This window comes from Mustela nivalis (genome assembly GCF_964662115.1).
Source record: "Mustela nivalis genome assembly, contig: HAP1_SCAFFOLD_1523, whole genome shotgun sequence".
Classification (NCBI taxonomy): domain Eukaryota; kingdom Metazoa; phylum Chordata; class Mammalia; order Carnivora; family Mustelidae; genus Mustela; species Mustela nivalis.
Window position 1 is genome coordinate 65,471 of NW_028135141.1, and position 64,517 is coordinate 129,987.

At 38.7% G+C, this 64,517-nt stretch overlaps 1 protein-coding gene and 1 pseudogene across 2 annotated transcripts; both read left to right on the top strand.

The window, feature by feature from the left end:
- The first annotated feature begins 23,195 nt into the window (after positions 1-23,195).
- Positions 23,196-60,685, top strand: LOC309857900 (ankyrin repeat domain-containing protein 26-like). Its single transcript, XM_082750621.1, has 13 exons — positions 23,196-23,595; positions 25,557-25,671; positions 25,823-25,996; positions 28,760-28,866; positions 30,515-30,652; positions 32,747-32,814; positions 43,272-43,308; positions 48,737-48,812; positions 51,310-51,367; positions 51,475-51,674; positions 56,437-56,560; positions 56,862-56,920; positions 60,302-60,685. The coding sequence occupies exons 1-13, from the start codon at positions 23,351-23,353 to the stop codon at positions 60,530-60,532; spliced, it is 1,632 nt and encodes a 543-aa protein (XP_082606747.1). The 5' UTR covers positions 23,196-23,350; the 3' UTR covers positions 60,533-60,685.
- On the top strand, positions 43,359-44,743 carry LOC309857898 (RAD51-associated protein 1 pseudogene; annotated as a pseudogene). Its single transcript has 2 exons — positions 43,359-43,383; positions 43,650-44,743. The product of its transcript is annotated as an RAD51-associated protein 1 pseudogene (transcript).
- Positions 60,686-64,517: the final 3,832 nt, after the last annotated feature.

Below are 64,517 nucleotides of genomic sequence, written 5' to 3' on the forward strand. Positions count from 1 at the left end.
TCACTCTGCTTTTCCTTTTTTGGTAAGTGGAACTCTCTCTGGCTGGGGCCCTTGGCACTGAGCAGTTCCAACTTGAGGGGTGAGATGATGCAGGCAAAATGAAACGTTCTTCTTTTCTTGTGTAATTTTCTCAAGTGTTTTTGCTTTACTGTGTTACTAAAATTTCTTAAGAGGACTCCTGAGCTCTCCCAGAGCCATTTATATTCATGGATAGCTTTCTGATTATTGATCTTTGTGCAGGGATGGAGGTCTCCTACATTGATATTTTGGTGATGTCACTCCCAACTTTCCCAGATTTTTAAATTCACTCCAAAATTTGTGAATCATTGTGCTATATAGTAACAGAGGGAGAAGTCAAGAACCATGTTTTATTGATCCTGAGTTAGCACAATTCCTTATATTGACAGTCATTAAAAATTTACATTATTTACTTATTATCACTGTTACCATTATAATTAATTTTGGAAATTAAAGCTATACTATTTTTATTATTTCCTTTATCAAGCTCTAGAAGGCCATACCACAGTCTGAGGAGTCATCAGTGGCATTGCTGTCCATCAAAGTCAGCTAGCTTATCACCAGACCATCTCAGAAGAGCAAGAGAGGCCCCTGCAGAGCATCTATTTGACTCATGTTGACCCATTAAGAGTACAGTACAAGACTCACAGCATGGGGATGTCTGCTGGAGATCCCACTAAAGTGGAGGCCTTGGCAAACACCATTGGAAGAAATAAGCAACAGGGGACTCCTGCTCTGAAGGTGGGTCAGTAAAAGGCAGCAGTGGCCACACCGAATCTGCATTGGGAATAGTGGGCCTCATTAAGCTACACTATTTAAAGATCCTTCCATATTTGCACTATTTAGACAGTGCCAGCAGCATAAACACTAAGAGTTTGAATCTGTCCATTCCAGCAAGACTGGAGGCTTGCAAAGAGTCCCAAGAATTTATCAGGGGAGCTAGGGTTAACAATTTTAGATTTGGGGGGAACCAATGTTCATGTTGTCATTAGATGGTTGAAGCAGTAATCTTACGAAGCTAAATGAAACATTTCTACCATCTATAGGTTCAAGGAAGTCCCTATAGCTCCCAATGGAAGACATGGCCAAAGAATTTGGATAGATCCTTAATTGGACATACTTTTATGAAGGTTTGAAAACAACTCCCATAGGTTATCTAAAGTATTGGTTTGGTCAAAAGAATCTCAAGACTTATTTAAAAATTCTTCAGTTGTAGCACAAAAGTAAAAGGGGAAAGTGCAAAGATCTGAGGTAACAAAGAAATATATTTAAAAAAATCAAATATATGGATATATAGTAGAAAATGAAATTGTAAACTAGATCATACAGGGTGCTTTGTAGACTATCTTTAAAAATTTGTGTTTTAAGTATGATAGGACATCACTCAAAGATTATTTTAAGATTTTATTTATTTATTTGAGAGGGAGAGAGAGAGAGAGATCATGAGAGCACAAGCAGAAAGGAGAGTGAGAAGCAGGAAGCCAGAAGTGTGGCTCCATCCCAGGACCCTGGGATCATGACTTGAGCTGAAGTTACACTCTTAATTGACTAAGCCACCCAGTCGCCTGTCATTGAAAGATTTTAAGCAATAGAGTGGCATTATATGAATTTATGTTTTCAAACTTTGCCTTTTGGAACATAAGGAGGCCAGAATGTAAAGTGAAAGATCTTTTAGAAGACAATTGGAATTTTCCAGGTAAGGTATGTTGATAGCTTGGACTAGGGTAGAGATAAGATATCTTTTCAGGTCTGAGTCAACTAGACAGTGCTAGATTGGACTGGGAGGCCCAGGAAAGGGGAAATCAAAGATGACTCCTAGGTTGGGGCTTGAATAGCTGAATATGTAATGGTATCATTTGCTGAGGTGGTGAGGAATAGAAAGGAACATATTGAAATGGGAAAGGGAAAAAGAAAGGGAGTGTTCCATTAGGGACGTAGGAAATTTGAAATGCTCGATAGACAGCCAGTTGGGGGTGTTGAGTAGTTTGGTCCATGAGACTGGAACTTGGATGAAAGTCTGACCCAGAAATATAAGTCAGCGTCTGTATATGGTCTTCCAAGCTATGCAACTAGATGAAGTCATTTGCAGAGAATTTGTATAGGGAAGAGGACCCGACCTGAGCCCTGAATCCCTGAAGCCCTGAAACATTCATCGTTTCAGCAGTAGGGAAGCCAGCCAAGGAGCCAGGAAGAAATTTTCCAAAAGGGAGGAGGAAACCAGGACTATGTGGTGGCAGAAAGACAGTGGGGTCAACATTGAATACAGTTGAGGGCAAGAAAGTCCCCATTGAATCTGGTAACCAGGAGGGCAAAAGCAGTTTCAGTGGCTTGTTGGGGAAAGCTAAGGAGGGACAAGGGAGATGAAGAAGAGACAGTGGGGTTGGAGGCAGGCCCGTGCCTCTCTCCTCTCCTTCAGGACACTTACAGAAGAGGGAGGGCTGATTTACCCATCAGTGGAGGGAAGGGAATTTCAAATTATTACTTCAACTGCTTTTCTTACTAGGTGATGGGGAGATGACTCAATTTTTTTTTTAATCCATACATTGATAAACATTGAATGAGGCTGTGTATGTGCATATACGGCATGTTGTACATCATGCTGAGTTTGATTTAGTTTGACCAAATATTCTTTTAACTTTAAAATGTATCTTTATAGACTTCACCATGACAGTAAACATCTATTTAGTGCCTGCTGAGATTTCTTCTAGTTCAGCTAATGCTCTAAATTGAAATTGATTATAGCCCCATCTTGTGAACTTGTTTAGCAAGTGAAGGTACAACTGTGTCCTGTTCTCTATCACTCTCTCTGGAAGACAGTCAAGGCTTTAGTGAGCTTACTGGCTATCTGGTAAATGAAGACAAATCCAAACATTTGGCCACTTTGCTTTATTTTTGTTTGGCTTATAATTTCAGTGATTCTATGTTAAACCCATAATTTTGTGGGAGAAATAGAGGCTCCTGAGCTAACAGTGATACAGTGTGAAATCCAGACTCATTCCAATGTCAGGAGGCTGTAGCAGTTTCTAGGAAGTGTCAGAATTCTAATCATCCCTTGGTTTCTGAAGGTAGAAGCAGGAGGTGTGGCCCTTCCGTGACACAGTCAGTTAGGGAATTTTCTGATTGTGTAAATGATTGAAACTTTTATAGAAAAATTTTAGAGATTAAAATTAGAAAATAGAAATCATTCACCATCCAATCACCTGAAGACAGTTGTTATTATCATTTTTGTATATTCTGTTTTGGAGCATAGGATTTTGGTGCTTATTTTTAAAGCCATTGAGATCATTATATAGAGAGAGCTATGTGTTTGATTAAGGTTTGAGGGCTTTGAGGTTATGTAGGAAGTTAGAGATAATCTATCCATTTCTGTTTGTGAATCAGGAACACAATGATATTCAGACTGGTTTCTCTAAAGCCAGGCCATGAGGATTCATATCCTTAGGAGTTTGCAGTGGCCTATTTTGTGCAGTGAGATTGTAATAAGTTTTTGCTTTCTAACTTCTCATGGACCCTGGCAAACACTTAAAGTCTTAGGCAACCTGAGATTTTGACTTTGATGAGTCACTGTGATTTATGGCCACTCTGACCACAGGGAAGTGGTTGTTTTAGATGTTGGTCTTGAACTAACTGGTAGGTGGTCATGGTGCCTAGCAGAGGCTGGCTTTAGAATTTGAATTACGACAGCTTTATTTTGAATGACACTGGTATTTAATAGCTTTACATGGTCTCACTGCCTGCAGACAGGGGGCCATCAGAACCTCAGTAACAAGTGCATCTGAGGCAAGGATTCACTCAAAAGGACAAGAGCATCTTGATTGGGGATAATTATTTGCTGCTTTTACAATCTGATCTTCAACCAGGACCACAGGCCAAGAATTTAATGCAGCTAATCAAGTGTATGAGCTTGATAACTAGCAAGCAAAGGGCTTGTGCAGGTGTGGGTTGGCTGCTCTCCTTTTGTGCTTTTTTTTCCCCTTTAGATTGTATTTGCTAAGATTTTATTTATCTGACAGATGGAGAGCACAAGCAGGTGGAGCTGCAGGCAGAGGGGAAGGGACGGGGAGAAGCTGGCCCTCAGCTGAGCAGGGACTCAAGCTCAGGACCCTGGGATCCTGACCTGAGCCAAAGGCAAAATGCATAACCAACTGAGCCACCCAGGCGCCCCAGTTAATAGTGTTTGAACTGAATTCAGAGCCAAGGGAGGAATCTATGGAGGGACTAAGCCATGGATATGCATGGTTTATAAAAGCCTTTAAGATTCATTCCCCACTTTGACATCCAGAGCCTGTAACATCTCAAACCCTAGAATGCGGGGTCTCCAGTAGAAATGACACAGGGATTTGTCCCACAAGGCCTCTAGAGGCACACTTCACCAATAGCCCCTTTATTTCAGGAACTTGCTGAAAGTGGTTCTCCTGCTGAAATAGTTCTGGCCATGAACATTCCCTGGGAAGCTGAGTTCACAGACCTAAGATGTTCCATACCAAGGGGCAGTCTCCACTGTGGCTCGGGACTAAAAACACCGGTTCCTGGGAGGGAGTGCAGGCCCTGTCACCACATGGGAACCCACACTGATGCAGAAAGATGGCCCTCAAGGGAAAGTGGAAACTGAACGGGAAGAGCTGCTTCTCAGGGTCTGATGCCAACTGCTTCCCTTGCCAGTTTAAAGGAAAAAGAGAGAGAGAGAGGATTATCTCAAATGACAATCCCTGAGAAAAGAAATGAGTGACTCCCAGCCCCTACCATATCCTTGTCCCACAAAAGTGGTAAATCTCATAGTATCAAATCTAACCTCTTTTGAGATATTCTCTCAAGAGTTTTAAAAATTGAGATATAAAAGGACTCGTTTACAAAAACCAGGCTCTGAACTGTAGAGAGCAGATGGTTACCAGAGGGGGGATGGGTGGGGGCATGGGTGAAATAGATGAAGGGGATATGAATACATTTATAAAATTAAAACAAAAAAAGAAAAGAGAGAGTGCAATTATGATGAGCACTGAGTAATGTATGGAAGTGTTGAATCATTATCTTATACACCTGAAACTAATTTAACACTATGTTAATTACACTGGAATTAAAATTAAAAAAATAAAATGATTGAAATTAAAAATGACTGAGCCACCCAGGTGCCCCAATTAAAAATGAATGAATGAATAAATAAATAAATATAAATAAAATTCATGGTTTAAAAATGCACATATCAGTAATTTTTAGTATATTAACTATCACTATTGCCAGTTTACCATTAACTAAAACCAGTAACAAATTCCAGAATATTTCCATCACACCAAAAAGAAACCCCACATCTATTAGTAGTCCGTCATATTTCTCTCTACCTCCACCACCTGGTAATCATTAGTCTACTTTTTATCTCTACAGATTTGCCAATTCTGGATAGTTCATATAAAAGGAATCATATAGGGTGTAGCCTTTGTGACTGACTTCTTTCACTTCAGCATAATGTTTTCAAAGTTCATCCATACTGTAACATGTAGCAACTCCCATTGGTTTTTAGAAGAATAATTTTTCGTTGCATAGATGAGCCACATTTGTTTATCCATTCATCAGTCGATGGCATTGGATTCTTTACATTTATTTTTAGACATTTATTTATTTATTTATTTATTTGAGAAAAAGAGAGACTGCAGTGGGGAGGTACAGAGGGCAAAGGGGAAGGAGAGAAGCAGACTCCCTGCTGAGCACTGAGCCTAGCTGAGCTCAGTGTAGTGACCCTGAGACCAGGACCTTAGGTGAAAGCAAGAGTTGGGTACTCAACTGAGCCACCCAGGTACCCCTGGATTGTTTTTGTTAATGTGTAGGTATGAAAAACAATTGCTGTGTAATTTTATATGCTTTAGATCCTTCATAGTGAGGCTGCTGAGCTGTGTGGCAAGCAAACAGACACAAAATCTGAGGTCCTGAAGTGCAGCCAGTCTAGAGAAGGACAGTCCAGGCTGCAGCAGCTTAAAGAATGAAGACATGGAAAATTCATCTAACCGAAATTGAGCAAATGAGCAGTTAAAGAGAATGATTACTTAGACTTTAAACTGAAATTGGGGACTTTAATTTTTGGATTCGTAATGCACATGGACAGCAGAATTTTTTCACACTTTACCCCTTTGGGACTTCAACTAAAAGATTTTGGATTTTAATTTTTTAAGATTTATATCTTTTAATTATATCACTGTGAAATTAACAATGGGAGGGTTTTTTTTTTAAATTGAATTTAAGAGTATCACGGTATGTTGATATATGATTTTTGGAATATTTTAATTCAATTTGGAATATTTGATTTCATTTTAATGTTTTAGTGCTGTTATCTGACCTCATTGCAGAAACTCTGAGAGGCTACGTTGGACCATATAGCTGGGCAAAATTTGGAATGGGAAATAGAAAAGAAGTGAACATTCATGTTTAAATTCAGAACAGCCACTGAGATCATTCAATTAATATACCATTCTGTCCCATTTCAGAGCCTAGAGAAAAATCCAATTCTATTAGCAGTAAGAAAGGTCCTAGAAAGTCCCAGAGAGATCCACAAATGAGTATGGAAGGGCAGTTATTTTCTTATAACAAAGATTTTCTTCACTATGATAACTGCGTATTAGTTCTATGCTAATAATAACTCATTGACTAATTTTTAGAAGAAATCTAAAAAAAAAAAAACAACAGAGAACTACATTTAGAATACAATTTTTAAAAAACACAGCGAAGTTAACTCTTCTATCCAAAGGTAAAGGAAAACTACAAGGAATGATGATTGTATTATCACTTACTCTTCCATCTGGGAAATGGAAAATTTCTTTTGCTGTAGTTTTTTAAGCAGTTAGATTACAGAGACATTCAAATGTGAAAAAAATAGTTCTGGATTTTCCTCTCCTAGCTGAATCACTGCTACTTCCACTGCCAGGAGTGTAAAAACAGTGATTGGACTTTGGCCCTTCAGTTTTTTCTCCTTGGGCCAAAGTGGAAGGTAAATTTGGCCATTCTTACAAGCATAGGCCTTGAGCCCTTTCCTGCCAGCATGGGAAAGAGGATGGAAACCAGCTATGCTCTTTCTGCCCCTGAGCTTTAGCACTGTGGGTTTTCCAGAATTTACCCATTTACTGCTCCTTTGCATACTCTTCTCTGGAAAGGAAGTCAGTTTTCCATTCCTGACATTATATCTTAATTTGGTGCAAGGTTGTGGTATAAGATTGGACCTTTTGTTTGTTTGTTTGTTTCATCATGAAAGACCTGTTCTTTACTGTTTTTATTTTTTAACTTCATGTCATTCACTTTTGAGAGTGATTTCGAAAGGGATTTCAAGAAGGGCACCTGGGTTGCTCAGCTGGTTAAGCATCTGACTCTTGATTTCGGCTCAGGTGGTCATCACATGGATCATGATCTCATGGGTTGTGGAATTGGACCCCATGTCAGGCTCCATGCTCAGTGGGAAGTCTTCTTGAGATTCACTCTCTCCTTCCCTCTCCTTCTGCCCCCCCCCCCTTGCATGCCTGCTTGCTCTCTCTCTATTTATTATTAAATAAATAAATTTTAAAGAAAGAGAGAGATTTCAAAAATGTATGCGTATATGGCCATTTTATCCTGAACTTAGGACACTTAAAAATGTTTCAAATCTCCTTTAAAAAAAGTCTGGAATATTTGTTTAGTTAATGTATGGACACCATGCAAGGTTCTGAAGCAGAATGTCATATACATTAAAAGCCATCTCTAGAATTTTGAAGTTAGAGAAAAATTCTGCAAAATATCCCACGTAGCTGTCTAATTCAAGTAGTGTTAGGAAGCTCACCTACTTTTTTTTTTCTTTTTCAAAGATGATTAAATATAACACAGTCAGAATTTCACATTCTACCTGGCATATGGTGAGTGTTCAACAAATGTTGGCTTTTATTGTTACTACTCTTTAATTTGCTCAGACACATGTGATCATCACACAACAATTTTACCCTATGCTTATGTAATACTTTTTTGCTTTGCTTCACTCTCCCCAACCTGGCTCTTTCATTCTTCACTTTTTTTCTTTTCTTCTTGCTCTGGTCAGTTCCACAATCATCCTCTAAGTCTGCTACTATTTCTATTCTCATTGTTCCTGTCAATAACTCCCATCAGGCAAATAGTGCAGATTTGTGTGTTTACTTAAAAAAAAAGATTCTATTTATTTATTTGAGAGAGATAAAGAGAGCACATGAGTGGTGGGGGTTGGTTCAAGGGAGAGGGAGAAGCAGGCTCCTGTACTTTATAGAAGCTAGTCCTATAAAGTACAAATGTGTTTCTTCTTTTTTTTTTTTTTAAGATTTTATTTATTTATTTATTTGACGGAGAGAGACAGCAAGAGCAGGAACACAAGCAGGCAAAGTAGGAGAGGGAGAAGCAGGCTTCCCAAAGAGCAGGGAGCCCTAAGAGGGACTCCATTCCAGGACCCTGGATTCATGACCTGAGCCAAAGGCAGATGCTTAATGACTGAGCCACCCGGGCACCCACGAACATGTTGAGGTATATTATTAAATTTAAACATGAACTATTTAAATTACTGTATCAACTTATACTAGGAGGTCCTATAAGTTTAAATGCAGACCACCCAAATATTATTGCTTATGGGCATATCCCTTTAGTCTTCATGGACAGATGTGAAGTAGCAGAATGCCTTTACAATGCAAAAGGTCTGCTTCTGCTTTCCATGGCACATTTTGTATTCAAAGTAAGGATGCTTGTTAGTTAGCTCATGGCATTTTCCTTTAGTCTATAAGATGTGCAGCATTTGGGAGGACGTCTTAGCTCATGCTCATCTTATGCCTTTGGTCAACCCAGACATTTCTGGGAAGAAGGATTTTAACAGTTTTTATAGCATTACGTTTTCTGGAAGTCAACCTATACTTTCATGGACTCTTAAAAAATCCAGTCATGTGTTGTTTCCAGTGCTTGGAATCATCTCTCAAAGACATTTGCTGATTACCATTTTAATGCCTAAAAAATGTCGTAGAGTAGAATCATGGAAACTATTTTTTCAGGAAATTAGATTTTCCTGGCTGAGATAGCAATAAGTCTGATTGACAAGGAAAACTCTCCACATGAACAATATTCTAAAGGAGGAGTATGAGGTTTTATCTGGGAATTTCAGAACACTGAGAGAAATGATTGTTTAAGGTGGGTCTGATTTTGGCAATGCTTCTTTAATATATTGAAAAAGTGAGATAAAATTTTTATTTTTACTTCTTTGTAACCACAAGATGGCACCAGTTTCCTATTTTTAAACGTTTGGCGTTGCTATTTTTCTTTTTTTTTTTTTTTTTTTAGGTTTTTTAAAGATTACAAGCTGTTTAGGGACATTTGGTTATAACTTTCCCTCAAATACGGGCTCATAGACTATAAGGCTAAAGTTACGGTATTAAATAAGAATTTGTAGGTAGAATAAGGTTTATAATATGCATCGCATATGCATGGGATTGATTGGTTTAAATGGTTGAAATATCAGCCCAAGGGAAAGGAGTTTCTCTGGGGGTTTTGTAAGTGAAAGGGCATTGGGCAACTTAAACTGGGTTACACCACGAGAAGTCAGATGTAAAGTGGTCTTGGCCAGGAGTTCCCTGTCTGATCCAAGGGTATGAGCTGGCAGAGAATATAGGCAGGAGGAGAAGGAGGCTAAGAATGTCAGCTGTGCTGAGAGTTGAACTCTCCTAGAAATGATATTTTGAAGTGAGGGGAGTACTGAGGTTGTGTTTGAGGAAGGAGAAGGAAGAGATCAGTGTGCCTAAGCGTGCCTAAAGCAGAAGCAAAAAGTAGAAGGCAATTCCACTCACTTTTCAGCTCTGACCTAACTCTGTTAACATATTCTGGTTTAGCAAATTGTCCTGAGCCTACAAAAGACAAATGAAGGGAACCAATGGGGAACCAGCTACCTTCCTGTCATAAATGCTGTTGTAAGGCTGTTGTCTAGCTATAGTTCTAAGACCTTCCTGTCCTCACCGTCCCTTCATTCCCTGTTTTTCTTCTCTTCATCAGTCCAATTCCTTTTGGTTATAAGTCGTAGAAACCCAGTGCAAAGTAGCTTAAACACAAGGGAATTTATCCACACATGAGACTTAAAAGTTCAGGGTTTGAATAACTTCAAACAGCTCCATTTAGATGTTCCACTGTTGGTTCTGTTGTTGTTGTTTATCCCCTGTTGTCTTCATTCTTCCTCACATCTGTCCAGGTTACAGGATAGACTGCCCCAACTGCACTAGACGTTCACGATTTTCATAGCCATCAATCTCAGAAGCCATTAGTTTCTCTCCCAGTATTCCTACAAAGACCCTCATTGATGGGTCTGGGTTGTGTGTCCACTTAGCACAAGAATTATATGGACCACACAAGGTGCAATACTCAAAAGAAAAGGGACATTTGGTTATAACTTTCCCTCAAATACGGGCTCATAGACTATAAGACTAGAGTTATGGTATTAAATAAGAATTTGTAGGTAGAATAAGGTTTATAATAAGATTATAAATGTAAACCATGCCCATTATATTGTCCTAAGAAGGTATCTGGATAGGTACATGGCCCCAGGCCAATGTTCCCAGTGTAGTAAGAACTAATTTACTAAATGCAGGGAAAACGCACAGCTTATAATTATGGATAAGGACTAGATCTAAGTTTGGAGATCTTCAACCTAGGAGGAAAGTCTCTTAGAGAGAATTAAAGGTTTGATCTGTTGTTACCCTCTAGTATTTCCTGTTCTTTTTAGTCATTTACTTCTCTGGTAAGCGTAACGGTGGGCAGGTTGACTTGAGAAGAATTTCTGGTCTCAGAGTCTCCTGAACTAAAATCAGTCTTTTCCCCTCTCCCTCCTTCTATCCCTCCCTCTGTACCTTCCCACCCCATCACCAAATGTGACTGGATTTCCTTTGACCCATTGTATGTAGGACTCGTTCGGAATCCTGGAATGAGACATCCAACAGAAATCTTGGGACTAAAATTTTTGTGTTCAGGGCAGGGAATTGGAGATGTTTCCTTATACTGTGGTCATGTAATTGTGCCAATAATGAAAGCTCTAGATGTAGTTACTTTCATTAATTTCCATCTCACAAAGTTGTGTAGTAAGTGTTCTGTAGTGAGTGTCTGGGAAGATGGCTCCTGCCAAATCTGGAGAATATAAGAAAAGAAGTGTTCTTCTGGGTAAACATTCTTAGTGCCGGGTATTAGAAGCTTTTGTAGAGCTCAACAGAATACTTAGACGTTTAATTATATAGTCATATATTTTAGGTTAATTTTATTTTATAATGGGTTGACCCATTATATTAACATGATGACTGTGTTTTCTTGTGGAAAACTTGGAAACAGACTTATAATAAAATGTCCCCCTGCCTCCCCCTCACTATGAAAACTAGATTGCTTAGTTTGAAAGAATTGATCATAGTCTTACAATGATAGTTTCTACACTATTTTACACAGCATTCTCAGAGTATTTAACATTTACTCTGACAGCAAAGCTGTGGAAAGCTTCTATCTGAGTGGTATGAACCAAAAAGCAGGTAAGAAGCCTGACTTTAAGGACTAATTTCTACCCTGTTAATTGTCCTATTGGTCTTAAGGAAATGAGATAGACAATCATCCATTTTTAGTGGACTAAGAAGGCACAATGTCTGAAAAGTTGGCATGTATATTAGAAATTCCTTCATTAGGAATGATGTCCAACATCTTTTCAAGTACCTGTTGGCCATCTGTATGTCTTCTTTGGAAAAATGCCTATTAAGAGCCTCTACTCATTGTAAAATCAGACTGTGTTTTGTTTTGTTTGTCTATTGAGTTGTATGAGATCTTCATGTATTTTTGATATCCGCTCTACTCCAAGTCCTGTTTCTATGTTCCCTTTTCATTGACTGGCACCACCATTCATTTGGACAGGCTAGTTTTTCACTCATCCTATCGACGACTTAATTATATAATTTTTACTTTCGAAACATCTTTGGAATTCTTCTGTCAGTTTCTACCATAGTCTGAATAACAATTTTTTTTAATGTGGAATACTGCATTATTAGCCTTAAAAATGGCTTTCTCGGATGCAATCTGACCTTCACCCTGGCAGAATAACCCTTTCAAATATGAATCTGTTGATACCACCGCTTAGAATTTCCCCTTTACATTGAAGATAAAGACTCAGTTTCTAAACATAAGTCACCAGTGCCTATATGATCTGGCCCCTCCCTTACACTCTGGCTTTCTCCGGCACCACCTCCCTCACTCCTCTATGCTCCAACCTCTCTGGCCATGCTCTCTCTTCCCAGAGAGTCTTCTCATATGAGGCTTTTCTGTCTGGATCACTCTTCTACCTCTCCACTACTTACCAGGTGGATTCCTATCTTCCGTGATATAAGCTCAAGCTTTAGCTCCTCAAGTCTGCCTTTGTGGACTTGCCTTGCAGCTCTTTCTTGGTGCTTATCACTGATAATTTTACATTTGCTTCTATTATTGTTGTTGGCCAATAATGCCTGTCTTCCCTACTCAATTGAAGCTCTACAAGGTCATGACTTATGTCTGCCAATCATTAATTCCATAGTCCCAGGCAAGAGAATGTAATAGGAGCTCAATAAATAGTTAGATGAAAGATTTCTTATATTGCTTTACACTTACTTTTCTATCTAAAAGAAAGCAGTGTGTGATTACTGTTAGGTTTGGGCTGTCTTGAGCATTGTTGTGAAGTGGTCAGCAGAACCTTCAATGGCATACATGAAAGGGATGTAGCAGGCTACTGGGTATGTTCTTCCAGAAGAGGTTGTGGGTAGAGTAGCCCAATTTCTCAGAAGAAATAGATGTTGCTCCCACCTTATTTCCTCTCTAGCCTTGTAAAAAGAAGACTAAATGGAGCAAGTTAATTTAGCATAGTTTTAGATGAAGCCTCACACTATTCCTGGGATGGGATAGCATTATAGGATAGTCAAGGTGGTCTGAGATTGGCTGTGGACAGTTGCAATTAGTGTTCTTTCCATACACATTGGGAAGCATGTCGAAGTTTCCAGAAGTGTTACCCAAAATAAAAATCTTGTTTGCCTACTTAAAAGCTGTTCCCACCTTTTCTGGGGATGTAGAGCCTTTATTGCATTCCAGTGTGTAACCCTAACTCATGTGCCTTGAGAAAGATGCAGTATCCAGACCCCAGCAAGAAATTCTAATGGATCTAAGCCAGTCACTGTGACCCGGTTTCCTTGTCAGTTATTGAATCTGATGCGGGCATGCCACTGCATGTGAGAGGCCTTCGTGTTCTTGGAGAAAAGGCTCTTCACTTGTTATCAGAGGCACCTGGATAAACAGTCCCCCTCCTTCTGCTCAATGCTGTTGTGTGTGAATGGGGTCCTGAGAAGGCTACATCCAGCTTGTGACGTGGGGAATAGTCTGCAGATGAGAGACATGCTGAGCATGGCAGAGAGGCAGGGTAAAAAGCTCTGAGCTGCAGCCTAGTTCTCCAGACTCCAGCCTCCAGACTGCCACCAACCCACCATCTGTCTAAAATGTTTTAATGTAATAATTGTATTCTTCTGCTTTCTTTTTCTTTTTTATTTTTTATAAACATATAATATATTTTTATCCCCAGGGGTACAGGTCTGTGAATCGCCAGGTTTACACACTTCACAGCACTCACCATAGCACATACCTCCCTAATATTCATAACCCCACTTCCCTTCTCCCAACTCCCCTCCCCCCAGCAACCCTCAGTTTGTTTTGTGAGATTATGAGTCACTTGTGTTTTGTCTCCCTCCCAATCCCATCTTGTTTCATTTATTCTTCTCCTAGCCCCTTCCCTGCTTTCTTGTCAGTTTCCTGCTATAGTATCCATTTGGCCTCTGCCAACCATTTTTCTGTTCTCATCTTTAAATATGGCACCCCCTCTGATCCTCTGCTCCGCTTGTTTCTTGGCATTTAAAGTCCTGTCATACAAGATCGCTTGCCATTCCTGACTGCTAAGGCCTGTTATTTCATGACTCTGTCACAGTGTTTATGCTTTGTGTTCCCTGTGGTTTAGAAATTCTATTCTCTGTGATGCCTCTCTTGACTTCTGAGGTAGCATTTACTTTACCACCAGACCTAGAACCTCTTTTTTCTTTTCTTTTTAAGATCTTCTTTACTTGAGAGAGGGAATGCATGCAATCAGAGGAGGAGCAAAGTGGGGGAGGGAAAGAGAGGGGAAAGAATCTTCAGCAGACTCCTTGCTGAGAGCTCAGAGCCTAATGTTGGGCTTGACACCATGACTCTTAGTTGATGACCTGACCTAAAACCAAAAGTCGAATGCTTAACTGACTGAGCCACCCAGGTGCTCCCAGACCTAGAATTTCTTTTCTTCTCTTTTCTTTTTTTTTTTTTCTGTTTTTAGACCTAGAATTTCTAACATAATATCAAAATGATTTCAAAAAATTAGTTATTTGTTTATCTCTCCCCACTAGACTGAAAACATTCTGATCATTGGTTATTTATCTTTACATTTTCACAACCTATACAAGTCCAAGTTTGTAAAAGGTACTCAATAAACATTTAATAAATTAATGAGGCTTTTCCTCTAGTAGAGATAAAGGAGTGTGAACATCAAACCATTGGAACCCTGAGTCCACAGGTGACCTATTGTTTCAATATTGTTTTCTTACAGAGAGTTTCTTTCTTAATTGACTGATGGAAGGGTAAGTTCCAGGGTTAGTTTCCTTGCCATTGATTAGGTAATTTATTTTTAACTCTTAGTGTAATTCTTCTGATGGTCAACAAAAACTAGAAATTCTAGATTTTTTGAAGGGATTTTTATTGCAAGTGATCATTATATTATAGGGCAGTGTTATTTATATAGTAAGTCAGTACTGATGCCTTGTTTGTGTATTTAGGGGTTCCTACTGTTGGACAGGGGATCAGGTGTTGAAAGTTTGGACAAACTCATGAAAACCAAAAATATACCTAAAGCTCACCAAGATGCATTTAAAACTGGTTTTGCAGAGGGTTTTCTGAAAGCTCAAGCCCTAAGGAAAAAACCAATGGTATGTTGATTAGACACCATCCATATTGGGGAAGAATACCTAAAAGGAAGTCAGAGTCCTACCTTTAAATGGTTACACATACTTTTTCCAACACATATGTACCTTTTCATTGGTTATATTCCATTATATTTGTAACTTAAGCTGTGTCAAAATGGAAATACCTGTTGACACTCTCCCTTTTCTCAAATGAGAACCAGAGTCAAGGACAGAAGCATGAGTTCCTTCATGAGGTTTTTGATAACAGGGTGCTGAAAGGAAATCATGGCAACTATATAAAAGAATGTCAGGTTCCAAAATTGCATATGATGGAATATGATTACCATCAATAACCATATTCTTGCTTTTCGTCAAGGTGTCATTTGTCATTGTTGTTATTTGATTTAATTTTTTTTTTCTTTTCCTCCTCCAGATTCTCTGAGATGAACTCATCCGATTCTCTTCGTTCTGCTGCTGTTTGGCATTTATGGACTCTTAAAAAATCCATTTTTATCTGGTAAAGTCTCTTTTTATTTATCTGACTTTTATTTTTAATCTTTTAAATACTCAACATTTTTTTTTCATTTTCTGCCTGAGACAGGAGAGAAGTATTTTCTGTTTTGTTTTTGTTTTTTAAAGATTTTATTTATTTATTTGACAAAGAGAGAGAAAGATCACAAGTAGTCAGAGAGGCAGGCAGAGGGAGCGGGGAAAGCAGTCTCCCTGCTAAGCGAAGAGCCTGATAGCCTTGATCTCAGAACCCTGAGACCATGACTTGAGCCTGATGTGGGGCTTGATCCCAGGACCCTGAAATCATGACTTGAGCTGAAGGCAAAGGCTTCAGGTGTCCCAGCACCTGGGTGCCCCAGCATTTACTGTTCTGGTGCCACCCGTGTACCCCAGCATTTACTGTTCTGGTGTCTAGGCCTTTCTTTCCTAAGTCAACACTTCACAGATTGGTTCAAATTGAGGTGATTTTTGCATTGAAGTAGAAAAGTTTTAATCTGTTATGGTTACATGCCAAGTGCATTATTAGGGCTCATTATATTTACATTGCTTTGTGGGTTACAAGAAAAGTTCCTTTAGACACTGTACGAATTTCAAGTTTTATTTTGAGAAAATAATTAATATTTTGTTAATGTTCCAAGGATTATGTTAGAGCAAAAATGTTAGCTTAGTGGTTGGTTTTCCAGACTTCTAGAAAGTTAAACCTGTCCAATTATAAAACTTAAAAACATGTAGAATAATTGTATAATAAGAATACAAAGACATACTAATAAATTTATGAAAAATTTATATATAATACATAAGTATATAAAAATTTGGGGCTCCTCGGTGGCTCTGTTGGTTAAGCATCTGCCTTCAGTTCAGGTCATGATCTCAGGGTCTTGGATCGAGATGTCTGCACCTTCCCCCACTTGTGTGCTTTCTCTCTCCCCATCTAAAATAAAATCTTAAAAAAATATATGTATCTATATATATACACACACACACATATATAAATTTAGTATATAATTAAGAATTGCCTCAAGTGATTCTCCTAGTTCTCACTTTACCAGTCTAAAATGAAGTAATAATGCCCATCTGAAGTAGTTCCTGTTGCTTTCTCAGCTATTCAGTTTTTACCTCGTGTTTTCTAAGTTCTTTATGATTGGTTACCTTGAGAGAAAAAACTGATAACAATTAAAGAATAACAGTTGGTCTGGATCAGGACTTCATCCCAGAACTTGCATGTTACCCCAGATATTTTAAGTTTTTGTGGCATCAAAACTTAGATGAGATTTTAACATCCAGGAATATTCTTTTTTTTTTCTTAAGATTTTATTTATTTGACAGAGAGTGAGTGCAAACATGGGGAGCACCAGGAACAGGGAGAAGCAGGATCCCTATTGATGTGGGGCTCATTTTCAGGATCCTGAGGTCATGCTTAACCGACTGAGCCATCCAGGCACCCCAAGAATATTCTTTTTATAGCTAGTCACCTTTTGTCTCCTCATTTACAAAACACAACCAGTGTAGGGACACCATATGATCGATATTGGAGGGGTGGGGTTAGTTCTGGCTATTGTTTTATGTTTCTTAATTTCTTATATTAAATCAAAATATATATCAAAATATGAAGTGCACTGCCTTATAATTTCTTATAAGGTTCACGTGGTTTGGCTATAAATTTAATTTGCATAACTTATAAAGTCTCACTGTGTAGATCCTTAAATAAACAATGTAGTGGGCTAAAACTGTTAGTGTCCAGTGTATATTTGCTCTGACAACTTGTGTAATCTTGGTATGTTAAGTGTTTTCAGCAAAACTCTAGTTTTGCTTACTGATCTTTTTTTTTTTTTTTTGCATCTAAATTTCTGTCTTAAAGACAATATTTTTGTCTTTTTCTCAGGAAATTAGAAATTGCTCTATTTACTCACTTACATCTGTTCAGTAGGGAAGTTTAACCAAAGGGGAGAGGTTTTAAGATAGTTTTGTAATAGTTCCCTGTAGTTGATCTGAAGTGTTTTACTGTCTTTCCAAGTTTTCACTGTCATTCTTAATGATATTATTACTGATATATATCATCTGAGGGCAAGTAATAACAGTTGCTAGAGGAGGAGGCTGCATGAAAAGTGAAATAATCTTTTAAGGTATACACTTAAAAAAATATGCTAGTGCTAGCTTTTATATTGGGTTTAAGGCAGTGTATCTCGTGGTGTACATCCCTGACCAGTTGTATCAGGATAATTTAGGGTGACGGTTAAAAATGCAAACAGTCCTGGACCTTTTTCTAGAACTACAAACCAGAATTCTAGGCCATGGCCTGGGAACTTGCATTTATACATTTCTCAAGTGATTTTTATGCAGAGTTGAGTCTGAGAATGATTGGTTTAAATTTCTCTTGTTAGATATGATGAGGGAAGAAAGAAATAATTTTTCATTTTAAAATATTTATTTATTTGACAGAGAGAGAGAGAGAGAGAGATCACAAGTAGACAGAGAGGCAGGCAGAGGGGGAGGGGAGGCAGGCTCCCTTTCTGGGCAGAGAGCCTGATGTGGGTCTCAATCCTAGGACCCTGAGATCATGACCTGAGCCGAAGGCAGAGGCTTAACCCACTGAGCCACACAGGTGCCTCAAATTTTTGATTGGAAGGTGTAAAGATGTTATTTAAGGGGCCCCTGGGTGGCTCAGTTGTTAAGTGTCTGCCTTCAGCTCAGGTCATGATCCCAGAGTCCTGGGATGGAGCCCGCATCAGACGCCCTGCTTGGCGGAAGCCTGTTCCTCCTCTCCCACTCCCCCTACTTGTGTTCTCTCTCTTGCTGTGTCTCTCTCTGTCAAATAAATAAAATCTTAAAAAAAAAAAAAGATGTAACTTTAATGTGAGTCATTTGTTCCTTCAACATGGTCTAGAAATCTGGAAGATGTAGTTTCTTTACTTCACTATGAATTAATGTATGTAAACTTAGATATAATTTTCTGTACTTTCTTACATCTGAATAATAGGGTGGTTGAAATTTTAGGAAACTAACAAATATATAAAGAATTATTTTTGTTCTCTTTAGTCTGCTTCTGGATAACAGGGATTGATTCTGCAGTAGATCCCGTCCACATGAAAAATGTCACCTTTGAACATATTAAAGGAGTCAGTTAAAATGTTTACCCTGCACTCTTCAAATATTATCTAATTATATAAGACCAATATTTGATTTTAAAGGTATAAAATAGAAAATATATTTATTGGTCTCTACCTCCAGTTTGAGGCACTAAAACTCTTGTTATTCCCTAAATGACAAGAGTACTAAGTGCATCTTTGCTTCTGCAGTTTGGTCTTTGATGCTGATGTCTGACACAGGGCTTCCTGGGTGATGGCAGTGTCATTTGTATGAGGCCACTCTGGTGGACTCCTGGGTAGGGCTGGACCCTAGAAAAAATGAAGCCGTGATTAGAACCTTGGAAGTTTTAGCTTCGCTGCATATACTCCAGCCCTCTTTTAGGTATTGGGACAGAAGAAATAAGTCTCTGCTGTCATTTATAACAGAAACTAAACCATGATATTGCATATGAGGAAATAATAATAGAGTGTGCTCAAATGTGATGAAGCATTATAGGAAAAATATGGAGCAGCATGAAGAAGACTGGGAGTTTTGAGGGAAAGATCACAATTTTATTTTTATTTATTTATTTTTAAATATTTTATTTATTAGAAATGCAGCTTGCATTTTCATGGTCTTTTTGTTTGTTTGTTTTAAACACCATCATTCTTACTAATGAAATTTATTTCAGAGCAGCAAATATTTTGTTAAATAAAAAGTGAGTCACTTCAAAATCTGAATAACTATAAAAGTATGCTTAGTATTAAAAGAAAGATTAACCCCAAATCTCAATCCTTTCAAAGTGAACTTTGAATTACTCTCCTGGTTATGGAAAGTCATATTTGCTTTTCATTCAGATTTTGTGAATATGAACATGTTGTTACAGGATTTACAGATGACTTTATTTAACTGAAGAGAATTATTTTAGAGCTCATTGTATTGGCCTTACAACCAGATTATATTCTTGAAGTGATTTTATTAAAATTACCTACAGTTTTCTAATAACTTTTAAGCTGTATATGGTCTTCATTGAAGAAGTTGATAGAGGGAGTTTGCTATACCGTATCTTGCCTCTTTTTTTTTGGGGGGGGGAGTAGCTTTAAATCTTGATCTAATTTCAAACTTGATCTAAATTCCAAACTTTGGTCCAGATTCATTATCCCATTTTTTAATTGGCCACTTCCCTTTCCCCTTTCTCTCCTCTTTCATCCTTCCCTGTCCCTCTCTCCTTCCTTCCTTCTCCCTGTGTGTATACATGTCTTTGTGTGGATGCATGTTTTTATTTTTCCTAGACAGACTTCTCAGGTAGAAATTGCTGGGTCATGTAGTAAGTTTCTGTTTACCTTTTTACGGACCTGATGAAATGCATCATTCTCCGTATCTTCTACAGCATATTCTTAGAGTCATTTTGATAAAAATGTCATTCTTAGAGTCATTCTGGTGTGAATGAAATAATATCTCATGGATTAACATACGGTTATCTACACTAGTGATATCCTCTCCTGTTTTATTGGCCGTGTGTATATTTTCTTTGGAGAAACATCCACTCAGAGCACCCTCACTGTCCCTTTTGGGTTGCCTTTTTTTTTTTTTTTGAAAATTATAAACATATATTTTTATCCCCAGGGGTACAGGTCTGTGAATCACCAGGTTTACACACTTCACAGCACTCACCAAAACACATACCTTTTGGGTTGTCTTATTATGTGGTGTGAGAGATCATATATTCTGAACACAAGTTCTTTATCAATCTTGCTTTTTTTGAATCCAATTGACAATCTCTGTTGAGTGGAGTGTTTAGTTAATCAGATTTAGTTTTGATATACTTGTTTCTACACTTCCCATTTTGCTTTTTCTTTCCTGTTTTTCTCATATCTCAAGAGATCCTTCTGTTCCTCCTTTTTTGAGTTACGTCTTAGTGATTGATCTAGGTATGACTGTGTGCATCTTGTCAGTCTACTCTAATTCTGGTCAAATGTAGGAACTTTGTTTCAGTAGATCTCATTTTCTTCTCTGTGCTCCTAGTGCCATATGTTATATCTGTGCATGTTACAGCAGCTCAACAATACAGTGACATAACTAGTGCTTTATAGACTCTTATTTCCACAGTCTTTCTCTGGAAATGTCATTTATTTTTGCCTTTGTTTTTTTAAGAATAGTTTTACTGGATATAGAATACATGGTTGCCTTTTTAAAATCTTTAATCATTTAGATTATGTTATCCCATAGACTCCTAGCTTCCATTATTTTTTTTAATTTTGATTTATGTTATCCCATAGACTCCCAGCTCCCCTTATTGTTTTGTAAGAAGTCAGCTGTTAATCATAATTTTGGTCTCCTTTTGTGATAGATTGGTTTTTTTCTCTTGCAGATTTCAAGGTTTTGTTTTTGTTTACTTATCCTTGATTTTAGCAGTTTGAACCCATGATGACATGTTTAGGTGTGGATGTGCTTTTCTATTTCCTAGTTCAGATTTCCTGGGCTTCAAAGATCTGCAAATTAGATTTTCATCAAATTTAAGCAATTTTTGGCAATTACTTCTTCAAATATATTAATCCTTTTCTGTCTTCCTTCTGGGGGTCTCCTTACATATGTGTTGGTACACTTATCGTTGATCTGGTCTCAGGCTTTGTTCATTTTATTCATTGTTTTTTACCTCCCTCTCTGCTTGAGATTAATTTCTGATTCTTCAAGTTCACTGATTCTTCTGTCATCTCAAATCAGTTGAATTTTTGATTGCAGGTGCTGTATTTTTCAGCTATAATTCCCATTCAATACTTTACTTTGTATCTTTTTATTTTTTTATAACTTTTTTTTTATTTGACAGAAAGATCATAAGTAGGCATATAAACAGGCAGAGAGAGAGGGGGAAGCAGGCTCCCTGCGGAGCAGGAGGCTGAATGTGGGCCTGGATCCCAGGATCCTGAGATCATGACCTGAGCTGAAGGCAGAGGCTTAACCCACTGAGCCACCCAGGCACCCCTGTATATCTTTTTATTGAGACTCTTCATGTGTTGTGTCATTTTCATCATGGTTTTCAAACTATTTCCATTAGTCTTTGACCATGTCCATGTAGCTGCTTTTCAATCTTTTAAATCTTTGCTGAATCTACCATCTGGAAATACTTAGATGGGTTTCTCCTTAATGCTTTTTGTAGGAAGGGTCACCTTTTTATAATCTTGTTAAATTTCAGGTGATGTAGCAATTAGGGGTTCTGATTTCCACCCCAGGGGGTTGTCTTGTTTTGCTTAATAACTTGCCTCCAGGAAATTTATGAAGTCTGTCTCTCCTGCAGTGTGCAGCCATTGATGTCTCTGTTCATTTCTTAAATTTTTAAGTCTTGCTTCCTACATGTTGCTGCTGTGCCTGCATCCTTTCACATTTAGCCAAAGATTGGGCAGATGTTGTTTGCACACCCCATTATTCATGCTTTCTCCTCTGCTGATGGATCTGTGTGGGCTTCTAAGTCCATTCAACATTTGGGTCATTTTCAAGGCTCCCTGGTTTTTGCTTACTAACAAGCTTTTTGCTTCTTTGCGTGTATGCGCATGGCTTGGCAACCATGGGTATGTGGGTGGCTTGAACCAGCTTCAGTTTCCACTGCATGCCCTGGGTAAACCTGGAGCTTCTGTCAAGTGCTTATCACATTCAGATGGCTCTCTGACCTCTCAGAGCTTACAGTTAAGTACCCTGCTACTGTTACCTTGTTTTCCCCAAACAGCATTGCAACCTCAGGCTAGAGAACCCTGTCTGCTTAGCATGGAGGCCACCTCTTTGACTTACTCGGCCTCAGGTCAGGAAAGTCCCTTCTCTAAGTGACAGGTTTCTGGCATGGGAACTGAGAGCACAGCACAGACTCACAAAACTCTAATCAAACTTCAGTAATTTTCATGAATAAACACTTCTTAGTTTGTTGTAGGTGTTCAGAGTCTTTAAAATATTATTATCCAGATTTATAGCCCCTGAGCGGCGAGCCGAGCGGCGGCACCACCGCCCCAAGCGCGGCCCCGCCGCCCAAAGCGGCGAGCCGAGCGGCGGCCACGCCGCCCCTAGCGGCGAGCCGAGCGGCGGCCCCGCCGCCCCTAGCGGCGAGCGGAGCGGCGGCCCCGCCGCCCCAAGCGGCGAGCCGAGCGGCGGCCCCGCCGCCCCGCCGGCCGCCCCTAGCGGCGAGCCGAGCGGCGGCCCCGCCGCCCCGCCGGCCGCCCCTAGCGGCGAGCCGAGCGGCGGCCCCGCCGCCCCGCCGGCCGCCCCTAGCGGCGAGCCGAGCGGCGGCCCCGCCGCCCCGCCGGCCGCCCCTAGCGGCGAGCCGAGCGGCGGCCCCGCCGCCCCTAGCCGCGAGCCGAGCGGCGGCCCCGCCGCCCCTAGCCGCGAGCCGAGCGGCGGCCCCGCCGCCCCTAGCCGCGAGCCGTGCGGAGGCCCCGCCGCCCCAAGCCGCGAGCCCAGCGGAGGCCCCGCCGCCCCAAGCCGCGAGCCGAGGGGAGGCCCCGCCGCCCCTAGCCGCGAGCCAAGCGGAGGCCCTGCCACAATGTGATCTGAGAGGCTTGGGCTTCGCACATGCGCTTTGGGCACCTTTAGGCGCTGCCCTTCATGCGCAGGCGCAGACACGCGTGCTTCAGAGGTGCGCAAGCGCATTTGTGCTTGGCGTCATGGTTACGGTTGTTAGGTGCTCCAAGATTCCTAACTGTTGCTCGGTTCCTTTGGCTTATCTCTAGCACTGGTGCTGGTGTCTAGAAGCGGCGAAGAGCCGAGCGGAAAGTGGAGTGTTGGTTAAGCCTGTAGGCTTTGCAATGAAGAAGTTTTTTGGTTTCCGGACTGCGAAGGTGCGTTCATCCCCGACCTTAGACATGGAGCTGATGAATGACTTGAGGGCATCGGTTCACAAGGAGGAAGTCACGGAGACCCAGCCCCGGTATAACATCCGCGTGAAAGAGCTCAAAAAGATCCACAAAGTTGCTGTCATGGACAACATATTCAAAATGCAGCGGTTGCTCTTGCGTGGGAAGAACGTGAATAAAAGAGACAAGAGGAAAAGGTAATAGGCATTAAGGGCCTGCTTAGCCAGAGGGAGTCATTTTGTGTTTATGTAGTGAACTTAGATTGACCCCGCCCCTCCCAGAGGAAATTACTTGCAAAGGCTAGATACAGGGGCAGGTCTGGCCAGGTGAAGACATCCAATCAGTAGGGTGCGCATATATCTACTAGGGTAAATTGAAATTCAGTTGGTCATCCATATATCTACTAGGGTAAATTGAAATTCAGTTGGCCATCCGTATATTACTAGGGTAAATTGAAATTCAATTGGTCACACATAGAAAGCCCGGGCAGTTTTCTCTGTGTGTGGCAGACCTTGCATGATTGTTCAGTTTTCTCTGTGTATCACAATCTCATTGGTCACCTGTGTATAGCCCGGCTAAACGATCTCTAGAAAAGTCTGTCAGGCTGGGAGGGGTCTTCTCTTTGCAAGAGATAGCCCTGAGCGGTCAGTTTGATCCTGTCTATCTGGTTGTGGAGCTCCAGGGTATGGCCCACTGGGGAGAAGCTGGAGCAGCCACGCTCCCCAGGGCTAGAGTGGATGCGGGGACGCCCCTTCCCTCCACTGGTAGGTCGCCAGGGGGTTTGTGTCCCCATAGGCAGCCAGGGGGTTTGAGTCCCCCTAGGTGTCCAGGGGCTTCAAGTCCCCCTAGAAAATCCCCACCTGTGTCAGGACCACAGGCCTGCAGTTGTCTTTGTCTTGTTTTGTTGTTGTTGTTGCAGTAGCAGAAATATCTGCTATTTATTTATTTATTTATAATGGTATTAAATACTAATATTGATAATTGGTAATTCTTGATTTTCATATGATCTATAAATCTAAATATCTAATAAAATGAAAAATAATTTCGTTTATTATTTAATATAATGTATATGAAAATATGTCATATATAAATATATATTTATGTATAAGATATATAAAATATATATTATTTCATATATAAAATATATATAAAATACATAGTGTACAATAATAAAACTGTTCCTGTTTATTTGAATCCTGAGCTTCCTTTGGCTTAAAGTTTCTTGAACATCAGATTGTAGATTTACTTAAAAAGAATTCTTCGTTATTTTAGTCCTCTTTTCCCATAGTGCTTTCAAGAACTAAAATTTATTTAAATGCCAACCATGTGACTAGAACTGCAGTAGAGCTGTTGTATGTATATACCATTATTTCATTTAACGTAAGGCACATTGATTGTGTGATGCCCCACCATATTGTATACCAATAAGAAATCTTTAAAAATTCTGCCAATTATAGTTGTAAGACAGTTTGAATTATAAATCACATTCCAGTGTCAGAGATACTAAAAGGTGACAAAATGAGCCTCCTAGAATCATTGATATATAGTATTCTTGTGAATATTTAAAACATACCTGAGAAATAGGCATAATTGTATCACTTTACCTAATGGGAGTGTTGTCTTTGTACAATAGTAGCAATAGTAACAGTCATAAAAATAATATGAAACAAACTTTGCATAGATCCTCATTTAAGCATGGTGATGAGGTCTTGTGAGATAACTATCCTTTACTTTATTTTTATTAGTTTTTAGTAATCTCTGTAGCCAACGTGAGGCTTGAATTCATGACCCTTGAGGTCAAGAGTCACATGACCTTCAAACTGAGCAAGGCAGGGAACATGAGATAACTGTTTTTCTCTCCACTATTTTGATGAGGAAATTGAGGATAAGGCTGAGCCATAACTATTAAGTTTAAATCCTATTAAACCCAGGTTGAGCTGAATCCTGAGGTCAAGCTCTACCTCGTCAGATAGCCTGCTCTTTTATTAGTATGGTGAATGATCACTAATAAATACTGTACTTTCTTCAAAAGAAAATGAAATCTTTGTTTTTGAGTCAAAGGAATAAGATGCTACTTAAAGTTTACAATTACATGAATTAATTGCATGTTTTGAAATCGTGCACTATAATTTCCTAAAACATTCTTTCACTTTCATAGGACGCCTCTCCATCTGGCCTGTACCATCGGCCATGCTGACATGGTAGATTTTCTTGTAGAGAGGAAATGCAAGCTTGACCTCTATGATGGAGACTGTAGGACTCCTCTAATGAAGGTGTGTGGTAGCAGCTGTGTCTGCCTGAGATGGATTTGATTTAATTACTTAGTATGAAAATCTATTGCAATTAAGTGTAACTAATTGTTTGTAGCATGCTTGCTTTAAATTCCCAGAATTTACACTCTGTTTCTTGGGATACTACTGACAGGCTGTACAATACCAGGAAGAGGCATGTGTAACTATTCTTTTAGAACATGGTGCTAATCCACATCTTACGGATAAGTTTGGCAATACTGCCCTCCACTATGCTGTTGCTGGTGAGAACACATCAATAGTAGAGAAGCTGATTTTATTCCATGCAAATATTGAAGCAAGAAACAAGGTACATCAACATTATTTATAAAGTATTTGAAATTTTAAAACATATATATATAAATTTTTTAGCTACAAAACATTTATTTACATATTTATTCCTATATGTAATAAATAATAAATACTGAATTCTATACATCAAGTCCTGTACCAGGGAAACAACTCCAAAGCCAGGGCAGGGAGGACTAGAGAACGATGAAGCCCATGGAAAGGGCAGAGTTCTGTTTCCCAGCCGCCCTTCCACCCCAGGAGGAGAATCTTCCCATTAGTGCTTGGGAGTGGATGGTGGGCTCAGAGCCCACAAAGGCTTGAAGGCCTGATGGGGAATGAGATGATGATGGAGGCTGGGTGCTGTGCAGGGGCTTAGGAAATGGGTGCTGCTGGGAAGGGGTGGGAGACCATGACCTAGTGGGGTAACTTGGGTGAGTGCGAGTGGGAGGAGAAAGCAGCAGGTTGCAATCCCCAGGCACTCCAGGCCCCAAGGTTCTGAAGATGAGAGCACGGGGATCGGGTCCTGACATCCTCCAGGGGCATCTACTTGGGCTCATAGCCACTCTGCCTGCCATGTCCCGCACTGGGGTCTCCCATTTCACAGAGTAGTTCCTGCTCAGCATTGTGTAGGTTTTCAGGGTTAGTAGCTGTGCATGGGGAGTCGAGGGGGACCACACTCACTCTTCCATTTGTTATTTCTTTGACATGCCTTACCTCCTACCACTGCCCTTAAGGAAGCACTGTTGGTTGACATAGGGTCAATTTTTCATACGTACAAGCTCAAGCATTCCCTCAATGAAAATATTTTGAAATAACTTCATTGTCTAAGATTTCACTTTATTTTTATTTTTTGATTTTTTTTTCTTGAGTGCACTTTTTGGAAATACATTTTTGTAGGGACTGTAAAGAAAGAAAGCAGGAAGAAAGCACATATACAGACTTATAAGAAGAGAAGCATGTTCTTCACATAGCAAGAATTTTTATGCCTCTATGCTTCTAACCCAAGTAGTAATTCTGAGTAATTTTACATGGAATATGCCTTATTCTGCTCTAAGACTATGATCTAGTTATAGGGATAGAGAAGTGATCTATGTTTCTATCATTCAGTTGATATTAATACTAATCTTTGATACATTTTCATTCTTAAATGCAGCAATTATCTACAATTGATTATAGTTATTAAGTTTTTGTTGACCCAAGTGTTGGTTTTCTTCAAGTTTTGAAAGAGGCCGGCTTTGGCTAACAGTGCTGTAAACTGTCAGTCAATTATTCGAAGTTTTAAGATTTCACTTTAACGAACTTTTTTTTAAAGAAAGATTTTATGTATTTGAGAGAGAGCATGAGAGCAAACACACATGAGTAGGGAGGAAGGGCATAGGGAGAGGGAAAAGTAGGGGAGCCTGATGCAGCGCTGGATCCCAGAACCCCAAGAACATGACCTGAGCCAAAGGCAGATGCTTAACTGACTGATCCACCCAGATGCCCAAGAGCTGCTCTTTTAATTTAGAGCCCATCTCCTTAGTGACCCATCTGGAGCAAGAGAGCCTTATGTTGACATCTGGGATCCTGATACCATTGATAGAAGAGAATCAAGCATGTTGGTATAACCTGGAGAAAAGCTTCACCTTTATTGGAAAGCTCTCGACACTGTATCCCTGAAACTAATTTCTGAAATGTTAATGTTTGCCATGAAAGTATTGTCAAATGGGGATAAGCAAATTTAAACCGGTTTCTTTTGCACTAGAGATAATGTGCAGTTCTGTAATATTTCTCAAACATAAAGGAACATTGAATCTTTCTATTGAGGCACAATCCTCACCTTCCTGCAAAGTATATGTTCTTTGGACTATAATTTAAGAAACACTACACCAGAGATAATCATTTAGGCTGTTAACTCAGTAAAAATACTTTAAGCTTTTACAGCTATGTTTTAGAGTTTGGAGATATAGAGATAAAAAATAGTCCCTTCCTTCAAGAAGCTCTTGGTTTCGATGGGTGCAATAAAATAAGTAGTGTATACAGTGATAAATACTGTGAGAGAAGCCGAGATTCTTGGAACTGGTCAATGTTTGAAGTAAGATTTGGAGAATGACTACAGTTAATCTGTTGAAGAGGTAGAGGAGGACTATTTAACTGAATTTATTTTATTTTTCTCAAAAATATTTATTTATTTGAAAGAGTGAGAGTGGGAGAGAGAAGTGAGCATAGGGGTGGGGCAGAGGGAGAAGGAGAAGCTGACTCCCCACTGAGCAGGGAGCCTGACGTGAGGCTGGATCCCAGAACCCTGGGCTCATGACCTGACCTGAAGGCAGACCCTCAGATTGAGCCACCCAGGTCCCCTGTGGAGGGCTATTGCAAAGAGAAGGAGCAGCTGATGAAAGGGGGTGGGGGGGGGTAGGGGTAGTCGCAGGGGGTGGGGAAGATGGAGGGCTGGGGAAGTTGGGGGGTTGAGAGTACTTATATATGTGTTTAAGGTTAGAGGATACTTTATAGGTTTTAAAATTCAGTATGGGGGCGCCTGGGTGGCTCAGTGGGTTAAGCCGCTGCCTTCGGCTCAGGTCATGATCTCAGGGTCCTGGGATCGAGTCCCGCATCGGGCTCTCTGCTCAGCGGGGAGCCTGCTTCCTCCTCTCTCTCTGCCTGCCTCTCTACCTACTTGTGATCTCTCTCTGTCGAATAAATAAAAATAAAATCTTTAAAAATAAATAAATAAAAAAAAATAAAATTCAGTATGGAAGTATGTAATTTTGTAAATTAAAAATTGTTTCTTTCACTTTTACAGGTCGAATTCACACCATTTTTACTTGCTGTAATTGAAAACAATCATGAAATGGTGGAATTGTTAATTAGAAAAAAAGCAGATGTACATGTGGTTGATAAGTTTAAAAGGTACAGTAGTTGTGTTTTTTTTAACCGTATATTGTCCTAGGGTGGTATAATTAAGTCAGAAAGAGTACAATTATATAGTGAAAATGTCAACATGTCATCAGTTAGGCAGAAAGCAATTATTCTGATGGGGCAACATGAAGAACAGTATACACAGAATTTATATTCCTTCCTATTATTGACTGATGTGATCTGTAGTCCTTTTTTTTTCTGCCATATGATTTTATGTTACCTAAAAGGGTTTCATATTAGTTTTATTATAAAGTGTGCACTCCTTTTATTTTATGACACAATATTAAACTTCTTAACCCTTTTATAGTATTTTTTAGAAACTTCTACTTAATATAAATTCTCCTTAAAAGATGCATATTAAACATAAATAGGAGTTGTTTTATCTTTTGGATGACTCCTTGCTTTAAATTTTTTTTTTAAAGAATACTGATGTTAGGTGATCCCTAAGTGATTATTAATTACTATTACCAGATAGGGTGGGCTTATCATCCTTTTTCATGTTATATATATATATATATATAGAGAGAGAGAGAGAGAGAGAGAGAGTTTTCATTGGTAAGGGTAGAAGGATGAAAGATAACTTTCATCAAATAGATTTTTCTTTTTGTGAGTACAAATCATAGGTTGATGATAAAGAGAAAAGAGATGGACTTTAGATAGACACAAGACTAGGTTTAATTCCTTTCCTACTTGCTGGATATGTGACTCTGATACGTTCTCTGATATGAAAAGAAGGATAATATATCCTACAAGGGTTGTGTGTAAATAATATTTTATATATATAGTATTTAATTTACTGCCTAACCATGCTTATTTTAGTACCATTAACTGCAACTATGACTCTTTTATTACTGTTAGTATGAATGCTGTTATTTTAAGCCTTCAAGTAGTGTTTTTGTTTTTTTTTATTTTTAAAGATTTTATTTTTTTTTGAGAGAGAGAGAGATAATATGAGCAGGGGAAGGGGTTAGAGCAGGGAGTCAGACATGGGGCTCACTTCTAGGACCCCAAGTTCATGACTGAGCTGAAGGCAGACGTTTAAATGACTGAACCACCCAATCACCCCTGCATATAACTTTTTTTAAAAAAGATTTTATTTATTTATCTGACAGGCAGGGATCATAGGTAGCCAGAGAGGCAGGCAGAGAGGGAGGGAAAGCAGGCTCCACACTGAGCAGAGAGGCCAATGTGGGGCTCGATCCCAGGACCCTAAGATCATGACCTGAACTGAAGGCAGAGGCTTAACCCACTGAGCCACCCAGGCACCCCTGCAAATAACTTTTTATACAGACCTGTCCTCTAGAAGACTTGGAAATACACCGAATCAGCTTAAGGAAAAAAAATGGGGAATTCTTTTTTAAAATCTTCACTCGTTCAGTTAAGTGACCTCAGCATAGTTTCTTGTTCATCAAATGACTTTAAACTAGCAACTTCTACTGTCATACCCAGGTGGGACAAGAGGCTTCTCTTTTGCCTTTTAATTTTAGCCATGGAGGTAATTTACAAAGATAAACACTTGAAGTTGTTAATGGTCAATTCTGTACTGACAGGAAAGATATTAACCTGGTAAAGTATATGAAATTTGCTGTTTAGATAACCCTAAGTTCCTAAGGGTGAAGTTATGTCTCTGTTATTTTAGAACAGCCCTCATGCTTGCTGCACCCTCTACATCTCCAGATGTAGTCAGGCTTCTTCTTCAGCAAGGTGTTAATACCTCTTCTCGAGATGAACGTGGATGGACGGCAGGAGACTATGCTCTTTTTAGTGGATTTGATGGGTAAGTGTTTACATTAAAATGTTAGTTATTACTAAAGTGAAGTTTAAAATAATTGAACTCTTAGTTCTTATGCAACAGATGAGCGTTCGTAGTTTGATTCCGGCAATTTGGGGACTGTAGTGAGTTAGCCCATGTCACTTGCCAGAAACCAAGACAAAGGCTAGACTAGTCAGCATTAAAAATGAGTGCGGGATTTTTTTTTTTTTAATCTCAGGACTATCGAGACCTTTATCTTTAGGGACCCTAACTGTATCTGTTTCATTCCAAGGATAACTGTTATGCATGGGGTACAAAGAATGTTACATTTGTGTGTTTACTCCTTCCTGCCTCCCTCCCTTCCTCCCTCTCCTCCCTCCCTCTCCTCCTTTCCTTTCTTTGTAGATTTCAGTTATAATTATTTCAGAGAGGGGCAGAGTAGGGACAGAGGAAGAAGCAGATTTCCTGCTGAGCAGGGAGCCTGATGTGGGTCTCAATCCCAGGACCCCAAGACTGTGACCCGAGCTGAATGCAAATGCTTAACCAAGTGCCAAGTGAGCCACCTAGGTACCCCAACATCACGCCCCCCCAACTAGTTACTTGGGTCCTGAGATGCTCAGTTTAGTAGAAAGCCCTATCCTTTTCCTTGAGGGTTATCTCCTATTCTTTCCCCCTTGAATTTTCCAAGAACCTAAAGAGTTCCCAAAGACCAAAGAGACCATCCTCTTTCTTCAAGTCATTTGGAGGGAAAAAAGGACATTCTTATCATTGCCTTGTTTCCTTTGATTCTATTGCTGCAATATTGCTGTGTGGTGCCTTCTTGACTCAGTGGGTTAAGCGACTGTCTTTGGCTCAGGTCATGATCCTGAAGTCCCAGGATTGAGTCCCCCCAGGTGGGCTCCCTGCTCAGAGGGGAGTCTGCTTCTCCTCCTGACCCTCCCCCCTCTCATCTTCTCTCTCTCCCTCTCTCATTTTCTCTCTCAAATAAATAAATAAATAAATAAATAAATATCTTAAAAAAAGAAAGAAAGAAAAATAAAGAATTAATTATTTGTGAGAGAGAGAGAACAAGAGCATGAGCATGAGCAGGGGGAGAGGTTGAGTAGGGAGCCAGATGTGGGGCTCAATTCCAGGACCCCAAGATCATGATGGAGCTGAAGGCAGACACTTAAATGACTGAGCCACCCTGGCACCCCTGCAAATAACTTTTTATACAGACCTGTTCTCTAGAAGGCAATTTTTTCCCCCTGCAGTCTGGTTATGATTGACCTTTGCTCCCAGGAAGCCCTTGCTGATCCACATTCCCCAGTCTCCATGGTGACCCACAATGAGACTTCAAAGTCACAACATTTTTTAGTTTACGACATATGCTTATATGCTCAGCTGTTATTCCAAGGCACCAGCACCCTGTTCTGGCTGCCGGGCCCCCTGGCTTTAGCCACAAACACCCTTCCCTTCACACTCAAAAGTCTTACGTGAAGCCCATATGTTTGTGCTGACCTTCATAATGAAGTACCACTTGAGGATTTTGCTTGTCTATCCTGCTAGCAGATGATAGTTGGGACCCTTCTAAGCTGTTAAAGAGGTTCAAATAATGCTACAGGAAGAGCCTGGGCTTTCCTTTCTCCTTTGTTACTAGGCCTGTATCTCAAGCCTGATTTAAATCCTGCAGAGCGCCTTTTCTTATGAGGTGATGAAAGGTGTCATACTGACCTTCTTGGAGTGGTGGGCATCATCTTTCCCAAGAGGCCATGTTTTGGGTAAAATATTTCATTAAATCCTCTTAACAACATTGTGAAATAAGGCAGTAAGATGCCTGTTTTATAGAGGAAGACTTGAGATAGAGAGAAGTGGCTCCTCCAAGAGCAAATAGCTGTGGTTAGAGAGTTAGGACCACTGAGTTCAAAACACGTTCCATTATGGCAAGCTAACACTACTAATTGCTAAATTACTACTTCATGACTAGTTCACCTTACTTTGAAGTATATGGGGTATTTTAAGTTTTGATATTAGCTCTGATATTATTTCAAATACACTTATGAATTTGATATATTTGGTAAATATTTTTCATATCAGTATTAAAATAGTAACGTTGTCTATCACCCTTTTTATATGTAGCAATCACCAAACAATTGCCAAACATACAGAAGAAAGACTTAAAAATTTTTCGCAAAATAACAACCCAGGTAAGACTTTTCAGAGTGAAGTACTTTTGGTGGTCACATAGATGAAGTCAGAGTAAAAAAGTTTTGATAAAGAAAGAACAGTGGGGAAAAAAAAAAAAAACCTGAATGTGTAAATTGTATAAGTTCACTTTCTTGCTTTCTTTCTCTTTCTCTCCCTCACCTCTCAATTTTACTTATTTGACAGAGAGAGAGAAAAGTGAGAGAGCACAGGCAGAGGGACAGGGAGAAGCAGGTTTCCCACTGAGCAGGGAGCGCAATGGGGGGCTCAATCCCAGGGTCCAGGGATTTTGACCTGAGCTGAAGGAGGATGTTTACCCAACTGAGCCACCCAGGAGCCCCTATTTTTTTTTCTTTCTTAATATCTTTCTATTGTTTTTTAAATTTCTTTTCAGTGTAACAGAATTCATTGTGTATGCACTCTACCCAGTGCTTCATGTAATACGTGCCTTCTATAATACCCACCACCTGGATCCCCCAACCTCCTATTCCCCACCCCTTCAAAAGCCTCAGATTGTTTTTCAGAGTCCATAGTCTCTCATGGTTCATTTCCCCCTACAATTTCCCTCAACTCCCTTCTCCTCTCTGTATTCCCATGTCTTCCATGTTATTTGTTATGCTCTAGAAATAAGTGAAACCATATGATAATTGACTCTCTCTGCTTGACTTATTTCACTTATCATAATCTCTTCTAGTCCCGTCCATGTTGCTACAAAAGGTGGGTATTCATCCTTTCTGATGGAGGCATAATACTCCATAGTGAATATGGACCGCTTCTTCTTTATCCATTCATCCATTGAAGGGCATCTTGGTTGTTTCCAGTGTTTGGTGACTGTGGCCATTTGTGCTATGAACATTGGGGTATAGATGGCCCTTCTTTTCACTACACCTATATCTTTGGGGTAAATACCCAGGAGTGCAATTGCAGGGTCATGGGGAGGCTCTATTTTTGATTTCTTAAGTAAACTCCACACCATTTTCCAAAGTGGCTGCACCAACTTGCATTCCCACCAACAGTGTAAGAAGGTTCCCCTTCCTCCACATGCTCTCCAACACATGTTGTTTCTTGTCTTGCTAATTTTGGCCATTCTAACTGGTGTAAGGTGGTATCACAATGTGGTTTTAATTTGCATCTCCCTGATGGCTAGTGCTGATGAATATTTTTTCATGTGTATGATAGCCATCTGTATGTCTTCATCGGAGAAGTGTCTGTTTATATCTTCTGCACATTTTTTGACATGGTTATCTGTTTTGTCTGTGCTGAGTTTGAGAAGTTCTTTATAGATCCTGGGTACTGTCATTTGCAAATATCTTCTCCCATTCCATGGGTTGCCTCTCTGTTTTGTTGACTCTTTTCTTTGCTGTGCAGAAGCTTTTGATCTTGATGAAGTCCCAAAATTTCATTTGCACTTTTGTTTCCTTTGCCTTTGGAGACATCTTGAAAGAAGTTGCTGTGGCCAATGTTGAAGACATTACTGCTTATGTTCTCCTCTAGGATTCTGATGGATTCCTTTCTCATGTTGAGGTCTTTTGTCCACTTTGAGTTTATCTTTGTGTACGATGTAAGAGAATGGTTGAGTTTCATTCTTCTACATATAGCTGTCCAATTTTCCCAGCACCATTTATTGAAGAGACTGTCTCTAAGCCAGCATTAACCAGATCCCCAAAGCCAGCAAAGACCCCACCAAAAAGGAGAATTTCAGACTGATATCACTGATGATTATGGGTGCTAAGATTCTCAACAAGATTCTAGCAAATAGGATCCAACAGCACATTAAAAAGATTATCTACCATGACCAGGTGGGATTCATCCCTGGGTTGGAAGGATGATTCAACATTTGCAAATCAATCAATGTGATAGAGCAAATCAATAATAGAAGAGGTCCTCACAGTTGATGCAGGAAAAAGCATTTGAAAAAACTCAGCATCCATTCCTGATTAAGACGCTTCAAGTATAGGGAGAGAGGGAACATTCCTCAACTTCATAAAATCTGTCTATGGAAAACCCACAGTAGATATCATCCTCAATGGGAAAAAGCTTGCAGCCTTCCCGTTGAGATCAGGAACATGAAAAGGAGGCCCACTCTCCCCACTCATGTACAACATAGTATTAGAAGTCCTAGCAACAGCAATCAGACAACAAAGAGAAATAAAAGGTATCCAAATTGGCAGTGAGGAAGTCAAACTCTCTCTCTTCGCAGATGACATAATACTTTATATGGAAAACCCAAAAGACTCCATCCCCAAACTACTAGAACTCATTCGGCAATTCTGTAACATGGCAGGATACAAAGTTAATGTACAGAAATCAGGGGCTTTCTTATACACTAACAATGAAAACACAGAAAGGGAAATTAGAGAATCAATTGCATTTACTATAGCACCAAGAACCATAAGATACCTGGGAATAAACCTAACCAAAAAGGCAAAGGATCTGTACTCAAGGAACTGCAGAACACTCATGAAAGAACTAGAAGACACAGAAAGATGGAAGACCATTCCATGCTCTTGGATCAGAAGAATAAACATTGTTAAAATGTGTATACTGTCTAGAGCAATCAGAAGGCCATTCTGATCAAAATTCCATCAGTATTTTTCAAAGAGCTGAAGCAAATAATCCTAAAATTTGTATGGAATCAGAAGAGACCCCAAATTGCTAAGGAAATGTTGAAAAAGAAAAACAAAACTGGCTGCATCACATTTGATTTCAAGCTTTACTACAAAGCTGTGATCACCAAGGCAGCATGGTACTGGCATAAAAACAGACACATAGACCAGTAGAACAGAGTAGAGAGCCCAGATATGGACCCTCAACTCTATGGTCAATTAATCTTCGACAAAGCAGGAAAAAATACACAGTGGAAAAAAGACACTCTTTTTTTAAAAATTTTTTTAGTTTATTTTCAGAAAAACAGTATTCATTATTTTTTCACCACATCCAGTGTTCCATGTAATCCGTGCCCTCTATAATACCCACCACCTGGTACCCCAACCTCCCACCTCCTTAATATCTTTCTTAATAATCCAGTATTCAGAATTATTTAAGAATTTAAATACTGTCATGAACAATAAGAACAAATCCATGAGAGAGACTGGACTCCAGGAAATAAACTGAGGGTTACGGAAGGGAGGGGATTGGGGTATGCGGGTACTGGGTGATGAGTATTAAGGAGGGCACGTATCGTGATGAGCACTGGGTGTTATACGCAGCTAATTAATCATTGAACACTACATCCGAAACTTACGATGTAGTATATGCTGGCTACTGAACATAATTTTTTTTAAAAGTACCTCAGTGTGGACAACAACAAAAAAGGAAGTTAACTTTAGGCAATTTAAAATACAAGACATTATTGTTTGAAAAGAAATTCATTATTATAGTCATGACCCCTAAAATCCCTTATATCTTTGTGTCAATAAGAGAAAGATTTTTAAGTTAGTATGTTTTATACTTCCTCTTTAGGCATATTAAAACAAATTGAACTTGTTATGTATATGGATCTTTTAATTTTTTCAAGTGGATTACATTTAGTAAATATTATTACATAGTGATTTGTCTCATTAAAAAAGGAGCTATCCTTAAAAACTGGGAACTCTACAATACATTCGTGGTACCATAAACAAATGGCAAAAAATATGAGCTGGAAAACTTAGCTAGTATGCAGCAATACCAGGACCCTGGAATCATGACCCGAGCCGAAGGCAGAGGCTTTAACCCACTGAGCCACCCAGGCACCCCGGGATAGTGTAATTTTGTTAGAACATGATACTCTGTTGCCATTAGTAAAGAGATTATCATAATAAAAATTCAAATGGGGCAGCTGAGGCTCAACAGATTATACTAAAAGCAGAAAAATGATTCACAATAACAAAAATGCTACCATTTGTCCCTACATATGGCACCTAGTGTTGTACAATCTGAAATGCATGAAGAAACATTTAATTTAGTAGACTTTTATCAAAGAAAATCTGTAGGTTGGTTCGGTTTTGCAATTTACTCATTTTCATTTGTTCACTTAGCAAATAACTATCAAGTGTATTTTAGCTACTGTCACTCTGATGTAGAATACAGACATTCAAAAAACACAATCCTTGCCCTCCAGGAGTTTGTTATTATCATTGTCATTTTTATTATCTACTCTATTTTTACTACTTTATTTTAATTATTTAGTTTATTCCGTGCTTACTATGTGCCAGAGCCCCTTCGTGTTTATAATTCTCATTGTTAGGTTTTTATTCGTATTTAATATGTAAGTCAATAGTATGCAGACTGAGTAGTAAGTTTGCCAGGTAAATAAGCAGAAGAACCATGTTTAACAGGAGGAACGTCCATCAAGATTACATGTTTTGCAGAGGGAACAGCAGTGCAGACGCTCAGATGTATGAGTGAACTTTGGAGCACTTATGAGCAGTTCAGTTTTGCTGGTGCAAAAAGTGTGCTATGGGAATGGTTGGAATGAGTGAATACTTAGCTAAGGCAAGCTAATGAAAGTTTTTCAGTACCATAGAAAGGTGTAGATCTTACCATGTAGACCTTGGGAAATTTATCAGGTTGAATGCTTTAAGCTGCAAATAACAGGTGACTTATAATAGTGACTAAAACAGGGCCACCTGGATGGCTTAGTCAGTTACACGTTGACTCTTAGTTTTAGCTCAGGTCACAGTCTCATGGGTCATGAGATCAAGCCCCACATCCCACAGGGCTCCATGCTCAGCATGGAGTCTGCTTGACGATTCTCTTCCTCTGCCATTCCTCCCATTTGTGCACTCTCTCTTGCATGCGTTCACTCTCTGTCAAATAAATCTAAAAAAAGCAAACCAAACCAAACAGTGACTAAAACGGTCAGAACCAGAATTCTTTTGATGGTTCAGTGATGTCTCCAGGATGCCAGTTGTCTCTTTTTAGCTTTGAGGTTGGCAGTATTTTATATGTCCTTTCCTGATTGGCTAATTAGCAACAATATCCAGTGACTGGAAGGACTGTTTTTCTTTATATGTTTCTTTTCTTTTTTTTTTAAGATTTTTTTTATTTATTTGACAGAGAGAGACAGACAGAGAGGGAATACAAGCAGGGGGAAGTCGCAGAGGGAGAAGCAGGCCTCTTTCTGAGCAGGGAGCCTGATGTGGGGCTGGATCCCAGGACCCTGAAATCATGACCCGAGCTGAAGGCTGACGCTTAACAACTGAACCACCCAGGCTCCGCTATATGTTTCTTAAAATAGGAAGAAAACTCCGAGGCTTGCAGCAACTTTCCTCTAACATCTTATAAGCTAGGTTATATCACATGCTTGTTCCTAAACCAACCACTGGTAAACCAGGTACTGTGATTAGCTTAGAATAATCTTTTTTTCTTTTGAAGCTACGGTAAGGCGGCTTCGTGTTTGGGACAATAAATATCCAAATAAAGTTGTGGTTTTCCAGCAAGAATGAAGACTATGGCATGGTTATTGGGGAGGGAGCCAGCAGTACTTGATGGAGCAGTACTTCACTGGAGAATGTGAAGCAGAAGGGTAACAAGATTAGATTTGAATTAGGGTCTTCTGGTTGTGGCACAAAATAGTGATCACCAAGATTTTTCTCTAAAGGGCCAGATAGTGAATATTTTAGGCCCTGTGGTTTTTCAACTACAACTACCACTATAGTGTGAAAGCAGCTGTAGCAACACGTAGGTGAATAGCAAGAGCCAACCATCTGGTTCTGTAAATAAAGTTTTATGGGGGCACAGGCACATGACTGGTCTGACTTGGCCTGTGGCCATAGTTTGGTCAACCCTCATGTGGAGGATAGATTGGAAAAAAACCATGTAAAGAGACTGGAAGATAAAGGACGCTTATATTTCCTTAGTCTAGTATCAGTCCATTATGAAATGTTCACTCCTCTATACTCAAAAAGTCAGGAGGCTCAATTTATTCAATTTACAATGTTGTTCTTTTCTAGGCCTTATATCTTTCTCATTTTTTAAAAATTTAAAACTTTTCAAAAGATTTTATTTATTTGAGAGAGAGCACAAGTGGGGCAGAGGGGCAGAGGGAGAGGGAGAAGCAGACTCCCCATTGAGCAGGGAGCCTGGAATGGGGCTTGATCCCAGGACCCTGAGACCGTGACTTGAGGGGAAGGCAGATGCTTAACTGAGTCACCCAGGTGCTGCCTTTCCCATTTGTTTTGCTTAAAAACTTTTTATTCATTTAATAAATAGCAATACTAGTTGGTGGGGTTATTTTTTTTCCCCTTCTGGAAGTCCTCAATTAAGAGCTCATGTTTGTGTAGGGCAGTGGCAGGGGAAATATAAAGCAATGATAGAAAAGAAGTATAGTTAATACAGTTTCATGATTATTGAATGTAGAAAGAGGAGAGAGGGGGATGCCTGGGTGGCTCAGTCATTAAGTAGCTGCCTTCAGCTCAGGTCATGATCCCAAGGTCCTGGGATGAAGCCCCACATTGGGGTCCCTGTTCCATGGGAAACTTGCTTCTCCCTCTCCCACTCCCCCTGCTTGTGTTCCCCCTCTCGCTGTCTCTCTGTCAAATAAAATCTTAAAAAAGGGGAGGGGGAGGAAGAAATCGTAGAAGAGTCATATCTTTCCAGGTTGTGCACTAACATTTAAACTTGCCCATGAAGAATGAGTAGGACGGAGTGCAGTGGGAATAGGGAAGACCAGGGATTTTCTGTATATGTTGAATTTGATGGACTATCCATGTAGAATATTTTTAGTAACTGGATAATTGAATACTAGGAGTTTCTAGCTGGAGACAGAGCCTCAAGTTTGTAGGTGCTGATTTGAAATAAATTGATTAGAATTATTAGGCTAAGTCATAGCTTGGACAAAGATTGAGCTTGTCCATGATGGAAAACATATAGAAATAGACGAAGGCCAGTGAACAAAGCCTGGCAATACCAGTATATAAAGTGTGGATGGAGGTGTAAGACTTGGTAGAGAAGACTGGGAAGTGGCTGGGGAAACTTAGGAGAGGAATTAGAGGAAATGTTGTTGAAAAATTTGAAAAAAAATATTTCATGGAGTATTAATTGTATCAAAATCACTAAAAAAAGTTGGATTAAACTTTTAAAAGTTCTTTGGTGGAAACCTTTTCAAAAGAACCATTTTTGAGTTGTAAGGTCTGTTATTTATGTGACTGGACTATTCTGTGTTCAAATATGGAAAAATAACACAACAAGTGTTATTTTTTCTAACTGCAGTATCTACCTGGACAGGGTCAAGGGGATATGGTCTGGCCTGGTGAGTAGACTGGCCAACATTTTTCCATAATTGTCAAAACCTAGGGGTCAAGTGTGAGGAAAAGTGTTGTCTTTCTTACCTGTTTTGTGTAGAGATACTTGAGCTTTTCTTCAAGTCCCTGATACACTCTCGTGGATGAATACTAGGACAAAAATCTGGAAGCAATAGGCAGGAAGCCGCTGTCAGGTCCTATCTCTGAAATGGAATCATGATGCAGCTGTCTTTTGACAGTTTTAAATTTGATCAGAAATACTTTATACAGACCTGCAGTTTGGGAGAAACTTACCTCTGTTAAGTATTTTATTGCAGAAAACTAGTATAATATCAAGGAGGAAATATAAGGTGATATGCTGAATATACCAGTTGTCACTTGCTAGGGATTCTGTGTCAGTAAAAAACGTCAGTACTGGACTATTTTTGTTAGTGCTGTCTCTCTCCATCCTCTTTAATTTGCCTTCTTCTTATATCTTTACTTTTACTGCTTCTTTCTGAATTTTATCTGTAAAGAAAGCACTAAGGAAAACTGTCTTGGAATCTATCACTATTGGAACACATTTCTACTATATGTATATTTCCTCCTAAGGTAACAGGCTACCCCATCTAAAATGTATTTCATATTTTGTTGTTTCTTGTGCTTAACTTCTTTGTACCTGTACCACAGTGACAGAGTTAGTGATGATGTTTAGCCAAGATTGAAAGCATTTTCTGGATTATCGGAAATTTTTACCTGATAACAGTTTTAATGTGACATGCTTTTGTACTTTTTCAGAAATTGGTAAACTATGGCTTAACAAGAATATGTGGCCAAATAGATTGACAAGTTTTTAACCATCTATGTATAAAAGATAACTCACTTTGTTTTCCCCCAAATGAATTCTGTTGATCTCTAACGATCAAATCCACTATTTTCAGGCTGGAGTGGATAACTCATCCTACATTTCGAATGTAGTATTTCTGAGTTTTTGAGCAGATTGTAAACAACTGCCTTTAATAGGTGAACTGTTTCTAATTCTATAAGAAATTAATAAAATGAGTGGAAACAAAAAACCTCTAGAACCAATAGTGTGTTATTATACTGTGTATGATATATTTTTCTATAAATTTTTATATATTTTATATATATATAATATATATTTTTTTTCTATAATTATCCCTTATCGATTCATAACTACAATAGAAGTGAATTAAGCCCTATTTAGTTGCAGAAAATTTATGTGACCTTTTAGTTTTTTTATAGGAACTTTTATACTGTAGGACATATTGGTAATCAGCAGAATTCTCTTTTTTTCCCCAATTAAAATACGATTGTTGCTTGTTTCACATTATTTTCTGACATTATTTCATCTATTCCTTTTATGCCTTTATTCAAATGGATATAGAAATACAGTAGTCCCCCAGGAAAATTCTAAGAAAAACAGATTCAAGGAAAGGTATTCTGTGAAATAACCTTCTAACTGTAATCGTGTCTTAAAACATCAACCTTAATCATAAAAATTGCATATGATGCATTGGTATTAGAGGCTCCCAAAATGACACCCAGGTTTGGTTATTCACTGGAGGAACTCGCATGTCTCAATATATTTGTACGCATGCCTGCGGTTATTACAGTGAAATGATACAAAGCAAAATCAGCAGAGAAAAGGTGCATGGAGTGAAGTCTAGAGGAAGCCAAGTGCAGGCTTCTAAGAATCCTCGGCCTATGGGTGTGCTTAATTCCTCCAGCATTAAATCACGACAACTCGTGTGAGATGTTGTCTGCCAATACAAGAATCTTATAGATACTCAGTGCCTGAAGTTTTCTTTAAGTGATAATCATGTAGGCATCTTCTCCCTAGCATATATCAAAATTATGGTTCCCGGAAGGAAATCAAATAGTAAATGCTTGATAAATCACCTGGTTTGTACCAACACTTAACAGTCTCAATGGATACCTTTTCTTTTTTTCCTTCACAGTAAATAGACCTTCTTTTTTACAGCATTTTCAAGTCCATTGCAAAATATCGCAGAAAGTACAGAGAGTTTCCATTTACCGCATGTTCCTCTACACGCGTAGCCTTCTTGTTGTCAACATCCTGAACCACAGTGGTACATTGTTATATTTATATTAGCTCATCTTTATCATCCACAGTCCATAATTTACATCAGGGTTCATTCTTGGTGTTGTACATTCTATGGGTTTTAACAAATGTGTGATGACATGTATCTACCATGTGGTATCACATAGAATAGTTTCACTGCCTTAAAAGTTCTCTGTGCTGTGCCTGTTCCCCTTGTCACAACCCTTGTCTCCTAACTTAAAAAGTTTTACTTTTACCAGAATGTCATATAGTTGCAATCATACAGTGGATATCTTCTCGAATGTTTAAAAAATTAAAATTCCGAGGTAATTGAATATAGTGATTCAAGATAATCTTTGTCCTTTGTTATGTTCATCAGTGTAGGATCTGATGACATATGCCTTACAGACTGAAAAAGTGTGATTTCTACAGATGTTTGTCACATAGTGGGGAAGGTTGAGAACAATGACATCATATCCTGCTACCTAGCACTAATCTTTGGTACCATTCTGGTCTAAGAGTTGGATCCAGATAGACTCTCCAGCAATGAAAGTAGGTCGACTCAAGAGGTTATACTTTATAGAACCAGAATTACTAAAATCACTAAAAGCTTTCATACTTACCTTGCAATTGGAAATAAGGCCAGAGAGAGTCTGTTTGCTATGTTTTGCAAAGTAGAGTGTCTGTAGACCAAACTTTGTGATGAGGTGTTTCACCCTAAACTTAACAGCCCCTGCTGGAGATCTGGAGAAGTTCTGTTGTGTTACAGCAAAATAATTATAGTCTCTTTTAACTGTACCTCATAGTGAAAGTCCTGAAGAATCCAGAAGAATCCTGACTTTGTCAGTCTATGAGGATGATTCTGCTAATGACACCATTTTCTGTTAGTCTCAAGGGTTTGGTTAAAATTGTGGTCATTATAAACATCCACTTGTAGGTATCAAATTCCAATAAATACCATTCTTTTCTTCCATTTGGTAAATGTAGAGGAGAAAGTAACATTTTTTAGCGAGTTTACTGCCTACCAATAGTATAATTAATATTCACTCCAGTGTGGTTGCCAGGTTTGGTCCCGAAGAATACTTTTTAATACAACATCAGTCTCGCAATTTGAATATTCTGTATTTTTCTGTTGTTGATTTAAAATGTACTTTGCTTTTTTCTTTAGTGGCGAATAAGACTTCTGAAGAAGACTCTTTAAGCAGGTAGGATTTTTGTGGATTTTTTTTTTAACAAATTCTGTGTTAACAAGGGAATGCAGAGAAAAGCATTTGTTGAGAGTCCTACTGTGTGTTAGGCACTATATTATGTGCTTGACATTTATTATTATATAGTCATTACAATAGCATCACAAAGTAGATGTGCTGTTACAGCCTATTTTTTTATTATTTAGTCAGCTGTGGTTCAGGAACATTGATTAATTGACCTATGATTCTATAGTTAAAGAGTAGCAGACCCAGAAACCGCCACTGCTGCTAACAAGAGCTTGAACACTGTGAATTTTTGGTCTTGGAGGGGGCCATGGTGCCCCCCCATGAGGCCTAAGAAACTAGTCAGTTACTCAGTTTGAAAATTCTTCAAATTTTCAAATGTGATGATGACTTTGTTTCTGCAACCACACCTTTGAATTAGAAGCCCAGAACAATACCAAAAGAGTTAATACTAGAAACAAGAAAACCTAAACTGAAGAATGTCCAGAAAGAAGATATCCCACTACAAGAGAAAACACCTAAAAAAGGATGGCTTTAGGTGACGAACTTTACCAGCGAGACTTAGAAGTGGCGCTAGCTTTATCAGTGAAGGAACTTCCAGGGGTCACCATTGATGTGGGAGAGGCTCGAGATACAAGCACCAAAAAATGTGGCAGCAGCGAAATTGGGATAATGACTAAGGCTCCCCATCTCTCCGATTGCAGTGTAGCCAGTGATGATTTAGATTGAGATAAGCTTACCGAGGGAGATGATGTGTGCGGTGCTCAAGGGAAAAGAAAAGCAGCATCAAAAGCTGTGGTACAGCAGAGGAAGAGTCTTTAGGAAGGCAGTCATGGCGGTAGTGCTGACGACTCTGAACCAACCCCCTGGTGGAGAGTCTGAGGATGAGTCTGATTTTAGGGAGAGTGAAGATGATGATGCAAACTTCACTGTGGGAGAAAATAAAGTGGAAGAAATTAAAAAGAAAGAAGTGAAAGTAAAATCCCCACTTGAAAAAAAGGAGAAGAAACCTCAATCCAAACATGATCCAAAGTCACTTTGGAAGTGACTTCAAGAGACTGTGCTCCAGTTGCCCTGAAATCAGAATCTCAGCCTTCACCAAAAAAGGCTTTATCAGTGAAGAGGCCACTCGGAAACCATTACAAATATGCAAACCTTCAGCTGGAAGCAGAAAACCTAAGTAGATGCCACCAGCGCTGTCTGGAAGTAGCAACAGCAGCAGCAACAGCAGCAGGAGCCCACTGGCAGGGGTGTCTGTTAAGTCTCCAAATCAGAGTCTCTGCTTTGGCTTGTCTAGATTAAAACAAGTGAAACCTTTGCATCCAAATGCTGCTAGTAGCTAAGTGTGGTAGTCAACAAAGGTTTGATTAAGAGAATAAGAGTTTTACAAGTGTGTTTATATTTGAATTGTGTTTCTGTTGAAGAAGTATCATAACATTTCTGCAAAGAAGACATCCAGATGGCCAACAGACACATGAAAAAGTGCTCCATATCACTTGGCATCAGGGAAATACAAATCAAAACCACAATGCGATATCACCTCACACCAGTCAGAATGGCTAAAATAAACAAGTCAGGAAATGATAGATGCTGGCGAGGATGCGGAGAAAGGGGAACACTCCTACACTGTTGGTGGGAATGCAAGCTGGTGCAGCCACTCTGGAAAACAGCATGGAGGTTCCTCAAAATGTTGAAAATAGAACTGCCCTATGACCCAGCAATTGCACTATTGGGTATTTACCCTAAAGATACAAACGTAGTGATCCAAAGGGGCACGTTCACCCGAATGTTTATAGCAGCAATGTCCACAATAGCCAAACTATGGAAAGAACCTAGATGTCCATCAACAGATGAATGGATCAAGAAGAAGTGGAATATATACACAATGGAATACTATGCAGCCATCAAAAGAAATGAAATCTTGCCATTTGCGACAACATGGATGGAACTAGAGCGTATCATGCTTAGCGAAATAAGTCAAGCAGAGAAAGACAACTATCATATGATCTCGCTGATATGAGGAAGTGGTGATGCAACATGGGGGCTTAAGTGGGTAGGAGAAGAATCAATGAAACAAGATGGGATTGGGAGGGAGACAAACCATAAGTGACTCTTAATCTCACAAAACAAACTGAGGGTTGCTGGGGGGGGGTTGAGAGAAGGGGGTAGGATTATGGACATTGGGGAGGGTATGTGCTTTGGTGAGTGCTGTGAAGTGTGTAAACCTGGTGATTCACAGACCTGTACCCCTGGGGATAAAAATATATGTTTATAAAAAATAAAAAATTAAAAAAAATTAAAAAAATAAAAAAATAAAAAAGCAAACAAACAAACAAACAAAAAAGAAGTATCATAATATAAACAAATCCTTTAATGTTAAAAAAAAAAAAGAGTAGTAGACCCACGAATTGACTGTCAGCCTGCATGACTCCCACATCAATTCTTTTGTCCCTCAGCAGCACTGAGGTTAAGGAACAGATCCCAGTCAGATCAGCTCAGAAAGTCAGATTTAGTTATGTGTTTGCTGATTTAGAGTTTTCCTAAGAAACCAGGTTAGTCCAAGCATTTGTTCTATTATATTTGACAACTAGTGATAACTAGGGGTAATTAGTGCAGTGGCAACTAGTCTCTTGTTTTTACTGTCCAAGATTTTAGGATGGCTCTCATTACCTATGGCCATAGTACATAGCTTTTACATAAGCATGACCTAATCAGGCAAGTTCTTAGATAAAGAGATGTCTGCTCTCCTTGAGATGAATGCTTTTTCCAGAAGTGATGGATATGTAATCTAGGTGTAGGCCATGATACGTTAATTAATTTTATCATCTATTTAGAGGATATTTCTAAATGATTCCTGTTTACTGACTTCCCCGTCTAGTTTTCCCTTTAGACTAGTCCCTTGACCAGTTCCTTGAAGCCTTTTCTTTTTTTGTAGATTTTTTTCCTTTTCTCTCTTGACTTTTCTATAATCTTTTCTTGTATTTTTCTTTTTTCTTTCTTCTCTGCTTTTCTTGGTGTTTCTTTTATTCCATTAATTTTTTCCCTTTCTGCCAGCTAAGTATTCTCTGTTTTTCTGTAGACAAAATCAAAAGCACATAGAATTTCATGATTTTAGGGCATCTTAGAGATGAATTAATCAAAATACCCTCTGGTTCTACAACCTGTGTTTAACATCCTCACCAAGTGATTATTTAAATGGAGAATTTGAAATGCAGAAGAGACTAAAGTGACTTACTTGGATATGATAAGTGACAGAAATGATATTTACATTCAGGTTTTTTCCTTTTTTCCTCATCTTAATAGGTGAATGTTTTAATAATAGAAAGATGGGGAGTGGGTCTAGTGAACACAGTGAAGGTGCGTAAGGAAGGAATTGGCAGGAGAGGTCGAGTTTCAAGAATAACGACACTGGGTTGGATGGGAATAAGAGTTTTAGAAAAGATGTCAGAATATTTGGGCTTATAAGTTAGATCAAGATGGCTTACAGAAATGAGGGACACACACACACAGAAAGGAATGAAGGATATGGGATATTGGGAGTTTAGAAAAGCACATTAAAATAGAGGGTTCAAGAGAGTCATGAGCAGTTTTTTTGTTGGTTGGTTGAATTGAATGAACTAGCATACTTCAGGTTTTCTGTTGAGAGGTATTAAAATCATTTGAGCCACAGGGAAGGCTTTTTACAGCATATAGGAATGCTGTACTACTACTACTTCCAGCCCAATCTTGGATTAGATCCTCTCGAGTAATGGGGGAATGGAGATTCTGAACCACACAGATATATGGCCCAAGGTAGGGGTCTCCTCACTCCACCTCTTTTTCTAATACTCTGATGTCCTTCCCATGTACTTGTAGGGTTTGGTGGGATAGGACTGGCTGTCAAATCAGTAACAGAGCTTCATTTGGGTAGTTGGTAACATGTCTACATTGCGATGATTACAAGGATGACTTTCAGTTTAGCAGGAAATGGCTTCTACTCTTGATCATTTGATGCTGTGCTTGTTTTGGGAATCTGCTTTCATAGGCTAAATATTTAAAAGTTTGGAGGGTACCACTGAGCCCTGCACTTCTTGTAGGGCTATGCTGTACTTGTATCCCTGTGACTTACTGTAACTGGAATCCTGAACCTTCCATTCCCCTTTACCCATTTTGTCCATCTTCCCACCCCATTCTCTTCTGGTGATACAGAATTCTCTGTATTTCTGGGTCTGTTTCTGTTTATTTTTGCTTTTACTGCTCTTGCCTCAGGAGCAGTAAAAGCAAAGCAAACTGTGGGGACTACATCAAAATCAAAAGCTTTTACACAGTGAAGGGATCAGTCCACACAATGAAAAGGCAACCTATGGAATAGGAGCAGATATTTGCAAATGACATAGCCAATAAAGGGTTAGTATACAAATAAAAAGAACTGATAGAACTCAGCACCAAAAACACAACCCAATTTAAAAATTATCAGAAGACATGAACAGACATTTTTCCAAAGAAAACACACAATGACCAACAGGCACCTAAGAAGATACTCAGCATCACTCAGCATCAGGGAAATGGAAATCAAAACTACAACGAGATAGCACTGCCTACCTGTCAGAATGGCTAAAATAAAAAACATAAATAACAATGTTGGCATGTATGTGGAGAAAAAGGTATCCTCTTGGATTATCGGTGCGAATGCAAACTAATGCAGCCACTGTGGAAACAGTATGGCATTTCCTCCAAAAGGTAAAAACTGAACTACCCTACAATCCAGTAATCACACTATTGGGTATTTATGCCCCAAAATAGGAAAATACCAATTTGAATGGATACATGTACCCCTATGGTTACTACAGCATTAGTTATAATAGTCAGCCCGAGTGTCCATTGAGAGATGAATGGATAAAGAAGTGGCACATATATATACAATCGAATATTCAGCCATAGAAAAGAATGAAATTTTGCCATTTCAGTGAAATAGAGGGAACTAGAGAGTATTGTGCTAAGTGGAGTTAAGTCAGAGAAAGACAAATACCATATGATTTTACTCATATGTGGAATTTAAGAAACAATAGAAATGAGCAAAGAAAAATAAAACAACAAAAAGCGAGAGACAGACAAGGAAGAAACTGACTCTTAACCATAGTGAACAAGTTGATGGTTACCAGAGGGGAGATGGGTAGGGAAACAGGTGAAATAGGAGCTAAGGGTTAAGGAATGCACTTGTCGTGCTGAGCGCTGGGTGATGGAATTACCAAATCATTATATTGTATACATGAAACTAATACAGCACTGTGTGATACTGGAATTAAAATAAAAACTTAATAACAAAAACAGAGGCTAAAGTTCAATTACATCAAGAAACTTCATTCAATAAATAAATAGATGACCTTTCACTTGATTTTTCTTTTTCATTAACTTGTTTTTGTTGTATATTTTTGCTCTAAAGTATTTCTGTTAAACCTGGTGATGATAATGCTTCATGGCCTACATCAGATGATGAAGACTTAAGTTTCAATATGAAGGTAATATACTCTCTTGTGAAATTAATTTTTCTGCTCTGAATTTAGTTTTGTGTATTATTTTCTCTTAAAACTTAGCAGTGGCCTGCCTATCATCATTTTATGTTTGAAGTGGAAAGTTGGTCAGAACAAACCACTTTATAGAAATATGACAAGTTGAATTTTTTTTAACTCTGTTAAATATCAAAGTTAGAAAAAATGGGCTGGAAATATATAATGACAGGAAAATTATATTGGGAAAAGCTTTCCCATGATGGAGGAAATATGACATTTGGTCAAGGATAAGGATTCTTACTGTGAGTTTTAAATTATCTTATCATGACTTTTCTTTCTTTTCCTTTCTCTTTTTCTCTTTATCTCTCTTTCTCTTTTCTTCTAACATGACTTTTATAATACTCATTCCTAAATGAATCTTTAGTGGACCCAGTTATTTATTACAGATTGTTTTTTCTTGGACATTTTTTATTTTGGTAGCATACAGTTTTATGAAAGGGTTGTTTTTTTTTTTTTTTTTGCTATTTCTTTCCCTTGTTCTACATTTAGACCAAAATAAGATTGGAAATTGTGGAAATTTAGAAATTTAAATTCTACTTAACACATTCTACTGTGTTTTCAAAATAATTCCATAAAGAGTTTAGTTAAAACTCTTTATCTAATTGAAGAATACACGTTTTGCCTAAAAAAATAATTAACACTAGAAGCAGAGGCTTTTCATACCCATATGGTAAAATGTCTAATTTCAGAAATCTTTTATATTACAGTTTTTCAAAAATATCTACTCATAATCTTTGTATCAGATTCTAAGATTCAAACTTTTAGACACTTTATACTTATTTAAATATTCATGTTAAAGCTCCTGCATCATGGGATGCCTGGGTGGCTCAGTTGGTTAAGCAGCTGCTTTCAGCTCAGGTCATGATCCCAGCGTCCTGGGATCGAGTCCCACATCGGTGCTCCGCAGGGAGCCTGCTTCTCCCTCTGACTCTGCCTGCCACGCTGTCTGCCTGTGCTTGCTCTCGCCCTCTCTCTCTCTCTCTGACAAATAAATAAATAAAATCTTTAAAATAAAATAAAATAAAATAAAAAGCTCCTGCATCATTATAAGCTATTGGATTTTAGGAAACATAATTGTGCATCTCCTGGAACACCTAGAATAAAAGCTTGCTTGAAGAATTAATTTTAATATTTTTTGAATGTGAATTAATGAGCAGACAGATGGAATTCTGTATAATGGAATGTTATATAAATAATGTAATGTGCATAATATGTCATAATTAAATATAAAAAATTTTTGAAATACATAATTTAAAAATTTATATTCCCTCTTCATGTTTAGGATTTATAAGTGCAAATGAATTATGTTGAGGAAATAAATGAGAAAGAAGGTTACAATCTATTTTTTACTATTCTTTAATTGTGAGCTTAGAATTTTAGATAGAGAGTCTTTTTTCTCCTGTATTTTTTTTTTCCTGCTTTGTTGAAGATTATTTGACCATAGAGTCGAGGGTCCATATATGGACTCTATTCTGTTCCACTGGTCTATGTGTCTCTTTTTGTGCCAGTTCCATGTGTTCATCATCATTAGACATCAGAGAGATTCAAAGCAAAAACACATTGAGATACCACCTTCCACCAGTTAGAATGGCCAAAATCAAGAAGACAGTAAACAACAAGTGTTGGAGAAGATGTGGAGAAAGGGGAAACTTCTTACAGTGTTGGTGGGAATGCAAGTTGGTGCAGCCACATTGGAAAACTGTGCTACCCGATGACCCTGCAGTTGCACTGCTGGATATTTACCCCAAAGATACAGATGTAGTGAACAGAAGGGCCATCTGTACCCCAATGTTCATAGCAGCAATGGCCACAGTCGCCAAACTGTGGAAAGAACCAAGATGCCCTTCAACGGTTGAATGGATAAAGAAGATGTGGTCCATATACAAGATGGAGTATTATGCCTCCATCAGAAAGGATGTGTACCCAACTTTTGTATGAACATGGATGGGACTAGAGGAGATTATTCTGCATGAAATAAATCAAGCAGAGAGAGTCAATTATCATATGGTTTCACTTACTTGTGGAGCATAAGAACTAACATGGAGGACATAGAGAGATGGAGAGGAGAAGGGAGTTGAGAGAAATTGGAAGGGGAGAAGAACCATGAGAGACTATGGACTCTGAAAAACAATTGGAGGGTTTTGTAGGGGCTGGCATGGGAGGGTGGTTGAGCTTGGTGGTGGGTTTTAAAGAGGGCACGTATTGCATGGAGCACTGGGTGTGGTGCATAAACAATGAATTTTGGAACACACACATCTCTCATAATCCTCACCCCAGGAGAAAATGTAGGCTAGTAAATGGCAGAACTGAGATTTGAATCTACATTTGAATGATTCCAAAACCCATGTTCTTTGTGTAATGGTGCTCATTTGACAATGGTGAATATTATAATTATTTTACCAAATGTGTTATTTGTAATCCTTAATACTATTAATTTCTTTTCTAGAACACCTCAAAACCAAACTTAAGAAAATTAATGAATGCTTCTCAGCTTTTCAAGAAATGTAAGCTGTTTGAAGACTTGTTATGCACTGATTTTTGTCCATTCTTGTGTTAGTAACTTGAAATTACAGATATTTTCATATACTCTTTATTTTGTTTTTTTACTAAGTGGAAATAGAACTTGGCCTTCTATCACCAGGAGATAAAACTTTATCTGAGCATGATAATTCTGAAAACAAATGTGAAGATACAGTTGGTGTTTTTTCCAAACCATCTGTTGACATCTGTGACTCTTCTCCTCCTGCTTTGCCATCGCCTGATTCTATTCTAAAACCTCCTTTCACATCGTTAGGCCTTGGTCTTACAAAGGTAAGTTGTTTCATTTTAAACTTTTTCCCCGTTCATATTTTATCGTCTTGATCCTTCTAATGAAAAGAATCTTAGGAAGAAAGGGAAGTCCTCAAGATCATAAGAGAAAGCAGTGTCATACTGGAAGAGAGGTAATTGGATTGAGATTTATAAAGTCTGGTGGGAGTGAACAGTTCTTAGGTATGCCATTATGGGAGGAAAGAATTACAGAGCAACTGGAAAGAACAGCTATAGATGGAATATGAAGATGAGGGAGGAGGTGAAGGGAAAGAATTCATTTAAGAAGGGCTAGATGACTGTAAAGCTTGCAGAGTTGAGAGAGATTATTATAAAAACACAATAGCAGTTGTGGGGCTACGGGACAGCAGATACTCTACATTATAAAATATGGTAGAAATTATTTTAAGTGCAAATTAAGAAAACGGAGTCAGGTAATTAAAAAAAATGCTCACTCATCTGAATGATTACAGCTTATTTCTATGAAGAAGTGGAAGAAAATTTTATTCTTTTAAGTTGATAAAGTGTGATATTGTATATGTAATTTAGCAAAACCTGTGTTTATAGATAATGCAAAGTGAAATCTGTTTTAGGCCTTAATCAGACTTATTATGAATTTTGAATTTTGGCCATTATCCTTTTTTAAAAAATTTTTTCAATTTATTTATTTTCAGAAAAACAGTATTCATTATTTTTTTTACCAACCCAGTGCTCTATGCAATCCCTGCCCTCTATAATACCCACCACCTGGTACCCCAACCTCCCACACCTCCCTGCCACTTTAATCCCTCAGATTGTTTTTCAGAGTCCATAGTCTCTCATGATTCACCTCCCCTTCCAATTTACCCCAACTCCCTTCTCCTCTCTAACACTCCTTGTCCTCCATGATATTTGTTATGCTCCACAAATAAGTGAAACCATATGATAATTGACTCTCTCTGCTTGATTTATTTCACTCAGCATAATCTCTTCCAGTCCTGTCCATGTTGCTACAAAAGTCGGGTATTCATCCTTTCTGATGGAGGCATAATACTCCATAATGTATATGGACCACAACTTCCTTATCCATTCATCCGTTGAAGGGCATCTTGGATTTATTTATTTTTCTGTGTGTGTGAGAGAGAGTACAAGAGCAGGGGGAGGGGAAGTGGAGAAGCAGACTCCCTACTGAGTAGGGAGCCTGATGAAGGACTTGATCCCATGAGCCTGGGATCATGACCTTCATGAGCTGAGGGCAGATGCTTAACCAACTGAGCCAACCAGGTGCTCTTTCTTGTGGCTTCTAATTTATGTACTGTGTGGTGTAATCTTGGAAAGTTTTAGATCTTTTTGAGAATAAAGAGAGGAGAGAAGTAAACACCTTACGTAGTCTTTTCATTACTCAAAACTGAAATTTATGACTATGTAAGTGAGGTTCTTAATCTTTATCCATTAAATGAAATAAATTTTAAGGTGCAACACTCTTAAAGAAAAAATATAATTTTTTAAAAATTTTATTTATTTATTTGACAGACAGAGATCACAAGTAGGCAGAGAGGCAGGCAGAGAGAGTAGCGGGGGGAAGCAGGCTCCCTGCTCAGCAGAGAGCCTGAAGTGGGGCTCAATCCCAGGACCCTGGGATCATGAGCTTAGTTGAAGGCATAGGCTTTAACCCACTAAGCCACCCAGGTGCCCCTAACATCTTGTTTTTTGATTCTGATTTATTTTTAATTGTATCTGCAATAGACACATGCACACAGATCAAATGAATAAACTAACAATTTATAGTTTTTTTCCTAATATGAACTAGTTGTCATTATAGAATCATAAGGAAGCAAAGGTTGCTAACAGAGTATACAGAATTATTTCTGGAAGATGATTTTTACTTTTTCAAATATCTCCAACAGTGGATACATTTTATATTATCAGGAAACGTTAGTATTCATAGCTATTAGTTTTGGGGGGTTCTTTTTAAATTTAAAAAATTTTAAGTAATCTCTATACCCAGCATGGAGATCAAGAGTCACACTCTCTTCCCACTGAGCCAGCCAGGAGCTCCATAGTTGTTAAATTTATCATGTGAATTCTTTCATATCTGAAATCCAGAAATGCTGGTGATTTTTTTTTTATTTATTTATGTCCCTTTCTTCTTTCCTCATGTGAATATTGGGTCCTGCTTGATAATGACACATGTATTTGGAGACTTTAAAACCTTCAACTTGGATGATCATAATTATTATTATTTGTTAAAGATTTTATTTATTTATTTGACAGATGGAGATCACAGAGAAGCAGGCAGAGAGAGAGAGAGGAAGGGAACCATGCTCCCTGCTGAGCAGAGAGCCCGATGCGGGGCTCTATCCCAGGACCCTGAGACCATGACCTGAGCCAAAGGCAGAGGCTTAACCCACTGAACCACCCAGGCGCCCCGATCATGATTTTTTTTAATATTAGATTCTTTCTCTGGTCATTACCTACTGGTGAAATATGCTGTTCACAGTGGAATAAGAAAATGATGTGAATTTAAAAATAGAGTTTTATATTTTTCTCATATATCATAGTAGTACTTAAAAATGCCTCAGAATTTTAAAATCCTATTATTTCTTTTATATAATAGAAATCTTTTAAGATTAATTTTCAAAAATGAGTATTCCTACAAAATCTTGGTGTTTTGCAGTTAAATCTTTATTAATCTTTTTAATAAAATTTTATTTATTTATTTGACAGACAGAGATCACAAGTAGGCAGAGAGGCAGGCAGAGAGAGAGTGGAGGCAGGCTCTCTGCTGAGCAGAGAGCCCAATGCGAGGCTCGATCCCAGAACCCTGGGATCGTGACCTGAGCTGAAGGCAGAGGCTCAACCCACTGAGCTACCCAGGCACCCGATATTTATCTTTTTAACATCATGAGTAATGTCATTTTTCCTACTCCAAATGTATTTGTCTAGAAATTTCTTCATAAGTCTTCTGGGTGCTTCAGGATGTCTGGGTGGCTCAGTTAGTTAAGCATCTATCTTTGGTTCAAGTTTTGATCCCAGGGTGCTGGGATTGAGTCCTGCATTGGGCTTCTTGTTCAGCGGGTAGCCTGCTTCTCTCTCTGCCTGCCCCTCCCTCTACTTGTACTCCCTGTCTCCAACAAACAAATAAATAAAATCTTTAAAAAAAAAAGGCTCTGGGGTGCTTCAAATTTGGTATGTCCCAGATTGAAGACATTGTTTCTGATGCTTTCTTCTTCCCTGGCTTTCTGTAATTTGCTCTGTCATTTGTTTTCCCCTTCCTAGTAGATAGCACCACTGAAACACTGAAGTAGGAAAAATCCTGGACTCCAAACTTCCCTGAAATTACTACATCCAGGGACACTTCGGTGGCTTGCTCGGTTAAGCATCTGACTGTTGGTGTTGCTCTGGTCATGATCTCAGGGTCCTGGTATGAAGCCCCTGGTCGGCCCCCATACTGAGTAGGGAGTCTACTTGAGGTTTCTCTGTGTTTCTCTTCCTCTGCCCCTCCACCTGCATGCACACCCTCTCCTTCTAAATATAAATAAATTAAATCTTTTAGAAAAAAACATCACATCTCTACCTTTGAATCCAATAATACATTATATGTTAATTAATTGAATTTAAATTAGAAAAAGGGGCACCTAGGTGGCTTAGTCAGTTAAGCATCTGCCTTCAGCTCAGGTCAGGATCTCAGGGCTCTGGGCTTGAGTCCCTCATTGGGCTCCTTGCTCAGCGAGGAGTCTGCTTCTCTCTCTGCCTGCTTCTCTTCCTGCTTGTGCTCTCTCTCTCTGACAAATAAATATAAAACCTTTAAAAAATATTAAAAAGCAAAAAAAGAAAAAATCACCACATTCAGTCACTCTCTCCATGCACTATTTTGTATCTGCTTCCCATTTTTCATATCTGAATATAATTCCCTCTCTCTCTGTCCTATAATTTGAAATCCTCTTCTGGCTTGGGTTCCTTTTTTTTAATTCAAAGATTTTATTTATTTACTTGACAGACAGATCACAAGTAGGCAGAGCGAAGAAGAGAAAGCAGGCTCCTCGCTGAGCAGAAAGCCTGATGCGGGGTTTGATCACCCGCATCAGGGATCATGACCTGATGATCCCTGAGCCAAAGGCAGAGGCTTTAACCCACTGAGCCACCCAAGTGCCCCTTGGGTTCCTTTATGTTCATCTCTACATTGCTATGAGAGTGACCTTTCTAGAATATATTTGTGGTGATGTAACTCCTCTGCTTCTTTAGTGGATGCCCATTACCTGAAGGAGAAAGTTTATATTCCAGCATCACACTTGCCTTTTTTGTTTCAGTCCTGGTTTTCCAATTCTGTCTCTCTATCCCACTCCCAAAAATTGTGTTCCAGTTTTGCCACCTTCTGTAGCTATAGTCACTTACTGTGTTATTCCATACGTCATCCTTTTGCTCATTCTACCTTTTCTAGAATGCCCTTCACACTGTCTTTGTGTAGTCTCTCTCTCCAGATACAGCCCTACCTTTGCAGCATTTCCTGAGCTTCCCATATACAACTGTTTTCCCCTTTGTGCCTTCACTGTGCTTTATTCACTTCACCTGTAGAACTAGTAAATGATACTCTTCTGTTCTCGTTTTTGTCCATCTCTACCCCTACTAGGATACATGACAGTCTCTTTTATTTATATTTCCAGCTTCTCCCAGGATAGTGCCTATGACTTGATGGACGCATTTGTCTTTCTGAGTGAGTGGGTGAGCACGTGAATTGATATGATGTTTTCTGAAGTCGGGCTTTTGTTTTGTATTGTTTTTATAGGAAGGAGAGGAGCGGCCAGGGATTGGAACAAAGGACGATGGTATCACTGAAAGTGTTCCACAAGCACAAACAATTAATGACTGTTTGACTTCTGCTGACAGGGCAGGTAAAAATGATAGACATGGTAAGTTAGTGAACATCTCCACATTTTTTTCTAGGCCTAAATGCTAGTATAAGAAATATCACAGTATGTAGATCCAGTTATGTTCCCCCATTTCATTAAGATATTTTTCTTTTTCTTTTTGCTGTCTTTCTTTTTAAGTATACCAGCTTTTGGTTCCTGAAAATTCTTCAACCCTCTGAAAATCTTTACTGCTTTTACTTTTATTTTATTGAAGTATTCATGAAGGGGGCATAGGCTTGTATATACGTTTAAAATTCATAATACATGTTCTCATTAATGTATCTGTGACTGTATTTTATAGTTATGCTGTCAGCATTAGGATTTGCAGAACAAAATGAAGAATCACCTTGGGATTCTGAGGTACCGTTTTATTATTATTTTAAAATAAAAGCAAGGAGTGATTTTCAAACGTAAAAGGGATGCTTAGACTTTACACTCTCATCTCTGCATTTGCCTATAAAAACTATTTCCTTATACTTTTTACCTGTAATTGATAAAATATTTCTGTGCTAAATATAATAATCCAGCAAATATAGTTCTATTAATTTACAAACTTAACCTAATGAAAACTGTGTAGTAGTAGTATTGCAGAAAACGGAGGCTTAGACATGATTAGGAATTAGTTTGTGTTTTGAAATTAAGTTATCTAAATAACCAAAGAATTACTCCAGGCCAGCTTATGGCCAGATATATGATTCTGTGGTGTATATGGATGTGCAAAACTCCTAATGAGATCTAGAAAGAGTTTAGATTTTAGTTTTTCACAAGTTGGAATTTGAAAAGATGATACCTGGGACTTGAAAGTGTATCTATCTATCTGTCTGTCTATCTATCTATCTGTATGTATGTATATGCATATGTGTGTATCTATGTAGTTGAGAGAGAGAGTTAGTGAGTGGGAGGGAGAGGGAGAATCTGAAGCAGACTCCAGTCTGAGCACAGAGCTCAACTGAACCATGAGGGGCCCCTGAAACTATTATATTTGGATTGTTAAGTAGATTTACAAGGAGCATTGTGATTATAATAAAAATTATAGTAATATAATGGTATTAGTGGTATTATTACCACTGGTTTAGTGGTGTTTTATTTATTTTTAAAAAGATTTTATTTATTTATTTGAGAGAGAGAGAGAGAAAGGGAGCATGAGTGGGGGAGGGGCAGAGGGCAAGGGAGAAGCAGGCTCTCCACTCCCCATTTCTGGGGCTCTATCCCAGAAATGCCTAGGCATCCCTGGTTTAGTGGTGCTTTCAATAGGTAAAAACTATTTCAGATAGTTAAAATAGTATGCCTTGAGTATCTTTGTGGCAGCCTTACTTACAGAAACGTAAGTGTAAGGTAACGATGACCTTTTCTAAGGTGACAGACTATGGAGGGAGCTTAAAAGGGCCTGATCTCTTAGGACAGGTAGGTGCTATACAGTACGGCAAGCACTGTGTTTGAAGTCAAAAGATACAGTGGCATCCAGGTTCTGTCACTTGGTAGCTGTGGGATCCCAGAAAAACTTGTTTAACCTGTTTGAATGTCACAGACCTCATTCATAAAAATGGTTCTAATACCTACCTCTCAGGTATGTGTAATGAACAAGTATGAAAACACTTTGTAAACTGTTAAGGGCACTATAGAAACATGAGACAAAAATGATCACAGCAGTATTAGTGATTTACTAAATATCAAGGACCCTTTTTTGAAATGTGAAGATTTCTGAAGGGCAATAAAATAAATAGCAGTAGTGTTAAGAAAAGAAGGGGAAAGTTAGAATGGGCAGGTGGATTTCTAATTTGGGCTATGTTAAATTTCAGTGACATTGTGTTAGGTATACAGTTGACCCTTGAACAAGATGGGTTTGAATTGTTTGTCCACTTACACTCAGATTTTTTTGATACAGTACAGTACTGTTAATGTATTTTCCTCTTCCTTATGATTTTCTTCATAACCTCTTCTTTAGTTTATATTGTAGGAGTACAGTATATAATATATAGGACATATAAAATGTGTTAATTGACTTTACGTTATTGATAAGGTCAGCATTAGGTTATAATTTACTCTGACCTTCCGTGCTTAGTTTACAGAGTCAATATTCAAATGAGGATTAAGAAGTAGATGAGATCTACAGATCTAATGATCTCTACTCTAGAGATCTAAGGTCTTCTATTTAAATATTTTGGTTTTTAATATACACTTTTGCTATTTTTAAGTCTAATTGCTTTTGAAGTAGGAAGTTCAATAGGAGATGAGTAAAGTTTTGGGGGAATCCAAAGTTATATGTGAAGTTTGGACTGCACGGCTATCAATGCCCTTAACCCTTGCATTGTGCTAGGGTCGATACCTAGTATAGTGACTTGGTACTTGAGACCTCCTCAGTGAGCTTGTTGTTGTTACTTTTAGAGAAAAAGAAAGAGAGAGCATGTGAGAGGGGTGAGGAGGGGCAGAAGAAGAGAAACAGAAAGATTCCCAAGTAGGCTTTGTGCACATGATGGAGCCCAACATGGGGCTTAATCTCCCAACCCAGAGATCATGAACTGAACTGAAATCAACAGTCAGTTGCTTAACTGACTGAGCCATATAGGTGACTCCTCAGTGAGATTATTTTAGGTGTTTTGAACTTAAATATATTTGTTATTGAATACCAGCTATATACCAGGCTGTACAAGTTGAGGGGTTAGGCTGTAGTGGTTGATGCAGAAAAATGAAGAATAACAACCCACTGTAAGTCACTGTTAGTGGTTCATATAAGAAAATAGGAATGTTAGGTTAGGGAACAGTGGGGGAGTTTGCAGTTAGAATGGGGATGAGAATACAAGCAGAATTTTGTTGGTCAGAAACAATCTCTCTGAGTGTGGCAAGAGCTGTCAAGTAAAGGATGAGAAGGACCAGTTGTGTGAAGGTCTTGGAGACCTTCTAGACATTCTAGACAGACAGAACCGTGGATCACACCTGTTCATCATTTCACTCTAATGTCTTGGAATGACCAGGAAGCAGGAAGATCCACCCCATTGTCATAACCATTGGTATTATTGTTGTTTGTAGAAAAGAAAATGGGTATACTAAAATAAGTGCCTGGTACCTTTTAGGTAATTAATAAATAAATGTTCTTATTATTCCCTTATGAAAGCTTATTATACTTTTTGGAGAGTTTCATACTTTTTTACTAGTATTTAAACATAATTTCATGAAAAGTTTTTCTTCCTACTTTGGCATTGCATTTAACCATTATCCTGTCAATAAAGTTTCCAAGCCTTTGTTTATACAAATGAAGCAGCAGTTACCACACTGTATTCTTTATACTCAACATGATCTACTCCAAGGTTTCTTATGTCAGGTGTCCTATTTTTACATGGAAAAAGGTTCTGCTGTTCGGAACAGCTTAAATTTGTAGCAAATATACTTACTAAAGAATTTATTTAAATACATATTTTTAATATCCTTTAATTTGGTGGGGAATGCAAAGGAGAGTTAGGTGTTTTGTTAGTTCCTGTTGAAATGTACATATAAGTCAGTGTTCTGTCCAAGAAAATATTTACTCTAGCATTTGATGCTCAGTTTACAGCCGGTGGCCAAATGAAGATTAAACATTATATTTAATTAAGAAAGCATATATGAGTTTTTAAAATGTTTTGGTTTTCAGTATATGCTTTTCTTATTTGTGAGTCTGATTACTATGAAAGTAGGAAGTTCAGATATTTTCTTAGAAAAGGATTAGGAAATCTTTATGCAACTCATTTTTGTTGTTCATTTTAACAGAGTAATTCTGAGAGTCTCCCAGAGACATACCTTGATCATTTATCTGGGCATGCAGATCAGAAAGGGGAAAGTACATTAAATGAGCAAGTAGAAGGTAAGACTTGTATTTTATTAAAAAGTCATTTGATAAAATATTGGTGTAAAATGGGAGCACTGACATATTTCAATATCCAAAGAAAATCATCTATTGAATTAGAGATAAAGAGAAAGATTGAAAAGGTGATAAGTTGAAGTCTTATCAGGTGTCAGTGTCGGTAACACATGAAATTGAGGGTGCCACAAAGGAGCTTACTTAGTGGTTCCATGTCAAGGTACTCTAAGACCAAAGGAACGCCAGGAAATAAGTGGAAAGGATAAAAAGGGTGACTGACGAGAAAGTCAAGAATATGGGGAGTAAATGAAGGACAATAAGCAGCTGTCAGAGTGGAAGGTGGTAAAGTAGAACAATTCTTTATTTTTTATTTTCTTTTTAAAATTTTTTTATTTTTTATTAACATATAATATGTTCTTAGCTACAGGGGTACAGGTCTGTGAATCTCCAGGTTTACACACTGCACAGCATTGGCCAAAGCACATATTCTCCCCAATGTCCATAACCCCACCAAAATAATTATTTTAAATGAGGAGCAGACTATTTGAAATGCAGGAATAATATCAGGTGAGCTTCCAGTACCAAAACCTGTCAGAGTAGGATACTGAAATTTTCCTGCTCTTACTGCTTTCCTCATGGTTGGGAAGACATTCAGGACTGCCCTGGTTGATGATGCAGAGCGATGTTCTAGTCACCAATAAGTGTGTGTATCTTAATGGCATAAAAATGGTGGTACTTCATAAATAGTATCATTGAGTGCAAAGTAAGAGTATTGGAAGGAAGAAGGGAGGAGGGTCAGTTCGGGGGAAATCAAGGAAACTTTAGCCATGATAAGAAGTCCATTAGAAAGCTTACGACTTTTAAGACATTTCCAGTTTCGAAGAATTGATAGTGATGCACATAAGGCTTGCTTCTAGAAGGTGAAGTTAAGGTAAAGGAATGTGGTAGCAGATACAGTATGGACTAGAATTTCTCCAACTTTAGTAATCAGAGACCTTGCTAAAAATGCAGATTGTGAGCAGCAGGTCTGGGATTCTGCATTCTGACCTCTCAGGTGATGCCAGTGTCTGTGGTCCCTGTGTCATGTGCTCTGTAGCAAGGGGTTTCTGCAGAGAAGTCTGGAAGGGCCAGTGGATAGTTCAAGACACCATGGGATCAAGTAAAAGCATTATTTTGTTTTTATTTGTGAGCATGTTTTTAGCTAGGGGGGAGCAAGGAGATGCAGAAAGAGAGGAAATAGATGTGAGATACTAGTGCTGAATAAAGAGGAAAGAAGTGGTGAAGATAAACCCTAGTAAAATGGGTGTAAAAGCAGAACAATCAAGACCATAGATCCAGAAATAACTGTTTTAAAGATTTATTTTAGGGAGAGAGAATGAGAGAGACAGTGAGTGATTAGGGGGACGGGCAAAGGGAGAGGGAGAGAGATGCCTCAAACAGGTTCACTTCTGAGACTAGAGCCCGATGCGGAGCTCAATCCCAAGATGGTGCCATCATGACTTGAGCCAAAATCGACAGCTGGATGACCAATTCGCTGCTCCACCCAGGCGCCCCCAGAATTACTTTACTTAATGGCTTATAAAACAGTGGTACTTCCTAAGTAGTATCATTGAGTGCAAAGTAAGAGAATTGGAAGGAGAAAGAGAGCAGGGTCAGTTCGTGGGAATCAGGGAAGCTTAGAAAGTTAATGACTTTTAAGACATTTCCAGTTTTGAAGAATTGATAGTGACGAACATGAGGCTTGCTCTAGAAGTTGAAGTTAAGGTAACAGAATGTGGCAGTGACTCAGTATGGGCCAGAATTTCTCCAATTTTACTGAATCCTCGGAGACCTTATTAAAAATGCACATGGTGAGGGGCGCGTGTGTGGCTCAGTGGCTTAATCCTCTGCCTTGGGCTCAGGTCATAATCTCAGGATCCTGGGATTGAGCCCCACAGCTGGCTCTCTGCTCCGCAGGGAGCCTGCTTCCACCTCTCTCTCTGCCTGCCTTTCTGACTACTTGAGATCTCTGTCTGTCAAAGAAATAAATAAAATCTTTCAAAAAATAATGAACAGTATGACCACAGGTCTGGGATTCTGCATTCTGACCTGTCAGGTGATGCGATTCCAGTGGTCCTTGGGCCATGTGCTGCATCGCAAGGGTGTAGACTGCCACCTACAGACACCTGGAAAGGCCCTGGATACTTCAAAGCACCACAGGATGAAGGAAATCATTATTTTCTTTTTATTTGTAAGCATGTTTTCAGCTTGAGAGGAGCAAGGGGATGTAGAAGGAGTTGTCATAAATGTAAAATATCAGTGCTAAATAAGGAGGAGAGAAATGGTGGAAGTAATCCATAATAAAAGGGGTGTAAAAGCAGAAAAATCAATACCATAGTTCCAGCAGTAACTCTGTTGTAAGGATTTCTGTATTTATTCTATGGAGAGAGAATGAGAAAGGCAGAGAGTGATCAGGGGAGGGGCAATGAGAAGGGTAGGGATTCCTCAAGGAGACTGGCTTCCAAGCCTGGAGGCAGATGTGCGACTGTATCCAGGGACCTTTCGATCATGATGGGAGCTGAAATCAAGAGCCGGATGTGCAATCTGAGGCTCGATTCACGTGTCCTCAGAAATTACTTTTTTTTCTTTTTTTCAGAAATTATTTTTGAGGAAGGGGACAGTGATGGGAAAAGGGAAAAAGAAAGGCACGTTAGCTGAGAAGTTTTGGAGTTGAGCAGGAAACTCCAGAGAATTCACTTGTGATGGCCTCAGGGTATTTGCACTAGAACAGATTTAATCACAGCAGCACCACAAAGAATACTGAAAGCAGATGGAGTGCTAGACATGGGGTAAATCATAGCCACATATTCATCCTCCTCAGGTCTATTGGACATCAAAGATACAGGTTATGTTGGTATTTATTATTCATTGTGATTTGGAAGCTATGGCTTTTTTTCTGTAAAGATATTTAATTTTTTGATAGGATAGCTGTTTCCAAAAAACCTTGAAAGACTGATATGATCTACCAAACCAAACTCCTTTTGGAAACTATAGAATTACAGGATTATTCCCTAAATGTTAAAATTTTTATTATCAGTAAGTGTGACACTAATTCTGAAATACCTATTTTTTAAATTTTAATAAATAGAATATTTTTTAAGAAAAGAATTAGGAGAAAATAATTTCTTTTAGGCTTTTTTTAGCATTCACTTGAGAGTGGGTGGCAGGATTATATTTAGATGTTTGTGCCCAGCTGGGAATACTAGGTAGAGGTCTAAAGATTGCTTATTGAAAATAAAGTTTCTTAGCCTTATTTTTATAGCTTTAAATTTACAAGTATTGGTCAAATTATATTCAATGTTACTAGAAAAAGCATCTTCCCAAGCCAAATATTAAAATATTTCCTATATTCTCTACAACTTTATTTAGAGTTGGCTTTCCCAGCAATAATGGGAATCACTGAGAATTTAGTATACAGTACCATCTTCTCAACTATGTACGCATTGTCTATCTCCTTGTTTTATTATTTTTATTTTTTTTTTAGAGAGCAAGAAATTGGGGAGCGAGGGAGGGAAGGCAGAAAGAGAGGGAGTGAGAGAACCCTAAGCAGCAGGCTTCATGCTTATCATGAGGTCTGATGCGGGGCTCGATCTCATGACCCTGAGATCATGACCTGAGCTGACATCCAGAGTCAGACACTTAACTCACTGAGCCACCCAGATGCCCCTTTATTATTGTTGTTGTTGTTGTTGTTGTTATTTTTAATTATTTTATTGATTTGAAAGAGATTGAGAGAAAAAGTGGGAGAAGCAGACTCCTCACTGACGTGTGAGCCCGATGCAGGACTCCATCCCAGGACCCAGTCATGCCCTGAGCTGAAAGCAGCCGTTTAACTGACTGAGCCACCCAGGTGCCCCCCTTCATTAATTTTGATGAATAGGTGGAATATTGGTTTTCAGGAGTACTATATCATTTAAAAATAATATTCTCCTGATATTCTCCTATTGATTAACCATATCTAATTTGTGCTCTACTTAATGTACCAGTTAACTCAGGGCCTTTCATCAGTCATATGATCAGATTGGTACTAATAAATTGTACAGTATTTTTTTCACCCCTGTAGTTTTATGTTCTTTCTTTACTTGT

Coding starts and splice junctions, on each gene's coding strand:
- LOC309857900 (XM_082750621.1), top strand. CDS start 23,351: ATGAAGAAGTTTTTTGGTTTCCGGACTGCGAAGGTGCGTTCATCCCCG. Junction 30,653..32,746: donor CTTTTTAGTGGATTTGATGG/GTAAGTGTTTAC, acceptor TTTTATATGTAG/CAATCACCAAACAATTGCCA. Junction 32,815..43,271: donor TTCGCAAAATAACAACCCAG/GTAAGACTTTTC, acceptor TTTTTTCTTTAG/TGGCGAATAAGACTTCTGAA.